A 72,089-nucleotide genomic window follows, 5' to 3' on the forward strand; every position below is an offset into this window, starting at 1 on the left:
TTTTTCCTGGACTGCCAGAAATTTCACAGAACCTTTCTAGACAGCACTGGCTCAAGGCGACCACCTGTAGTGTTTGTGGTTTGAAACGCCTCTGACTCAAGCTACACAGCAACATACAGGAAAAAGTGAACCTGAACTCTTGCACAGGACAGAAGGAAAACAGAGAAATGCACCTTGTGTAGAGAGTTTAGCCTATTTAATTCCCCCTCATTTGTGTCTAATCACAAATTGTAATCTGATCTCTCCCCTGTTACATGACTGCCACGGCAGAGATGGTAGATAAGCTCATTTTGAAAGCACAGGATGTTAACAAGATGTCTGCTTCTATGAATCAGGACGTAGACACTGCAAATTTATTGCAGAATTTGTATCAGCTGTAACAAAGAAATGATTTTCTTTAAAGTTGAATATGTTGTTGTGTATCTTTAAGAGCAGAGAAGAAGTTTTGATGCAGTTCCGCTCCATTCTAAACACACGTGCGGTTTGCGATCACGTCTGTGTGCTGTCAACGTCCTTTGGCCCACTAGCAGCGTCCCAAGATTTTCACACGTGATTGTAACCTTCCGCCAATAGACACGAGCTGTGGGTAATGGGTATGCGAATTGTGGGTGTGTCTTGTGAGAAGGAGGCTTGAGACGCAGAAGTCCGAAGTTCACAAGTGATTCTTCTGTGAAGAACAGATTGAGTAGCACTGCTGGGTGACAGTGACGCTTATGCCTATTTCCAGCTGAATTAGAGAGCTGTGAAGATGGCCAAAGCAGTAGCCGGTGTGGTAAATGTCCTGGAGTCGTACAGAGGCAGAGATAGAGTGGTGAGTAGAGAGGCACATGTTAGCAGCAGCTCAGCTCGAATAGCTGGGATAAGTGTCTTTAGCAGCCACTCATGTGGTAGCTTTCATCTTTTACTTTGAAACTCGGAAGGTGAAAGCTTAGGGCTCGTTTCCACTCGAGCGAATCTGCATGCGTTTCCCGCATGCAGATTCGCTCAACCAATACAAGTGGATGGCGCTGTTTCCACTTGTCAGGAATTCTGTGCGGCTCGCTATGCAGAAAAAATCTGCACAGCAGAACCGTCAGAATTCGCATGCCGCACACCCGCACGCAAATCGTCGGTAATGTAACTAAATAGGAAAACCGCAAGCTCTTTAGTCTTGCGGTTTTCCCGGCGTTTCCGCGTGCGATTTTGTCTAAAAACCCATGTCAATGCTTGCCGGCATTGACATGGTTAAAATCGCGTCGCTAAAACCCCGGGCGATTCCGCGTGAAAATCCGCATGGAAACGTCAACGAATCCGCAACCGCATGCGGATTCGTTGACGCGGTTTCCGCGAGCAAATCGCGCCGCTCAAGTGGAAACGTACCCTCAATCTGATTTGTGGACGAAACTTTGTACGTCTTCTCACCAAGTCCTAGAACAATGCACTGTGCATGGACGTAAAGCAGTGAGCAATGATCGCAGAGGGTACAATGATCAAAGTTACCTCTGTTTCAGAATTTGTGGCTTCCACCTTTCCTCTGCCTCACGTTAACCTACCATCTCCTCTGCACACAAACCTGCATATCCTGTGCAGATACACTGGGTTCCTTGCAGGCAGGCTGTCTTACTAGCACTTTTTTGCATTTATTGCTGCTGCTGCTTTGGTTGCTAGGAACATCCGTCATACCGATGGGAACCCCAGCAGTGGCCAACTGAGAACCCTTCCTGGGGGGAGGATTTCTGTTGGTCTGTTTTATTGTAGTGGGGAGCCCCAGCATTATTGAGGCACTTGTCTGCTTCGGTGAGGTGACACATGAAGGCAAAAGGTGACGACAGAATGCAATAAGATGTACGTCAAAGTGCCTAGTGATAATGAACAGTGTATTTTCCTTTCATCCATCCCATAGGCGTCCGTAGCATGTGTGGTGTCTATTATCATGTACCCCACAAGTCTGCTGTTCACTCAAAAGAACTGAAGCAATGGATCCATTAGCTTATCATTTTCCTCTGCCTGGGATAGAATCCGTGAACATGCCCATTGATCCAATAGGGTCCGATCTGATAAACAGTCTGTTTTCACTGTCACTGTGAACCCTGCCTAAAACTAACCTCTCACCTCTTCTGCCTAACCTCTCTTCACCCTAACATTATAACCCCCAAAATCTTAGACAAAACAAATAACATTTATATTGTGCTTTTCTCCTGGTGGCTCTTTAAGTGCTTGAGCTGCAGAAAGAGTGCACTCTGTAGGCTGTAGCAGTATTAGGGAGTCTAGCCCAGGGACTTCTTACTGATTAGGTGCTGGCTTACTGAACAGGATGAACCAAGATTCTAACCCATGTTGCCTGTGTCAGAGGCATTAACCATTACACCATTACACTCTCCAGCCACTGCAAACACTACCCTCTTCCTCTCCGGTGCCTAACACTAACTACCTCCTGTCTTCTGCCGAACCCTAACCTCCTCCCGTGGGCCGGAGATTCCGCAATTACAATTTTATGAATTAGAGGGTACTTTAACTTCATTGCTTTGGGACTTGTTTTTTTTTTTATTTTTGGAATACTTCTTGCAAAGTACTGAACAAATAGGAGTGCTTTTGCATATCACTGACAGGCAAATACCCGTACCCAGCTGTGTGTAATTTTGTATTAATGTTTGTGAGTGGCATATAGAGGCTGCCATATTTATTTTTACCAATTGCCTGGCAGTCCTACTGATCCTCTTCCTCTAATACCTATAGCCATAGGCCCTGAACAAGCATGCAGATCAGAGGTTTCTGACAAGATTAGCAGCATGCTTGTTTCAGGTGTGTGATGCGAACACTACTGATGCAGAACTGCCAGGCAACTGGCATTGGTTAAAAGAAGACAAGTAAGGCAGCCTTCATATACCTCTTGCTTCAGGTTTCCTTTATGGTTTATAGCTATACTACAGAAGAGTAAACAGGAATCTATTGCCTGCAGCTACATTTGTCCTAGGAAACAGAAACAGCTGTTAGGCTGGATGGCAGTCTTCTGGATGTGCAGCTGGGAAAAAAAAGTGTATGTACAAACTCAGTGAGCTTATGTTGTCAAAGCAAGTTCTCATGAGAACTTCTGATTTTTTTTTTTTCCTGGGAAGCGGCAGACGTGTCCTATCACAGGGATATTCAAATTACGGTTATTGTAAAGCAATAAGGTGAACAAACATTTTGCAGTTTACTAGACAAGAAAAATATAAAGTAGCAGGTAACCAATAACAAAATTTTAAGAATTGCAAACGTAAATAGAAAACAGTAATGTATGCTGCTGTATACATCATATTTCTAATTTGGAAAACAAATGACTGGCAAAAATTATAAAGTAGTATACAAAACATAGCTAGGAAAGTTCACTAAGAGGTTCAAGTTGAAACCCCTATTAGGGGAACCCTAACGTGAAGCACAATGTTTAAATTAACTACATTTACTTACCAGAGATGCTATGCTTGCTGCTCATTGCCTTCATTGCTATCCCCCATTTAGCACAGTTACAGAATCTGACTGCAGGAAGAGTAGATTCCTGGTATCAAGTAGCCCAAGTGCATACTTACTGGGCATGTGAGAGATCCAGACTGGGCCTGCCCAGTGAGAGGAAGCGCTTGTGCTCAAAGGAAAAAAGACAGGCATGGGCGCTTGCTCTATTTGGACGTGTGCGGTTCTGAACTCGCACAGGCCCAATTCAAAGCCACAGCTTCTGTGGCTGTGCCTGTACACGGAGGAGATTGTGGAAGGAAGCACCATGTTAGTCAATATTGTTGGATATTTTCAAAAGGTCACATGCAAGAACCGAGGGGCGTAAGAAGTTCGTTAAAGCCTCTGCCCTGTCCAGAGGCTTCCCTCTACTGAGGTAAGTATATATTATTATTATTTAGTATTTATATAGCGCCGACATCTTCCGCAGCGCTGTACAGAGTATATTGTCTTGTCACTTAACTGTCCCTCTGAGGGGCTCACAATCTAATCCCTGCCATAGTCCTATGTCCATGTATGTATTGTGTAGTGTATGTATCGTAGTCTAGGGCCAATTTTTTTTAGGGGGAAGCCAATTAACTTATTTGTATGTTTTTTTTGGGATGTGGGAGGAAATCGGAGTACCCTGAGGAAACCCACGCAGACACGGGGAGAACATACAAAGTCCTTGCAGATGTTGACCTGGCTGGGATTCGAACTGGGAACCCAGCATTGCAAGGCAAGAGCGCTAACCACTACGCCACCGTGCTGCCCATATATATAGTGTTGTTTTGTTTGTTTGGAATTTTTTAATGACTTTCGGAGCTTAAATGTCTTGTCACTTATCATAATCTGTGCAGGTGTTTAGGGCTCGTTTCCACTATCGCGAATCTGCATGCGTCTAACGCATGCAGATTCGCACATGTAATGCAAATGGATGGGCCTGTTTCCACTGTAGCGTTGTTGAGGTGCGTTTTTTTCAGCGGTAAAAAAACGCACAAAAGAGCCAACGAATTCGCCTGCGAGTGGAATGCATGCGAATCGCCGCTAATGTATTTGATAGTAAAAACGCATGCGTTTGTTACATGCGTTTTTACCCGCGATTTCGCACCTTTTTCAATTTTATTTTGCCCTGGCAGTGTCATGGTTAATTTCGCATGGCACCCTGCCATGCGAAATCGCGGGTAAAAACGCATGCGGAAATGCATCCGCATGCGTTTTTACAAGCGTCGGAATGCCGGCGAAATCGCGTCGCAACAGTGGAAACAAGCCCTTACCTTAGTAAGCAAATATTTAACAGAGTCACTTTAAGGCCGGGTTCACACTGTATATTGGTGGTAGCGGTGCGTCCCGCCAAAACAGGCCATCGGGGCTTACTGCATTAGTGTGCAGTAATCCCCGTTTTGCAGCTGGCCAAGCAGGCAGTGACATTCATTTCCTGTAGATCATGTGCGCAAAAGTGTATTGCTAAAAACCGCATACTCGCATCATGTAAAACTTGCGGCGGGCATTTAAAAAAAAAAACACGTCGCTATAGACTTGCATGACTTCTGATCCACCAGACTTTGCCCTAGGTCACCGCAGAGCCACACTGTAACATAGGTTTGCCCTTGCATTGGGAATGTGGTGAAAATGTCACTTCCGCCACAACGCATAGCTATGCAAGGCCCAATAATGGGCTGCAGTAAAAATAAAGCACCGCACCATTGTGAAAGGGCCCTCAAGGGTTTTGGTTTGATTGATGTGTGCATGCACTTCAAAGTCTAATTGCCTCCATGTTTTCTTTATAGATGCGGACATTGTGCTACAGCTGCCAGTTACTTGGAGGTGTTGTTGCGAAGAAGCATGGAGATAAGCAGCAGTGTGGAAAGAGCCTTCTTATTGTAGCTTCACAACTAAGCCACTGCCGGACAGTATTGAGGTTGTTTGATGACCTGTCTATGCTTGCATACTCTCTTCAGTATGGTCTAGGAAAGAAAGTGAGTTGCTCATGATGCAGTTACATTACATTGTCAAACCCATCAAATAAAAGTCAGTTCACTGATAAGATTTCAAAGCTAACTACATAAATTATATAATTCTTCATTCTTATGCTTGGAATACACGGTTCGTTTCTGCCGTGCGTTTCTCCTCTCGATCGTTTTTGCCACTCGATTCTGCAGTCGATTCTCTTATCTTCCGCTCGTTTTTCTTATCTTTTTCCATTCACTTCTATCAGAAATAGAGCGGCAAAAGAATCAAAAGGGAGATTAGACATGTCGGAAATTATCTAGCGAACCATCTTATCACCGAAAAAGCAAACCGTGTATTCCCAGCGGGTGTCTTGCACATGGTAATTTTACTTGTCAGATCTGACAGGATTAGCTGCATGCTTGTTTCTGGTGGGATTCAGCCACTACTGCAGCCTAATAGATCAACAGGGCTTCCAGGCAACTGGTATGGTTTAAAAGTAAATAAATATGATAGCCTCTGTATACCTCTCACTTCAGTTGTCCTTTAACCACCCTGGCGTTCTGATTAAATCGCCAGGGTGGCTGCGGGAGGGTTTTTTTTAAATAAAAAAAAAACTATTTCATGCAGCCAACTGAAAGTTGGCTGCATGAAAGCCCACTAGAGGGCGCTCCGGAGGCGATCTTCCGATCGCCTCCGGCGCCCAGAATAAACAAGGAAGGCCGCAATGAGCGGCCTTCCTTGTTTTGCTTATATCGTCGCCATAGCGACGAGCGGAGTGACGTCATCGACGTCAGCCGACGTCCTGACGTCAGCCGCCTCCGATCCAGCCCTTAGCGCTGGCCGGAACTTTTTGTTCCGGCTACGCTGGGCTCAGGCGGCTGGGGGGACCCTCTTTCGCCGCTGCTCGCGGCGGATCGCCGCAGAGCGGCGGCGATCAGGCAGCACACGCGGCTGGCAAAGTGCCGGCTGCGTGTGCTGCTTTTTATTTGATGAAAATCGGCCCAGCAGGGCCTGAGCGGCGACCTCCGGCGGTGTTGGACGAGCTGAGCTCGTCCAGACCGCTCAGGTGGTTAAAAATGCATGTGCTCTCTAGTGATGAAACAAAGCCTTTAGAATATTGTAAATATAGTTGCCGAACCCTGCTACAATGCAAATAGAGATAAAAGATTGCAGTGTCCACATATATAACTGCTATGATACATGATGGCAATCTTGCAGGTTCCACGGTCTGCTGCAGAAATAAGTGCCAGATTCCGGTATTTGCTATACCTTGTTGGGGTAATTGATGGTCTGCTCCATTTTTATCCTTTCCCTGGCTTTGCTGACTTACCAGTGTATATTCTGAAAAGCCTTCCCTGGGTCTGGCAGAGTTTAATTGGAGGAGTGCTAGTGGGCATCTTTCTCTTGTCCGGTGCTTCTAAATTCCAGCAGAGTAAAGCCTGTCTGGAAAGGTGGCTTTGACAGAAATTGAGTGGAGAGAGATTCTTGTACAAGCGGTGACATTCCCAAATGTAATTTTAAAAGTTAAAGTGAATCCCAGCCACAGTTAATGATCAGCAGTGGAGGGTCAGCATAGCACAACGTATGACCCCAGGATTCTGGTGACTAGATCTCCAATAGTTTTGTGGAATTACCATACCTCTGCACTGTGTTCATTCTCTCAGACACTTGGTGGTGAGTTCCGTTTTGTCAACCCAGAGTTTTAAGTAGTGCCTGACTTGGTTGTTGCAGGCTAAAGTTGAATGGCACTAGGCTGACATGGGCCAGCCTTACTGATCTGTGCTGGCAGCCTTCTGCCTCTGCTTACCTGCTCTGTTTCTGTTATGGCTGCCTCTTTGGTTTTGCCTCACTTCCAGGGTCCTACAGGTTCATACACAGTATGTCATTGTGTGTGGCACTTAAAGTATTCCTGAATTGAGCACATAAATATATAAGTAAGCATATGTTCATTTATGTTAGGGGTGTCAAACTCAAATACAAAGTGGGCAGAAATTGAACACTAGGACTAATTTGTAAGCCAACCTCCAATGTCTAGTGGCCACCTCCCTCCCTTATAAATGTTCTCTGGTGTCTAATGGCCCCTTCCTCCCCTGTATAATTCCTTGGTGTCTAATGGCCCCCTTCCTCCCCTATACAGTTCCCTTGTGTCTAGTGGTCCTCCCCCTTCACCCCTATACAGTTCCCTGATGTTTGTGGTTCTCCTTCTATCCCTAAACAGTTCCCTGGTGTCTAGTACTTTCTCTTTCCCTTCCCCATATGGTTTCCCTGGTGATCTAGGGCTTCACCTACAATATATGTATTTGTATAACTGTGATCATAATCTGTATTTGAGACAAGTCCAAGGACTAGATAATGAAAACAGATCAAAGGTGTGCAAGTAATGTAATTTCACATACTGTAGTAATGTTCATCTGTGAGAAGAAAAGGGATTCAGCAATGATGTAAAATTGTACTTTCTCCAGCTGCATGTTTTGTATCATTAGCTGCATAGAGCAAGAGTGATCCCCTAACAGCAGTAACATTTACATGCACACACTGCACAAGTAGAAATTTACTGGCTTTAAAGTGACACTGAAGTGAAAAAAAATGTATGATATAATGAATTGTATGTTAGTACGGATAAGGAATAAAACATTAGTAGCAAATAAATTAGTCTCATTTTTATTTTAGTTATAGAACACTTTTTTATAGCATTGCATCATATTGTCATATTTGCAGTTTGCTGTGTCTTATAGTTTAAAATACAGAGTGTGGTTTGCAGAGCTAATGACCCTTTGAACTTCTCCTCTCATTGAATCTTATCTGAAGCTGCCTGTCATTGTTTCTTTGATGTATAATGCTAGGTACACACCATACAATTTTCTGTTAGATTTACCTGCCAGATAGATCATTTCCAAAATGTTGGAAATGATCTATCTAACCATCTATCTGCCTAGCAACTACTACCACTTCTGCTCAGCAGGAGATAACCAGAAGACAATGCACCAGAGATAATAACCAGTCTCTACCAGTACTTTGCAGAAAGTAATCTAACAGAAAATCTAGCAGAAAAATCGAACAGAAAATTGTATGGCGTGTACTAGGTATAATGCTCCAGAAATCGGCAACCAATTTGGCTGTGGAGCTCAGAGAAGCTCTTTTGTATAGATAACAACTGAAGTTCCTTAACTCTTCCTGTACTGGAAACAATATCTGTGCTGTTAATGTACTATTTTTTTTTTGCTGTACTATACATACAATTCATTATTTCATAAGTTTTTCACTTCAGATTCCCTTTAATGCAAACTACATAACAGGCATTGTGCAAATGGGAAATGGGGCAACTCACGTTATGTGCACATTGCTTGAATAAAGTGCATTGCAAGTGGCATAGTGCACAGCATACAGTATAAGCAAAGCAACATGCACTTCATTATTGTGTGGGGTTTTTTTTTTTTTTTCATACATTCAAATTGTTAGTGTTGTAGGTTGTGATTTGGCGTGTCTTTCAAGTAGCATATCAGTTTGTAAAAGTGTGGTGTTAAGTGTTTTGCTTGCTTTATTTCAGGAACAAGACTCTCTAATCCGTTGGATATCTGTCATTGGAAACCTATTTGATCAGCTGTATTATCCATGTGAACATGTGGCCTGGGCTGCAGATGCTGGGGTGATCGATGCCAAGTCTGATCTTTGGTGGACGGCTAGCACTGCCTTGTGGGGTCTGTCACTTCTAGTGGGAATTATAAGGTATGTCCTTGTTAAAGAAAATGGTAGTGAAAGGGATATTCAGGCAGTTAAGTTTATATTATGTGCATGGAGATTGCATGTTCTCCCTGTGTTTGCTCTGGGTAGTCCAATTTCCTATCATATCCCAAAAACATACAGATACGTTGATTGGCTTTTCACAATATGTCTATGGTACAGATTATCTGGATACAGAAGAAAGAGTGCACTCACGGATACAGCTGTTACAAGTGGTTTCCCAGCTTGTGTGCTTTTGTCCTTCTTGCCGGGGACCGTCTTGTCTTAGGATCAGTCCTATCTCTTTCCCAGATTTTGCAGTGTAGAACGAACAGCCTCTTTCTGCCACTAGACCTGTCCCGCGTGCATGTCCTGCACTCTGCGGGTGTAAAACGGATGGGTGGGCAGAGAAGCTCTCCAGGATGTTTGTTTAGACACTTTGCGTGTCTATCCCCTTTGGTGCACTGTGATTCTGCACACTACAAGTCATGGCGGCTAGGCTACAGTGTGGTGGATCTAGTTGGTGAGATGCATGTTTTATACACGGTCTCCACTGTGGTTTTTTTTCCCCCCAATGAACTGGTTTATTTGAAACACAACACGTTTCAGGAACATAAGCTCCTTTCCTCAGGTTAGGTTTATCTCCCTGAAACACGTTGCATTGCAAATAAACCAGTTGATTGCTACACATGGTGTCCACCGTGTCTTTTCCCACACGCATCTCCAACTAGATCAGCCGCACTGGAGACCAGCTGCCTGTGACCTTTACAGTGCAGAGAGGGGACAGACATGCAAAGTGTCTAAACAAACATCACAGAGAGCTCTAGTGCCCACCCGCCCGCTGTGCGCCCGCAGAGTGCAGGACACGCATGCGGGACGGGACTAGTGGCAGAAAGAGGCTGCTCATTCTACACTGCAAGATCTAGGAAAGAGACACGATTGATCATAAGCCTGGTCCCCGGCAAGTGGGACAAAAGCACACAAGCTGAGAAACATGTATAGGCATGATAGCAACATCTCAAGGTGAGGTTATTCTGTGGCCAGCTGGCCATGTGTCACAGCTGTACACTTGAGTGCCCTCTTTCTTCTGTCAGTATCCAGATTCTCCTAGCCACTACCAAGTGGATTCGCAGAGCAGCACCAATCCTCACACTGAACAAACTTACACTAAACAACCACTCTGATCGCTCCTTCTGTGTGCAAACAGAAGTACACTTCGTCACTTCTTCCATGGTAAAGATGATGCTGGGTACACACTATGAGATTTTCTGGCCAATTTACTGTCAGATCGATTATTTCCTACATGTTAGATTTTGCTTTCCGATCGATTTCCAAGCATTTTCCAATCTATTTTTCTATTAAAGTTCACGGAAATCGATCGGAAAGCAAATTGGACATGTTGGAAATTATTGATATGACAGTAAATAGGCCAGAAAATCTGTGTGTACCCAGCATTAGATTGAGAGCCTCTTTGAGGGACAGTAAGGGACGCAACCTTCAAGTTCTTTGGAGCGATTACATAATACCTCTGTTAAGAGATGATAACTAAAATACCAAAAATATTATCAGCATTAATTGGTACTGGAACAACATATACAAAAACAACTGTTTTAACTCTTTTGTCTCCAATGTTAATTAGGAACTGTCACAGGAAACAACACCTTGTATACATGCTAGATGGTTTTCGGCCAAGCTGGTCGGTCCAGGCCACACCTACCGAGAATCTAGCATGTGCACATTGGCCCTCAACTCTCCTCTATGCATCAGCAAGCAATCAGTCTGGTGGATTGTCTTGGCTGAGCACATGGTTCTTGGTACTTACCACGCTTGCTCTGTGCTACTCCATTGTGTGACATGCCGTTGTGACAATCCTCATACATGTGTATGATGAGGTTTTACAGTCATATGAATGAGGTGACCCTGACTGAGAGCACACTCTCTCTCAAGGCTCTGTAATGGGCAGCATAGTGGGGTAGTAAGTAGCACTCATGCCTTGCAGTGCAGACTTCACGATTTAAATCACAGCCAGGGCACCATCTGCACTGAGTTTGTGTGTTCTCCCTGTGTCTATGTGGGTTTCCTCCGGGCACTCTGGTTTCCTCCCAAGTCCTAAATACGTACAGATAAGCTAATTGGTATTCCCCCTAACCTAAGTTAATGTAAACAAATTGGCCCTAGACTATGATGGACACGTGACTATGGTAGGGATTAGATTGTCCCTCTGAGGGGACAGTTAAGTGATAAAACTATATACGCTGTACAGCACTACAGATGTCAGAGCAATGTAAATACTAAATATTAATAATAACACATCTGTTGAATGAAAGAACACATGAATTCTGTCTTTGGGTTTCCTTGATTCAGTTATTAATTTATTGTGCATTCATCAACTGAACTGGTTCTCCGTTATCAGTTATCCCCTTTACATCACCACCCCACCACCATCATCTTTGAACATGCCAGTTCCCTGCCTCTCTTTGTGTGGTTTTAAGTCACGGATCTGAAGGAAGCGTGATGCCTCAGCACCCAGCAAGCTTAGTAGAAAAGCAGTTTCTCAGGGTCAGTATAACACAGTAACCATGCAGCTCGGGGAGACACAAAACCACAAGGAAAGTACAAGGGACTAAAAGACAGAAAATCCCTATTACTAAAAAGCAATGCTCAGTGGGGTTTGTCTTCTTAAAACGGAAGGAATTTTACAATAATTCAGCTTTAAGTGAACATCTGTGGTTACCCACAATGCACTGTTACTGAATATGCAAATTACCTCTTTATGCCCCTGAAGCCAGGATAGCATCCAGAACTGCTGCTGTATAGCATGCCTATAGCTTTAAATGTAAAGCTATAGGCTTGCTAGACACCAACGGTACTGGATGCTAGACTGGCTTCAGGAGCATAAAGAGATAATTTGCATATTCAGTAGCGGTGCATTGTGGGTAACCACAGATGTTCATGTAAAAGCTGGTATATTGTAAATTCCTTCTGTTTTAAGAAGGTTAAGCACTCCGGGTCAGTATATCACTGAATTGTGAAGTATGGCAGGCAACTGGCATTTTAACAAGGGGTTACATATGGTAGCTAGAGATGGCCCCAACCTCCGATTTTCGGTTCGCGAACTTCCTCAAACCGCAGTAGACTTCAATGGGGAGGCGAACTTTGAAAACTAGAAACATTTATGCTGGCCACAAAAGTAATGGAAAAAAATGTTTCAAGGGGTCTAACACCTGGAGGGGGGCATGGCGGAGTGTAATACACGCCAAAACTCCCCGGGAAAAATCAGGATTTGACGCACAGCAGCATTTTTTATGGGCAGAAATCACATTTTATTGCTGTTTGTAACATGTCCGCCACTTTGTGCCTATACCGAGGGTCTAGTAGCGTGGCCACCCAGTACAGCTCATTCCCCTTGAGGTTTTTTTTTTATACGTGAGTCCCTCAATAGGCTGGACAGCATGAAAGACGCCATCTGCACAAAGTTGGATCCAGACGTACTATCCAACTCCTCTTGCTCTTCCTCAGTGACATCAGATAAGTTCTCCTCCTCCCCCCAGCCACGAACAATACCACAGGAGTGTTGAGCAGCACAAGCCCCCTGCGACGCCTGCTGCAGTTGTTGTTCTTCTGCTGCCTCCTCCTCCTCAAACCCCCCCCCCCCCCACCTTCCTCATTATCTGACTCCTCTTCCCCAAACGACTCCTCCTCCCCCCCCCCCCCTCCTCTGTGCTGCTGCAGGTGTTGAGGAAACATCTGGTTCTGATGAGAATTGATCCCACAACGCTTCCTCCTGTAACTGTTCCTGTTCATGCTCATCCACAGCTGAATCCACCACTCTACGCACGGCACGCTCCAGAAAGAAGGCATACGGGATCAAGTCGCTGATGGCGCCTTCACTGCGACTCACCATGTTTGTCACCTCCTCAAACGGCTGCATGAGCCTGCAGGCATTTCGCATGAGAGTCCAGTACTTCGGCCAGAACATCCCCATCTCCCCAGACTGTGTCCTTTGACTGTAGTTGTAGAGATACTGTTATATGGCTTTCTCCTGTTGTAGCAGGCGGTCGAACATCAGGAGGGTCGAATTCCAGCCAGTCGGGCTATCGCAAATCAAGCGCCTCACCGTCAAGTTGTTTCTCCGCTGAATATCGGCCAAGCGTGCCATGGCCTTGTAAGACCGCCTGAAATTCCCACACAACTTCCTGGCCTGCTATAGGACGTCCTGGGTACTTAGACACAGATCTCTGGATTACGAGATTGAGCACATGTGCCATGCAGGGTACATGTGTCAATTTTCCCAAATTCAAAGCCGAAATGAGATTGCTGCTGTTGTCACACCACGTTGCCAAACTCCAGTTGGTGCGGGGTCAGCCACTGATCCACCTGTTTGTTCAGAGCAGCCAGGAGAGCTCCTCCAGTGTGACTCTCCACTTTGAGGCAAGACATTTCTAAGATGGCGTGACACCGTCGTACCTGGCATGCAGCATAGGCCCTGGGGAGCTGGGGCTGTGTAGCTGGAGAGGAGATCACAGCACCAGTAGAGTTGCGCTGCCACTCAGCCAAGGAGGAGGAGGACAATAGCGAAGAGGATGTAGTAGGAGGAGAAGGAGAGGAGGTGGCAGCAGGCCTGCCTGCAAGCCGTGGAGGTGTCACAAGTTGGTCCGCTGCACAGCCACGTACTCCCTGCTTGCCATCGGTCACCAGGTTGACCCAATTGGCTGTGTAAGTAATGTACTTGCCCTGACCATGCTTGGCAGACCAGGCATCCGTGGTCAGATGGACCCTTGACGCAACGCTGTGTGCCAGAGATGACACCACTTGCCTTTCTACTTCCCGGTACAGTTTGGGTATCGCCTTTTTAGAGAAATAATTGCGGCCTGGTATCTTCCACTGCGGTGCCCCAATGGCCACAAATTTTTGGAAGGCCTCAGAGTCCACCAGCTGGTATGGTAATAGCTGGCGGGATAACAGTTCCGCCAAGCCAGCTGTCAGACGCCAGGCAAGGGGGTGACTGGCAGACATTGGCTTCTTCTGCTCAAAGATTTTCCCTCACGGACACCTAGCTGCTGTTGAGCAGGAGCCGCTCAAGGTGAGAGGCGGAGTGGAAGAGGTTGGCTGTGATTGTGAAGGTGCAAGGGAGAAAGAGGCTGAAAAAGATGATGCACCTGAAGGAGGAAGAGGAGGAGGAGGGTGGCTTTGCTTTTGTGTGCTGCTTTTGCTCAGGTGGTCTTCCCATTGCAGTTTATGCCTTTTCTGCATGTGCCTTCGTAAGGCAGTTGTCCCTACGTGGGTGTTGGCCTTTCCACGGCTCAATTTTTGGTGGCAGAGAGTACAGATGGCATTGCTCTGATCTTTGGCATACACACTATAAAAAATGTGCACACCACTGAGCCACCCTGGGGTGTGGGCACTATGGTATTCATGTTGGCTGGCTGTCCATAGGTGGCGATACATGGCGCCAGACACTGCCACCAGCTGTTTCTGACGAGCTCCCCCTGCTTCTTTCAGCAACTCGTCTCCTCCTACTCATCTCTGACTCCCCCTCTGAACTGTTCATCTCCTCTATTGGGAGCCCACATGTCATCAGTATCATCATAATCATCCTCCCCAGCTTCGCTTGTATCAAACACCTCCAAAACTGCACCATCAGCAGGTACTTCATCCTCCTCCTCCTCCTCACACGTTACGTCCATAGTGTCGCCTAACTCAGACATACAGTACACACCAGAAGTTTGGACACACCTTCTCATTCAAAGAGTTTTTTTCTTTATTTTCATGACTATGAACATTGTAGATTCACACTGAAGGCATCCAACCGATGAATTAACACATGTGGAAGTATAGTACATAACCAAAAACTGTGAAACAACTGAAAATATGTCATATTCTAGGTTCTTCAAAGTAGCCACCTTTTGCTTTGATTACTGCTTTGCACACTCTTGGCATTCTGTTGATGAGCTTCAAGAGGTAGTCACCTGAAGTGGTCTTCCAACAGTCTTAAAGAAGTTCCCAGAGATGCTTAGCACTTGTTGGCCCTTTTGCCTTCACTCTGCGGTCCAGCTCACCCTAAACCATCTCGATTGGGTTCAGGTCTGGTGACTGTGGAGGCCAGGTCATCTGGCGCAGCACCCCATCACTCTTTCCTGGTCAAATAGCCCTTACACAGCCTGGAGGTGTGTTTGGGGTCATTGTCCTGTTGAAAAGTAAATGATGGTCCAACTAAACGCAAACTGGATGGAATAGCATGTTGCTGCAAGATGCTGTGGTAGCCATGCTTGTTCAGTATGCCTTCAATTTTGAATAAATACCCAACAGTGTCACCAGCAAAGCACCCCAACACCATCACACTCCATGCTTCATGGTGGGAACCATTCCTCCATGCTTCATGGTGGGAACCAGGCATGTAGAGACCATCCGTTCATCTTTTCTGCGTCGCACAAAGACACGGTGGTTGGAACCAAAAATTTCAAATTTGGACTCATCAAACCAAAGCACAGATTTCCACTGGTCTAATGTCCATTCCTTGTGTTCTTTAGCCCAAACAAGTCTCTTCTGCTTGTTGCCTGTCCTTAGCAGTGGTTTTCTAGTAGATATTCTACCATGAAGGCCTGATTCACACAGTCTCCTCTTAACAATTGTTCTAGAGATATTTCTGCTGCTAGAACTCTGTGTGGCATTGACCTGGTCTCTAATCTGAGCTGCTGTTAACCTGCGATTTCTGAGGCTGGTGACTCAGATGGACTTATGCTCCACAGCAGAGGTGACTCTTGGTCTTCCTTTCCTGGGGCGGTCCGCATGTGAGCCAGTTTCTTTGTAGCGTTTGATGGTTTTTGATACTACACTTGGGGACACTTTCAAAGTTTTCCCAATTTTTCGGACTGACTGACCTTCATTTCTTAAAGTAATGATGGCCACTCGTTTTTCTTTACTTAGCTGCTTTTTTCTTGCCATAATACAAATTCTAACAGTCTATTAAGTACGACTATCAGCTGTGTATCCACCTGACTTCTCCACAACGCAACTGATGGTCCCAACCCCAATTATAAGGCAAGAAATCCCACTTATTAAACCTGACAGGGCACACCTGTGAAGTGAAAACCATTTCAGGTGACTACCTCTTGAAGCTCATCAAGAGAATGCCAAGAGTGTGCATAGCAGTAATCAAAGCAAAAGGTGGCTACTTTGAAGAACCTAGAATATGACATATTTCTCCCATCGTCCTCCAGGACGGCTGCTGCTGAGACATTGTTGTCTCCTGTCACACTGGAAACACCTGAAATAAATTGTAAAGTTAATTAGGTATGAGTCCATAAAGGACTCCTCCTCCCCCTCTCATTCAGTTTTTTGTTGTTTCCCATTCATGCTGGACGCCTGATTAGTGAGCTCCTTTGTTATTTTGTCTGGCATGGGGGTTGCCTGGGGCACCGATGTTATAGATAGGATTTACTGCCTTGTGGTGGTTAGGGGCTGGTAACGGAAGTTTCGGCCCTGGTGGGAGACGGTAAGGGAATGTGTTTTATCTGGTCTCCTTCACTCTCGCTTGTAGGAGAAGCCACCATGGCCGCCTTACATGGCGTGATTGTGCGCAGCCGGATCGGAGTGGCCGAGTGCTAATCTCGCGGGATTTCGCCAAAGGTATGACGTCACTTCCGCTTCCGGTTTCTGGGGAGGACGGGCGGGGTGGCGTCCAGAACCAGGAAGTGTGGCTATACAAGCCACACTTGGACGCACATGTAACGCCGCATACGCTGCAATATGGAGCAGCTGCAGACCTCCAACACGGCAGCAGATGACACCCTGGCGGCTGTATCCCAGGAGGCTGGCGCAGGTCCGCGGATATGTGGGCGAGCAGTGGAAGTTTTTTTTCACATGTTACAGGCAACATTGCAATAATAGAATGTTCTCTGTCTTGTGTTTTCTCCCCACAGAAAGCCACAGCAAAGCAAAAAATAAGATGTAGAGTGTGCAATGCTAGGCTTCAGGAGGGGGCAACTAAAAATATATGCAGAGACTGTCATTTACAGTCAAAACCACCTCCTACTCCAGGGGAAGAGAGCTCCCAGGCTACTTTAGCACTATTAGACCTAATGCAAACAGTGAAGGATGAAATCTCTAATACTTTTACTGCTTTCAGATCAGCACTGTCAGTTACCCAGGATCAATCCTCAGCGTCTATTCCACACAGGGTAGATCATCTGGGAGACCCACAGGCAGGTCAATCCGATGCTGATCGCTTAGATCAGCAACCTGGGATTCCTCAGCTAGACCCTGTATCTAATGTTCAGGTCTCTTCTGAAGGTTCAGAAGAAGAGGGGGAAGCCATAGAATCAGATGTCTCAGAGAGATCTAAGGCAGTCAAAGCTACTCGCTATTTATTTTCTGCAGAGGATACGGAAGAAATACTAAAGGCAGTGTATGACTCTGAACAGATTAAATCTGATTTACCTGTTACTTCCGTTCGTGATAACATTTATAAGGGTTTGGTACAAGAAGCAATCAAGGTTTTTCCCATACATGACTCCATTAAGGAACTTATTAAATCTCAGTGGAAAGATCCGGAAAAACGTTTGTTTATTCCAAGATCTTTTAAAAGGAGGTTTCCCTTCAAAGATGAAGAAGAATCTCCTTGGTCAAAATGCCCTAAGTTAGATGCTGCTTTGGCGCAATATTCTAAAAACTCGGATTTATCTTTTGAAGATGCAGGATCCCTTAAAGATCCTATGGACAAAAAGGCTGAAGCCTTGCTCAAAAGAGCATGGGATGCAGTGGCTTTTTCTTTTAAACCGGCTATAGCTTCAATTTGCTTGGCTAGAAATTTGGTGAGATGGGTTGAAGGATTACAGAATCATCTAGTGGCGGGCACGCCGCATGAGAAGATTCTGGAATCTTTACCGGTCATTACTAAGTCGGTAGCCTTCCTTGCGGATGCAGCATCGGAAAGCTTAAGGGCATCGGCAAAAGCAGCGGCTCTTGTTAATTCCTCCAGACGGGCTGTTTGGTTAAACGCCTGGGAGGGAGATTGTGCTTCGAAACATAATCTATGCTCCATGGAGTTCCAGGGGAATTGTTATTTGGGGAAGATCTTGATGCAGTGTTAGAAAGATCTTATGACAAAGGGAAAAAAATTTCCGGACAAAAAGAAGATTACCAAAAAGCCCTTCATGAATAAGAGGAACCCGGTAAGGGGAGAATCTTCTACTACAGGTACTTTTCAGTCCAAAAGATGGACTTATAATGCGGGCAGAGGTAGGGGTTCCTTTCTGTTCAACAAAACCCAGGGCCCTCCCGCAAAACCAGCAAAATGACTATCAGGGTCCTGTAGGGGGGAGGTTAGAACAATTTCTTCCTGCATGGAAAGAGGTAACCAAAAGTCCTTATGTTCTGAATTTAATCCAGTACGGTTACCGAATAGAGTTCAGTGCAGTTCCTCCTCCCAGCACATTAGTGACGGGGATCCCGAGAGATCCTCAGTGGGCACAGGCGTTAAGGCACTCAGTAATATCATTACTGGAAAAAAATGTGATCAGGAGAGTCCCGCTGCAGAAACATTTCCAGGGGTTTTATTCAAAAGTTTTTCTTGTCCGCAAACCATCAGGGAAGTTCCGAATGATTCTGTACTTGAAACCCCTGAACCCTTACATTGTGGAGAAAAAAATCCGTATGGAAAGCATTACCTCTGTAAAAAACTCGATGTTCGCGGAAGCGTTCCTTGCAACTTTGGATTTAGAAGATGCATATCTTCACGTACCGATTCACCCAGCTTGTCAGAAGTTTCTCAGGTTTGCGATTCAGATCGGAGAATCAATGTCATTACCAATATCGAGCCCTTCCGTTCGGAATAACGTCCGCGCCGAGAATTTTCACGAAAGCCGTAGCAGAGGTAATCGCTTTTCTTCATCTCCACAATGTAAGGGTTCTACCGTATCTGGACGATTTCCTATTCTTAGCAGAAACCGAGGACATTTTAAAGAAGCAGCTAAATTTTTCAATAAAGTGGTTAACAAAGCTGGGATGGATTGTAAGCAAAGAAAAATCCCAGCCAAATCCAACCCCAAAAATATTGTTTTTGGGGTTGCTATGGGACACCACAACGCAGATGGTATACCTACCAGAAGACAAGGTGGAAAAATTAATACAGAAGGTGCAGACTTTCAGGGAAGAAAAAAAGAGTATTGCTAAGGGGAATCATGTCTCTACTGGGACAGATGTCCTCCACTTTCCCAGCAGTAGAGTGGGCCCAGGCTCATTCAAGAGTTACCCAGACCTGGTTTCTCTTCATTTGGGACAGGAATCAGAGGTCCTTGGACAACTATGTACAATGCCCGGACCAGGTCCTTCGGTCCCTTCAGTGGTGGACTTGTCAAAATCACTTGTCACTAGGGAGACGTTGGCTCCAGATGTCCCCGGCAAGAGTCTACACAGACGCCAGTTTGTCGCGGTGGGGGGCCCATTATTCAGATTTCCAAGTCAGCGGCCTCTGGGGTCAGGAGATGATGAGCAGCTCATCAAATTTCCGAGAATTGATGGCGGTAAAACTGGGGCTCCTACGACTTCAAGTTCACCTAGTGGATAAAGAAGTTCTAGTATACTCGGACAACATTGTTACAGTGTCCTACTTGAAGAAACAAGGGGGAACCAGAGTTGAAAGTCTGCGAGATCTCGCATTGACTATAATGACTTGGGCAGAACTGAATCTGATCTCTCTGAATGCGGTGCACATTCAGGGAATCAAAAACAGATGGGCAGATTCACTCAGCAGGGGGATGTCAGTGGAAGCAGAGTGGCAACTCAATCAGCAGATTTTTCTACAGATCATACAGGAATGGGGTTGCCCAATTATAGATCTGTTTGCGACGCCGCAAAACGCAAAGGTAGAGGACTTCTGTTCTCTACACCCTACAGTGCCGGAGAATCGTCTGGATGCGTTAGTGGTGGAATGGCCAAAGGGACTTCTCTATGCCCCCCCCCCCCCCCCCCTTCAAACTGATTCCCAGGGTTCTCAGCAAGATACAGATATCAGATTGCACGGTTATATTCATAGGTCCAAATTGGCCCAGGAGAGCTTGGTTCCCATATCTCCAAAAGTTGGTCATCAGGGGTCCTTGGTACTTGGGCAGCGGGGCAGATCTGTTGATACAGGGAAGTCGGTATCATCCCAATCCACACATGTTAAACCTCACAGCTTGGATGCTGAAGAAAGCATCTTAGAGCAACAGGGGTTTTCAAAAAAGGTTATTTTCCACTTTAGTGAAGTGTAGAAAACCTTCAACAAGAAAAAAGTACGCCAAAATTTGGAAAGCTTTTTTGTTTTGGAAAGAAAAAAATGGGGTCAGAACTAATGACCTAAAGTTCATTTTGGAGTTTTTGCAGAGTGGTGTAGATTTGGGACTAGCAGTTAGTTCACTAAGAGTTCACGTTTCTGCGCTCTCTGTTTTTCTAAATAGACAGTTGTCAAAAAATAATTTTGTTAAAAATTTTCTCACATCGGTAGCCAGGTCACAACCAATTTCAGAAAAGTTGGTGCCGCCTTGGGACTTATCCTTAGTTCTAGATTTCCTAACGTCGGAAAAGTTTTTGAACCTTTGTCAGAAGTACCTTTGAAGTTTTTGTCTCTAAAGGTAGCTTTTCTGATAGCTATCACATCAGCAAGGAGAGTTAGCGACATTCAGGCCTTGGCCATTAAGGATCCATATATGGTGGTACACCCGGACAGGATAGTTTTTAAACCAGATCCAGCGTATTTACCTATGGTAGCCACAGCCTTTCATAGGTCGCAGGAAATAATTCTACCTTCTTTTTCCTCAAATCCTACCAATGATCGAGAAAAGAAATGGAGTACGCTAGACGTTAGGAGAGCAGTTTTAGTTTACCTTCAGCGCACTGCTGACTGGAGTAGGTCGAGCCATTTATTAATTTCTCATGCAGGTTCAGGAAAGGGGTTACAAGCATCTAAGAGCACTATTTCTAGATGGGTAAAGGAAGTTATCACATTAGCTTATAAAGCCTCTAATACAACAGCTCCTACTAAAGTAACAGCACACTCTACTAGATCTTTGGCAGCATCATGGGCAGAAAGGTCAGGGGCAAGCCTAGAGCAGATTTGCAAAGCCGCAACCTGGTCTTCACACACCACATTCATCAGACACTATCGGGTGGAACTACTTTCAAGCCAGGACCAAAGTTTTGGACGAAAGGTTCTACAGGCCATCATCCCTCCCTAAGGTAAAATTTCTCGCTGGTCTCAGCAGCAGCCGTCCTGGAAGACGATGGGAGAAAGCCCCAGCTGCTTACCTGTAGCCGTGTTTCGGCGAGTCCTCCAGGACGGCTGCCAGAGTTCCCAACCCTACATATGAGAGAGAATTATATACGTATACATGGATGAATGGGTACTCAGGATTAACTGAATGAGAGGGGGAGGAGGAGTCCTTTATGGACTCATACCTAATTAACTTTTCAATTTATTTCAGGTATTTCCAGTGTGACAGGAGACAACAATGTCTCAGCAGCAGCCGTCCTGGAGGACTCGCCGAAACACGGCTACAGGTAAGCAGCTGGGGCTTTTCAGTTGTTTCACACTTTTTGGTTATGTACTATGCTTCCACATGTGTTAATTCATAGTTTGGATGCCTTCAGTGTGAATCTACAATGTTCATAGTCATGAAAATAAAGAAAATTCTTTGAATGAGAAGGTGTGTCCATACTTTTGGTCTGTACTGTATGAGATGGTGTAACTTGCTTAGCGCCTTCATCTTGTTGTAACAATAATGGCTGTGAATCGGTGATTTCCCCACCAAATAACTCCTGCAAAGTGTCAAATGTAATGGATGTGGTACTTGGAGTAGCGCTGGTGGCTGCGGAAGATGAGGTGTTCTGTGTTAAATAGTCAACCACGTCCTGACAATCTTGGGAGTTGATGGGACGTGCCTACCTCTGAGCACTGTCTAGGGTCGCACAAAATCACGTCAGCATGACCTCAAACAGACCTGTCGGGTGGCCTGCCTCTGGGTCTGCCTCTGCCTGTTTTGTCCATATCGGGGGGGAAGGGGGGGGAGAGATGAAGTGAAAGTTATGCACTGACTTGACTAATACAATGTGTAGTCACACAGGTGCAGTGAGAGGTATGCAGTGACCGGTATTACAATTCAATGTGCAGCTGTCACACAGGTGCAGTTAACAGGTATGCACGGACTGGTATACTAAACAGCGCGCGGTCACACAGGTGCAGTCAACAGGTATGCAGGGATTGGTATTACAAATGTGCAGCTGCCTGTCTCTCTCTCTCTCTCTCTCACACACACACACACACACACACACACCGTGAATAGGTGCAATGACTGGTATTAACAATGCGTGCGCTCATGTAGGTAGGTAGGTGCACTAAACAGTGAACAGGTGCAGTGATTGGGATTACAAATGTGCAGCTGCCACACACACACACATGTACGTACCGTAAACAGGTGCAATGACTGGTGGTATTAACAATGTGTGCGCTCACGTAGGTAGGTAGGTGCACTGAACAGTGAACAGGTGCAGTGATTGGGATTACATATGTGCAGCTGCCTTTCACACACACAGGTAGTCACTCACTGAATGTGCTGGGCCTGGCCGTGGCACAGTAGAAATTACCACCAACAAGAACAAGATTAGCTCTCAAAAGCTGTTGAGGGGTGCTTTTTTAGCAATAAGAATCAGCAAGGAGCAAGCTAACAAGCCTACAAGAACCTAACTAAGCTTTCCCTATAGCTCTCTCTGCAGCAGCTTTCCCTTCTCTAATTACTGCAGGCACACGAGTCCAGTGCCTGACGCTGCCTGCCTTTTATAAGGGGGCGTGGGGCTCCAGGGTGGAGTGTAGCCTGATTGGCTACAATGTGCCTGCTGACTGTGATGTAGATGGTCAAAGTTGACCCTAATGATGTAGTATAGGGGCTGACCAAACTTCCAAAAAAGTTTGCGGTTCTCCGCAATCGCGAACCACCGAAGTTCGCCGGTTCCCGTTTGCCGGTGAACCGTTCGGGCCATCTCTAATGGTAGCATAGGTATTTTTTCTTTGCCTTAGGTTCTTTTTGAATTTTTTTTTAAGTAGATGACTTATTTTACACTTATTCTCCATTTTTTCCATTTCACCTCCTAGGTCTTTAAGAATGTTGATTAAACTGAGAAGAAGTAAAGGAAGACATTCTGAGTAAGTTATCGTACTTTGTGTTCAATATTAGAATGCGCCTGTCACTTTTCAACATTTTCAAATGAAATCTATGTTAGAAAATATGTTTAGTCTTCCAACAATCCTATGCTGGGAATATACAATAAGATTTTTCAGCAGATTTCCTGACCAATTGATTTTCAGATTGTTTTTCCTATCAATTTACATTCACTTCTGTGAGGAAATCTATCATAAAAACAAAATTAAATCAAATCAGACCTGTCGGAAATGATCTATCCAACCATCGATCTGCCAAAAAAACTCATTGTGTACTCCCAGCATCATAAATTGAGTTGTGCTAATCCACTGATCATGCAAGCATGAAAGTAGCAACACTGTGGAATGTCAGGTCCTGCCTTTAGCCTCCTCCTTATGCCCAATTCAAGATTAAAAAAATAAGTGTATTTATGTCACTGTATTAACCACTTGAGGACCACAGTCTTTCTACCCCTTAAGGACCGGCCACTTTTTTTCCATTCAGACCACTGCAGCTTTCACGGTTTATTGCTCGCTCATACAACCTACCACCTAAATGAATTTTGGCTCCTTTTCTTGTCACTAATAAAGCTTTCTTTTGGTGCTATTTGATTGCTCCTGCGATTTTTACTTTTTATTATATTCATCAAAAAAGACATGAATTTTGGCAAAAAAATGATTTTTTTAACTTTCTGTGCTGACAATTTTCAAATAAAGTAAAATTTCTGTATACATGCAGCGCGAAAAATGTGGACAGACATGTTTTTGATAAAAAAAAAACCATTCAGTGTATATTTATTGGTTTGGCTAAAAGTTATAGCGTTTACAAACTATGGTGCAAAAAGTGAATTTTCCCATTTTCAAGCATCTATGACTTTTCTGACCCCCTGTCATGTTTCATGAGGGGCTAGAATTCCAGGATAGTATAAATACCCCCCAAATGACCCCATTTTGGAAAGAAGACATCCCAAAGTATTCACTGAGAGGCATAGTGAGTTCATAGAAGATATTATTTTTTGTCACAAGTAAGCGGAAAATGACACTTTGTGACAAAAAAAAAGAAAAAAAAAAAAAGAATCCATTTCTTCTAACTTGCGACAAAAAAAAATGAAATCTGCCACGGACTCACCATGCCCCTCTCTGAATACCTTGAAGTGTCTACTTTCCAAAATGGGGTCATTTGTGGGGTGTGTTTACTGTCCTCGCATTTTGGGGGGTGCTAATTTGTAAGCACCCCTGTAAAGCCTAAAGGTGCTCATTGGACTTTGGGCCCCTTAGCGCAGTTAGGCTGCAAAAAAGTGCCACACATGTGGTATTGCCGTACTCAAGAGAAGTAGTAGAATGTGTTTTGGGGTGTATTTTTACACATACCCATGCTGGGTGGGAGAAATATCTCTGTAAATGACAATTTTTTCATTTGTTTTACACACAATTGTCCATTTACAGAGTTATTTCTCCCACCCAGCATGGGTATGTGTAAAAATACACCCCAAAACACATTGTACTACTTCTCCCGAGTACGGCGATACCACATGTGTGGCACTTTTTTGCACCCTAACTGCGCTAAAGGGCCCAAAGTCCAATGAGTACCTTTAGGATTTCACAAGTCATTTTGCGGAATTTGATTTCCAGACTACTCCTCACGGTTTAGGGCCCCTAAAATGCCAGGGCAGTATAGGAACCCCACAAATGACCCCATTTTAGAAAGAAGACACCCCAAGGTATTCCGTTAGGAGTATGGTGAGTTCATAGAAGATTTTATTTTTTGTCAAAAGTTAGTGGAAAATGACACTTTGTGAAAAAAACAATAAAAATCAATTTTCCGCTAACTTTTGACAAAAAATAAAATCTTCTATGAACTCACCATACTCCTAACGGAATACCTTTGGGTGTCTTCTTTCTAGAATGGGGTCATTTGTGGGGTTACTATACTGCCCTGGCATTTTAGGGGCCCTAAACCGTGAGGAGTAGTCTTGAAACCAAATGTCGCAAAATGACCTGTGAAATCCTAAAGGTACTCATTGGACTTTGGGCCCCTTAGCGTACTTAGGGTGTAAAAAAGTGCCACACATGTGGTACCGCCGTACTCAGGAGAAGTAGTATAATGTGTTTTGGGGTGTATTTTTACACATACCCATGCTAAGTGGGAGAAATATCTCTGTAAATGACAATTGTTTGATTTGTTTTACACACAATTGACCATTTACATAGAAATTTCTCCCACCCAGCATGGGTATGTGTAAAAATACACCCCAAAACACATTATACTACTTTTCCTGAGTACGGCGGTACCACATGTGTGACGCAGCCTAGGTGCGCTAAGGGGCCCAACGTCCTATTCACGGGTCATTTTGAGGCATTTGTTTTCTAGACTACTCCTCGCGGTTTAGGGCCCCTAAAATGCCAGGGCAGTATAGGAACCCCACAAGTGACCACATTTTAGAAAGACACCCCAAGGTATTCCGTTAGGTGTATGGCGAGTTCATAGAAGATTTTATTTTTTGTCACAAGTTAGTGAAAAATGACACTTTGTGAAAAAAAAACAATAAAAATCAATTTCCGCTAACTTTTGACAAAAAATAAAATCTTCTATGAACTCGTCATACACCTAACAGAATACCTTGGGGTGTCTTTTTTTCTAAAATGGGGTCACTTGTGGGGTTCCTATACCGCCCTGGCATTTTACGGGCCCAAAACCGTGAGTAGTCTGGAAACCAAATGTCTCAAAATGACTGTTCAGGGGTATAAGCATCTGCAAATTTTGATGACAGGTGGTCTATGAGGGGGCGAATTTTGTGGAACCGGTCATAAGCAGGGTGGCCTTTTAGATGACAGGTTGTATTGGGCCTGATCTGATGGATAGGAGTGCTAGGGGGGTGACAGGAGGTGATTGATGGGTGTCTCAGGGGGTGGTTAGAGGGGAAAATAGATGCAATCAATGCACTGGGGAGGTGATCGGAAGGGGGTCTGAGGGGGATCTGAGGGTTTGGCCGAGTGATCAGGAGCCCACACGGGGCAAATTAGGGCCTGATCTGATGGGTAGGTGTGCTAGGGGGTGACAGGAGGTGATTGATGGGTGTCTCAAGGTGTGATTAGAGGGGGGGATAGATGCAAGCAATGCACTGGCGAGGTGATCAGGGCTGGGGTCTGAGGGCATTCTGAGGGTGTGGGCGGGTGATTGAGTGCCCTAGGGGCAGATAGGGGTCTAATCTGATAGGTAGCAGTGACAGGGGGTGATTGATGGGTAATTAGTGGGTGTTTAGGGTAGAGAACAGATGTGAACACTGCACTTGGGAGGTGATCGGACGTCGGATCTGCGGGCGATCTATTGGTGTGGGTGGGTGATCAGATTGCCCGCAAGGGGCAGGTTAGGGGCTGATTGATGGGTGGCAGTGACAGCGGGTGATTGATGGGTGGCAGTGACAGGGGGTGATTGATGGGTGGCAGTGACAGGGGGTGATTGATGGGTGATTGATAGGTGATTGACAGGTAATCAGTGGGTTATTACAGGGGAGAACAGATGTAAATATTGCACTGGCGAATTGATAAGGGGGGGTCTGAGGGCAATCTGAGCGTGTAGGCGGGTGATTGGGTGCCCGCAAGGGGCAGATTAGGGTCTGATCTGATGGGTAACAGTGACAGGTGGTGATAAGGGGTGATTGATGGGTAATTAGTGGGTGTTTAGAGGAGAGAATAGATGGAAACACTGCGCTTGGGTGGTGATCTGATGTCGGATCTGCGGGCGATCTATTGGTGTGGGTGGGTGATCAGTTTGCCCGCAAGGGGCAGGTTAGGGGCTGATTGATGGGTGGCAGTGACAGGGGGTGATTGATGGGTGATAGGTGATTGGCAGGTGATTGACAGGTGATCAGTGGGTTATTACAGGGAAGGACAGATGTAATTAATGCACTGGTGAATTGATAAGGGGGGGGGGGGGGGGTCTGAGGGCAATCTGAGCGTGTGGGCGGGTGATTGGGTGCCCGCAAGGGGCAGCTTAGGGTCTGATCTGATAGGTAACAGTGACAGGTGGTGATAGGGGGTGATTGATGGGTGATTGATGGGTAATTAGTGGGTGTTTAGAGAAGATAACAGATGTAAACAATACATTTGGGAGGTAATCTGACAGCGGGTTTGCGGGCGATCTAATGGTGTGGGTGGGTGATCAGATTGCCCGCAAGGGGCAGGTTAGGGGCTGATTGATGGGTGGCAGTGACAGGGGGTGATTGATGGGTGATAGGTGATTGGCAGGTGATTGACAGGTGATCAGTGGGTTATTACAGGGAAGAACAGATGTAATTAATGCACTGGCGAATTGATAAGGGGGGGTCAGAGGGCAATCTGAGCGTGTTGGCGGGTGATTGGGTGCCCGCAAGGGGCAGATTAGGGTCTGATCTGATAGGTAAAAGTGACAGGTGGTGATAGGGGGTGATTGATGGGTAATTAGTGGGTGTTTAGAGGAGAGAATAGATGTAAACAATGGATTAGGGAGGTGATCTGATGTCGGATCTGCGGGCGATCTATTGGTGTGGGTGGGTGATCAGATTGCCCGCAAGGGGCAGGTTAGGGGCTGATTGTTGGGTGGCAGTGACAGTGGGTGATTGATGGGTGATTGACGGGTGATTGACAGGTTATCAGGGAAGATAGATGCATACAGTACACAGGGGGGGGGGGGGTCTGGGGGGGGTCTGGGGAGAATCTGAGGGGTGGGGGGGTGATCAGGAGGGGGCAGGGGGGGGATAAAAAAAAATAGCGTTGACAGATAGTGACAGGGAGTGATTGATGGGTTATTAGGGGGGTGATTGGGTGCAAACAGGGGTCTGGGGGGTGGGCAGGGGGGGGTCTGAGGGGTGCTGTGGGCGATCAGTGGGCGGGGGGGGGGGGCAGATCAGTGTGTTTGAGTGCAGACTAGGGTGGCTGCAGCCTGCCCTGGTGGTCCCTCGGACACTGGGACCACCAGGGCAGGAGGCAGCCTGTATAATACACTTTGTATACATTACAAAGTGTATTATACACTTTGTAGCGGCGATCGCGGGGTTAACATCCCGCCGGCGCTTCCGTATGGCCGGCGGGATGTTACGGCGGGTGGGCGGAGCCAGTTGCCGGGGGAAGCGCGCGTCATCAATGACGCGATCGCTCCCCCGGCATGCCTAAAGGACGCGCCGCCTGAAGGCGTATTGCGGTCCTTTAGGCGTCCACTTTGCCGCCGCCCATGGGCTGTGGGCGGTCGGCAAGTGGTTAAAAGGGTAGAAACTCTTTTGGATTTCCACTTCACTTTACAGAAAAGAAAAAGCACATTCTTAACAGCCCAGCTATAATAAGAGTATAGCACTATGGCAAAGTGTGGATCATGTCTCACTGGATTTATCATGGGGCAGCAGCAAGCCTTCCTGACCCTCACTGAAGATGGCTATGTTGTGACTCCTGTAAAGACTCTGGCTGTGATACTAAGCTGATGTTATTCTTTACCAGTACTGTCTGGTACTTTAACATGTTGGAAAAAGTAACAGGTTGTCTTTAACCACTTCACAACTAGAGGTTGTTTTCATCTTATGGATCAGAGCAGTTTTGACATTTAGCCCCTTGTTCTTTTCTAGTGGTTCTGTATCTCCATGAGCTTATCTGGGTATTCTGCAGCACTGGTCCAAAACATATCCCATATAGTCATATCAATCCATGCCATACACGGATACGGACCAGAAAGTTTGAAATGGGGTTTATGCATTTTGGGTTGATGTGGGTCTGTAAAATGTATAAGCTATAGGCTCACTATACACCAGCAGTTCTGGATGTGTGCCTGCCTTTATTGGCATAAAGAGTTTATTTTCATATTCAGCAGTATGCATCATTGGAAACCAGTTGCTAACTTAAACCAGAAGGTATTTGTGATAATTCAGCTTTAAGAAGGCTTTTCTGTCTGTTTTAGCCCCTTATTCTCTCCTACTAGTTCTGGGTCACCATAAGCTAGCTGGGCATTCTGAATAGAGATGCTCGCTGGATTCCGCGAAATTCTGGATTCCGCGGAATTCTCAATTCCGCGATTCTGGACGGAATTGGGTCAATTCTGATTCCGCCAGTCGGAACGGAATTGCTCTATCTCTAAAACGAAATTCTGCAGAATTTTACGGAATTCACATTTATTTCTTCACCTATCTATTTCTACTCCCTCCTCCCCTCCTCCTTCCTCCCTTCCTTCCTTCCTGGGGTGGTATAGTGGTTAAATGAGTTACCTACTGCACACTGAGACCTGTGTTCAATTCCCAGCCCAGCCTGGGTTCAATTCCCAGCCACGGTATGTAAGCTGGCTTTTGAAATTCTACAAATCCTTAAGCATGCTACTTTTTCACTTGGATTGATCATAATGGTACATGCTAGGCTGGCTTCAGCATGTAGTGTGGTTGGTGGTATAGGGGTTAAGTCAGATACCTACCACACACTGAGACCTGGGTTCAATTCCCAGCCACGGTATGTAAGCTGGCTTTTGAAATTCTACAATTCCCTGGAAGATGAGACCCTGGGGGGAGGAGGGAGGAAGGGAGGACTAAGTTAATAGGGACTATGGGCTACCATATAGGATAAACAAGGTCTCTTTAGCGATTTTTTTTTTTTTTTTTTTTTTTTTTTTTTTTTTTTTTTTTCAATTTGTCCGCCGGAATTCCGAGGAATTTCGTAAAAATCCAGCGGAATTTTCATAGCGACGGAATTTTACACTGACTGAATCAGTTTTTTTCCCAGTGTCCTGTATGACACAGTGAAGCCTTCTTCAAGATGGCTGCCATGCTTCTTTTATTTTTGTAACAGGAGATATTTGAAAGCAAAAGGAGGAGCCCAGCGTTAGGAAGGAGATTGTAAAAATTCTCTTAGGATGCTGATCATAGACCACAGGGGCTTCAAAGATATGCATGGAGTGATACTTTAATGGTAACATTTGATATTTTTCTGATTTGTATTTGTGTTTTTCATTAACAGGGGTGATTCTCCCAAAAGCCGAGGTGAAATAAAATTTCAAATAAAGTCTGAACTTTTGTGCATTATCAGCTGTCTCTCTGATCTGGCAAATGCCATCCACTGGATGCCCCCTGGTTTTCTATGGGGTGGACGTTTCCCTACATGGTTAGTTGGACTAATGGGTACAATGTCATCATTAATTGGAATCTACCAGACTGCTGTTGGGGGGAGCACAGCAGGAGTGTGAAGTTGTGCATAAAATAAGAGTTCCCCCTGACTTTCTGCCTGCCTTGTCCTATGTAAAATGGGATATATATTTAGGTTGTGGGATAATTCCAGCATTCTACCATTGACCAAAATATTTGTAATTCTTTTAATTTTCTTATTTTTTTAGCACTCAGGGTACCGATAGGAAACATCTTTTTTTTTATTGATCAATGTGCTCAAAGGAGTATGATGGCCTTAAAACCCACATTTTGTTTGCATACCAATTTAAAGAATGCAAAAGCTGCCAGACCATTTTCTATTCAGCGCCCAGCTCTCTTATCAAAGAAACAAAATATCATCAATTTACTACATTGTAAGTAAAGCTGGTTTATGGAAATTATTATTCTGGTATTCTGTCAGTACAGCAAAGCACTTACGTTATTAAACTAGAAAGGACTTCCTTTCTGCTCCTATTTTTCCTTATCCTATAATATGGGATTTCATAGTGATCTGAGTAGCTAGAAACAGTTGTATGATTATTAAAGTATGAATGCATTTTAAATGATAAACTTTTGCCTCAGCATAATAACAGTTTCATCAGTGTTGAATTACTAAAGCCCTGTACACATGCTAGATTGTTCTTGGTTGAGGCGGTCTAGCATGCGTACAGTTACAATACAATACAATAACATTTCTAGTTGGCAGTGATGCATCGACCAGTCATCTGCCTGACAGATCATCTCGGCTGAGTGCAGGCAGAGGGCATTGTTCTACTAAAGGGAAAAAGAATACCGGGTCTCAACCTGGGTTTGTGCAATGATGGCGATTATTTAATGTGCCATAGCAGACAAAAAAACCCCATTGTTTAACTGCTCACTTCATGCCACTTCATCATGTGCTGCACCATCAGTCCTCCTCCATAGCAGCAGGAGGGCGGAGGGCTGACCGTGTCTTATGCTGGGAATACACGGCTCGATTCTGAGCCATTTAGATGGCTCGATAATTTCCAACATGTCCGATCTCCCGCCCGATCGTTTCGCTGCTTGATTCTGCATTGAGGACGATGGGAAAAAGATAAGAAAAACGAGCGGAAGATAAGAGAATCGCCTGCAGAATCGATCGGGGAATCTATCGAGCAGGAGAATCGAGCCGTGTATGCCCAGCATTAGACAGAAATGTAACGTGTGTACATAACGTTAGTACATAAGTGATGCAGCAAACCTGGAGTGATTTTTTTTTGTTTTTATTTATTTTTTATTTACCTTAAAGGAATACTATCGATTGAAACTACTTTTTTTTTTAATACTCTATATTAGTGTACACATTAGCACTAGTGCTAGGGGCACTTTATTTATTCACCCAGGTCTCTCTCTCTCGCTATCCCTACTTAAAAATTCATTTCTCACACAGCTCATAGTAATTTGGGTCACCCTGAGCTGCTTGGTTACTCTGTCACACAGCTCACAAATATATTTCACTGTGTCACTCACAGCATGCAGGAGACATGAGGAGAAATGGGCTGATCTGAGGTGGTAACAGGTAACCAAATGAGCTGTAATATTGCTGGAATATAACTACCGTATATACTCGCAAGCAAGCCAAATTTTTTACCCCCCAAAAGTTGGGGGGTCGGCTTGCTTGCGAGTCGTGGGTGGGTGTATAGGTGCTGTCCCTCCCCGCCCCCCCGCGGCCGCCGCTGCTATTACCTTAGGCGGCGCCGCTTCCTCTATCCCCGTCCTCCTCCGGTAACTCATTCACAGCAGCGCGCCCCCTGCTGCTGTGATGACGCAGGAAACCATAGAGAGCGGTTCCCATAGTAACGGCATCGCCGCTACAGGAAGCCGCTCTCTATGGTTTCCTCGTCATCACAGCAGCGAGAGGCGCGCTGCTGTGAATGAGTTACCGGAGGAGGACGGGGATAGAGGAAGCGGCGCCGCCTAAGGTAATAGCAGCGGGGGGAGCGGGGAGGGACAGCACCTACCCACCTACCCACCCATACTGGGGCACTATGCTAGCTATATGGGGCACTATGCTAGCTATATGGGGCACTATGCTAGCTATATGGGGCACTATGCTAGCTATATGGGGCACTATGCTAGCTATACTGGGGCACTATGCTAGCTATACTGGGGCACTATACAAGCTATAATGGGGCACTATACTAGCTATAATGGGGCACTATACTAGCTATAATGGGGCACTATACTAGCTATAATGGGGCACTATACTAGCTATAATGGGGCACTATACTAGCAATAATTGGGCACTATACTAGCTATAATGGGGCACTATACTAGCTATAATGGGGCACTATACTAGCTATAATGGGGCACTATACTAGCTATAATGGGGCACTATACTAGCTATAATGGGGCACTATACTAGCTATACTGAGCACTATACTAGCTAAACTGGGGCACTTCACTAGCTATACTGAGCACTATACTAGCTATACTGAGCACTATACTAGCTATACTGAGCACTATACTAGCTATACTGAGCACTATACTAGCTATACTGAGCACTATACTGGCTATACTGGGCACTATACTGGCTATACTGGGCACTATACTGGCTATACTGGGCACTATACTGGCTATACTGAGCACTATACTAGCTATACTGAGCACTATACTAGCTATACTGAGCACTATACTAGCTATACTGAGCACTATACTGGCTATACTGGGCACTATACTGGCTATACTGGCTATACTGAGCACTATACTAGCTTTAACGAGCACTATACTAGCTATAATGAGCACTATACTAGCTATAATGAGCACTATACTAGCTATACTGAGCACTATACTAGCTATACTGGGGCATTTTACTAGCTATACTGAGCACTACCTACCTATACTGGGCACTATACTAGCTATACTGGGACATACTGGGGGGATCACGCGGCCAGCGTTTCCTACCCCCAGCTTACATGAGGGTCAATCATTTTTTCCTGTTTTTTGGGGTAAAAGTGGGGGGGTCGGCTTACATGCGGGTCGGCTTGCTTGCGAGTATATACGGTAGCTATAACACTAGTCCGTGTTTACAGTCAGACTGGTTGCTTGGCTGCCTGCTTGTGGTGATTCACTCCAGGCTGCATCCACTTTACAAGCTGCTGAGAGGGGCAGACCACTGTCTACAATTAGCATTATTAGTATCTTTATCAGTCAAGAGAAACAAAGATAATAAACACACATTGCTAGAATCTTTAACCCCTTACCACCATATCAATAAGATTATTTCAGCAAGGTGATAATTAAACTATAAACTGAGGAGTTGATAGCAACTCCCCTGTGCAGAGACATGGTCTAGCCCTCTGGGAGCCGTCAGTATTTAGATACATTTTGTATCCGACACTGATGCCAAGACTGACGGAGGATTTTACAGCTGAGGGGAACAGCTGTGTGAGGAATCAAATTGCTCCTAGTACTTGTCCTAATGTGTGCTACAACATACAGCATTTAAAAATAAATGCATACATCGATAGTATTCCTTTAAGTGAACCTGTTATTTTAAAAAGTAAAAAAGAACAACTCAGTGGCGGGAAGCCTATGGATCCCATACAGGCTTCAATTCTTCTTGAGCCCACTGCTGGTCACTGGGTCCTTCTTTTTCTTCAGGCCATGCTCCCATCCATGAACAAGGGCAGGTGCAGTGACGGTCTGCTCAGGAGCACGGAGCTGCTCTTGCATGGGTGCAGTGCCCGTACACAGATGGGAGCGCAGACGCATGAACCTATTCATCAAGCCCTTGTCAAATAGGTTCAGATGTTCCCAACACTGGAACAGTGATCTCATGGGGATGGGGAAGCTTCTGGACTATCCAGATGCTTCCCTTTACTGAGGTATCTAATTTTTTTCCCAAGCTCTCACTTCAGGCACACTTTAATTAAACATTGTCTGCTGTTAGGTGACAAAAGTTTGCAACCCTCATCTAGGTCATGATAGAGCATACATGTCAAACTCCGGCCCATGGGCCAAAACTGGCCCTCAGAGCCATTAATTTGGCCCTCAAATGGTTTCCACACTTTGCATAATGTTTTGTCCACTCTAGACCACCAGGGAAGCTATATTGGAGGTGAATCCCTAGCCTAGAACATTAGGGAAGCCATATTGGGAAAGTGGGGGGAAAGCACTAAACACTAGGGAACTGTATATGGGAGGGTTTGGAGCTCCTAGCCACCAGGGAACTGTATAGAGGAGCGGGAGTAGTAGTGGGGGAGTAGAGTTTGACAACCCTGTGTTAAACCATAGTGGGTTACCGAAAGATTAGTGGATTAGCTTTTATGTATCTGCAGTCATGTCAGCTCTGGTGTTGAAGACTTTTTTTAATTACTACAGTCCATCATCAAACTTAAGTAAAAAAAAAATAACTTCTTGCAGCCCCCTGGAGTCCCCCTGTGCTCACAGCATCGGTCCAAGTCCCTCCAGCCAGCAGCGGTGAGCGGCCCACGGGAGCGGGATGAGGACGTGATGAGGCGGGTCAGCTTAGCGGAGGGACTTGGACCACTGTTGTGGGCACAGGAGGACTCCAGTGGGGTTAATAACAGGTAAGTTAAATCATTTTAAGATAACTTAAGATTCAGTTTAAAATTCTTGCTGTGGGCAAATGCATGCAATCACAATGGCACAAACTAAATCCCAGCATTTTCAACAGTCCTCCTCTATATTCTAATGTAACCCAGATGAGGAAAACATCAATTTTAACATCTATAGCTTTGGCCATAGACACAGGAGCCAGCGCTTTGCTGTTGTATAGCCAAATGCAGATCATATTTGAGGCTTTCAGGGGTTAATTAGTGCAGCAGTGTACAGCTGCCAAGAGTGTGCTGCCAAATATTCTCTGTTGCTAGAGTTGGGTTTTTTACACCAGGACTTGTCTATTACGTAGATAGAACCACCAACAAATGTTTTGGCTTTGAGAGGTTAATTTGAGCACCGATGGTGTGTGGGATCAGGACATGTTGTTTTTTTTTTTTTTTTTTTTTTAGCAGGATTAATGTTAGAACCAACTTTTTCCAATCCTACTATCAGCTAAGGTTGGTAGGGTAAAGTGTCAGGAGTGGGTTTCTTCAGGTTATAAACAAGGAAGGAGGTTACAGTCTTCAGGATTCCTGAATCAGGAATTGGAAAATGTAAAGGGGATATTGGGCTATACAACTGTTTATTGTCAGCTGAATAACAGGAAAGGACAATGAAGAGGCTTGCAAAAACTGTGTAACTGTTTGGAACTGGTGGCAAAATGACTTTGTTAATAAAAAAGTAAGACAAAATTGCTGCCATTTAATAACTGATTCTTGTTATTAATTCTGGTAGTTCAGTTTAATTATTGATGTGTAGTGCTCTCTTACCTCAGCAAATCAATATGATTTTCTCCACTGCTCTGCATCCTATTTGCATGCCTTTATGTGCAAAGTGATACCAATGGAGTATCCTGTTATTACTCCTAGTGAAAAAAGGTGTTACATGTAATATTTTACTGAGAAACATTTTTTTTTTCTTTGACAGGCTCACTATTTATTTGATCTGGCTTATACCAGACACTCGCCACTAGAGGGCTCTAAATTCTAACTTTTCAGTCTTAAGATTGACATGGTAAGCCAGACTCTTGAGGAAAACTTGAACATAATTAATCCAGGTTGAAAATGTTTAAAAAGTCCAGACTTGGAGAAATCCAATAGGAACATGTTTTAATGTATGGCTTAATCACATTAGACAAATTGAAATTGTGTCAAAATTTTTAAACGTGATGAAGACAGATCTATTTAACCTCCCTGGCGGTATGCAGATGCAGTGGCTGTGTCCGCGGGAGGGATTTTTTTTTTATAAAAAATGATTTCTATTTTTTAGCTAGCACTAGGCTAGCTAACTATGTGCGGCAAGTCCCCGGCACCTCTCTGATTACCCCCCCCCACCCACCGATCGCCGACCGGCACTATTTACTCGTCCGCGATCCTGCGAGAGCCGCAGCTTCAGCAATGAGCTCCACTGTTGCTATGGCGACTATCGGACATGATGTCATGCGCAGTCCCGATCCTCCCCATAGCAAAGCTTGGAGCAGATTGAGAGGCTGCGCCTTCGCGGAATCCCCTGGGGGTACGTATACTGGTGGCGATCGGTCGGGACCGGAGGGACTTGCCACACATAGTTAGCTAACGAAGTGCTGGCTTAACAACATAGAACAGTTTTTATTTTTAAAAAAATCCTCCCTGGGCCATGTGATCACCTGCGGCGGCTAGCCTGACACTGTGTCGGGGCTTACCGCCAGGGAGGTTAAAAGGCATATAGCCTGATATACAAAGGGTCTCAGTAGCTGCAATCTTTACCTGCATTCTTTAAAAAAAAAGAAAAAAAAGTCTGCTATAAAGATGTCCATTAGCGGTACAATTTTTAGCAAATTATCTTATTTTCATTAAGATTATTCAGATCGAAATATAAAATGATACTTAACCCACAGCATTAAAGAATCTAAGTTCTGTGATATAGTCTAGTTGAGGGCAGGGCCAGTACTTCCATTATGGCAAGAGGGACAATTCCCTTAGTGCCACCGAGCACTGCCGGTCTCCTGCACTGCCACACCCCCCACCTTTCCCTAACTCTTATGTGCTCCCTGGGGCCCCTGCACAATTGCAGTATCTCACCTGTCCAGGCAGCTAGCACCCTGTTCCGTTTATTTTTGCTGCCTGCCTCTTGTGACTAGTGCATGTCCTTTTGCTAATGCATAACATGCACAGGATAACAAGAGGCAGGCAGAGGGAAGAATGCTTTCCCAGAAAGTGTGTGAATAATGGCGAAGCTCCCTACTCCATTGCCATACTACCGGGAACTGATTCCATTGTTGGTACTTTAGTCTGTCTTATGTGAACTACTGAATGTGCTCCCCTCCATATCTGTCAATACTATTATCTGTGTATTACTTTAGCACCTGTCTGGCCACAATCCTCTCCTGCACAGTTTGCACCGTGCCGCTCATCCGTTGCCCTGTTCCAAATGCCAACCCTCCCAGTGCACCATAACCTTTACCAAAGCGGAGCTTCTGAAATGGGAGCTCAAGGCCCAGGTTCTGCCCCTGTGCGACAGTCTGGACCCACATCGAACAATGGGCCTGCAGGTGCAAACACCGGCCTAGGGGGAGGGGGGCGGGCGCTCAAGTAATACTCAAAAGAAAGGGTCTAAGGTCAGCCATCCTGCTAGCGAACATTCGCTCCCTAACAAGCTGGACGAGCTGCTTCTGCTCCTTGGCAGTAAACCTTTACTTGGAGGCAACTCCCTGGTCCTCTGCTTCACCGAGACCTGGCTAAACAACAACTTCTTGCACGACTCCCTCAACCTACAGGGCTTCAATCTTTTCCACGCAGATTGTGACCACTTTATCTCAGGGAAAAGAAAGGACGGTGGAATCTGCTTTTACATCAACACCACTTGGTGCTACAACACCACCATCCTGCACAAATGCTGCTTTACAGACGTCGAGCTTCTGCTCATCAACTGCAGGCTTCGGTACTCCCCCAGGGAGTTCACCTCCTATGTCCTTGCAGGCGTTTACATCCTTCCAGATGTGGACATCAAGAATGCCCTGCACACACTCAGCGACACCATCTCGCTGTGGGAGACATCTCATCTGGACTCTTTCTTTATCATCCTAGGTGATTTCAATAGAGCAAACCTTCGCCAGAAGCTGCCTCAGTGTAAACAACACATCACCTGCCCCACCAGGAACCAAAACACCCAGGACCACTGTTACACGGCCCTCAAAGATGCGTTCAAGGCTACTCACCGGGCTGCACTAGTTAACTCTGATCACTGCCTAATCCACTTAATCCCCACCTACAGGAGGCACCTTGAAATCTCCAAGGTGACTGTCAGGGCTGTTAAGTGGACAGAGGAGGCTAAGGGTCAACTTTAACCCTGCCTACCAACACCATGCCATCTGCCATGTGTCCACAAATAATTCCGGGTGCGGCACCTGTCATACTTGGCGAATAAAGCTGGGACAAGTGAGATTCAATGCTGCAATTGTGCAGGGGCCCTGGGGAGCACATAAGAGTTAAGGGGAGGTTGCAGCCAGCTCAGGGGGCTAAATTTTCTTTGGGGGGGCAGGTTACCTTTGCCCTGGGGCCCCATCAGATGAAGCAGGTGCTTACAGTGCTCAGCGCCGAGACCAGTATAGCAGTAATGCAATAGTGCGCAGGGTGTGTAAGGGTAATTTAGGGTTCTGGCGATCGCCGGACCCCAAATGACTTCTCCCTCAGAGTTGCTATGACTCAGAGGGAATAGTATTTAACACCGCCGGGGATTTGAGCGGCTTCATTTTGCTCGCCCAGCTCACTGGCAGCGTACTAGTGTGTACGCCCATCGGATGTTGAACCGTCCCTGGTTGAGGACACCTCATAGACTAAACTCCGCTCATGCAATAAATCACAGCAAATTTGCAGCTGAGACAAGTAAGGTGCCCAGATAGTGCTCACATACATTGGCCAGTATGTGAGCATAGTACAAGTCCTCCTTTGTGCATTAGCAATGACCTTTTCCTCTGCTTGTGCTGCAGTGCCACACCATAGACTAGCTCCAACTTGTGATCATATCTAAACATGTTATGACCATTCCTTTAAAGGGAACCTAAACCGAGAGGGGTATGGATATTACCTTTTAAACAATACCATTTGCTTGGCAGTTCTGCTGATCTCTTTCGCTGCAGTTCTAGCTGAATCCCACACCTGAAACAAGCATGCAACTAATCCAGTCTGACTTTAGTCAGAGCATCTGATCTGCATGCTTGTTCAGGGGATGTGGCTAAATGCATTAGAGACACAGGATCAGCAGGAGAGTCAGGCAACTGGTATTATTTTAAAAGGAAAAATCCATATCCTTCTCAGTTCAGGTTCCCTTTAAAGGAGAACTGAAGTGATAGGGATATGGAGGCTGCCATACTTATTTCCTTTTGAGCAATACAAGTTACCTGGCTATCCAGCTGATCCTCTGCTTCTAATATCTTCAGCCATAGATCGGGTGTTTCTGACATTATTGTCAGATCTGACAAGATTAGCTGCATGCTTGTTTATTCAAACACTACTGCAGCCAAATAAACCATCAGGGCAGCCAGGCAACTGGTTTTGCTTAAAAATAAATATGGCAGCTTCTATATACTTCTCACTTCAGTTGTCCTTTAAGCAAACGATTGATAATGTGATCGTCCAGGATAGTCGATTGGCCTCACCAGCTTCACTATTTACATTCAATATGAAATGAATAATGTGATTGAAAATACAATAGTTCATTAAAATTGTACCGTTACTTGGCATCTTTAGATTGGAAATGTTTCTTGGTCTGTTGTGAGTTTGGGCATTACTGAACATTTTTATAGGTTTGTGAAACAGCAGCTGTCACATGCACACACCTGTGGTGAAAGGTGAGCGTTATGTAACAAATCCAGATCAGCCTTAATAAAGTAAAAAAAAAGTCCTTACTGTGGTAAGTATGCTAATATCATAACCACTATATCACTATTTAGCAAACCTTGTCATGATTTGATATGAGCAGGCAAGAGTTGCAAACTTAGCACAAATAGACAGTTTTTAATAACTGCAGGCCAGGTTTACCACACAGTTACCAGTCTTTGGCTTCAATTCATCAAGCATTACCGCATTCGCATTCGGTAATGCTGAAAACAGCTGACTTAATGGAGCACTTTAGAAAATGTTAATTCATCAAAGCTGTTACCGAATGAGAAGCTGAAATGACACAGCAATGAGATAAATTACCGACATGTGCTCAACAAATGTTAATTCATCAAGGTTCCCACATTCGCTAACACATTCTGTGATTATCTCCAGCTCTCCCCTGTCGTTACAGGCTTCGAAAGCCTTCTGTGTGAATGTTTTCATGATTAGCAGGAGCAGGCAGCCAATAGAAACAGCCCCTGTTCTCCTGCAATTGCTGCTGATAGGTCACACAGGCTTCTCCACACAAGCTTTCAGACCCTCCAGGCAGTGAGCAGAGAGAACGGGACAAAAGATATCCCCAGATTCCCTTCGGTGGTGTAACCTTTTCAGGCCCTGTTTGATAATGCAAAGATGCTGGTGGTGAAATCACCAAGCATGGCATTTGTAATGTCTCCAGGAAGTTCATCTACGTTGTGGCAAATAAATAAAATGTTAAGAAAGACTGATCGACAGATTCAGAGCAGCAGAGGCAGTATAAATAACAGTAACTATAACACCTTTACATCTAAAGGGATGTCTGGATGCCTTCTATTGTTATCAGCTTGTAACAACACAGGGACATTCCAAGCTGCTCTGCACCACTCTGCTGTTATCGAACAGCCTTTGATGAATTGAAGCCTAGTAGTTCGGTAACTTAACGAACCTCTACCACACATGGGAAAATATTGATGAATTAGCACAGTGAAGTGTAAAATACCGAATGCAGCATTTTAAGGACTGGGGCTTTGTTATCGAACACCCTTTGATGAATTGAAGCCTTTGTTTTGTTAAGTCCTTACTGGTTCGATATTTACTGCATCACTACAGTGGGGTATCAGCGATAAAAGCTTTGACTGTGTCAGAGCAGAAAGTACTTTCCATGGTGAGACCTCAGGGGCAAACCCAGGGTTTTCGGGGGGGGGGGGGGGGGGGGGGGGGGGGGGGGGGGAGGGATAGGGGGAATTCCTGAAAGGTCTCCTCCAGCCACACACAGTACAGTATAATAATATGATTGGTCATCATGCTGGGTACACATACTGCATTTTCCCTTCTGGCTGACAGGATTTGACCATTACTTCCTAAATGTCTGATCTGTTTTCAATCCACAACGGGATAAATCAGGAGCAGTTTGGATACAGATAATGAGGACAGCCGACATTGGTAATGAAGGGAAAAGTGAAGCATTCACACACCAGGGGCACAGGGCTGTGCTCATACTGGACTCTGTAAAGTGCCCCAGAGCCGCTCGCTGCTGCTCCATGCTCTGCACACTCGCTGCTGATCCGTGCTCTGCACACGTGCTGCTGCTCCGTGCTCTGCACACGCGCTGCTGCTCCGTGCTCTGCACACGAGCGTCTGCTCCGTGCTCTGCACACGAGCGTCTGCTCCGTGCTCTGGACACGCGCGCCTGCTCCGTGCTCTGCACACTCGCTGCTGCTCCGTGCTCTGCACACTCGCTGCTGCTCCGTGCTCTGCACACTCGCTGCTGCTCCGTGCTCTGCACACCTCGCTGCTGGCTCCGTGCTCTGCACACTCGCTGCTGCTCCGTGCTCTGCACACTCGCTGCTGCTCCCGTGCTCTGCACACGCGCGTCTGCTCCGTGCTCTGCACACGCGCGCCTGTTCCAAGTGCAGTTGGTGTATCAACCTGTGCCTGTCCCCAGACACTGCACCAACCCTAGTCCGACAGGGGATTCTGGGCAGCTGTAATTAACCCCCCCCCCACACACACACACACACACCTCCCCCCCCCCCCCCCCCCCCCCCCCCCCCCCAAGTCAAATGCTGAAAAACTACTGGAGTAGAGACTTTGTAAAATTAATTTATTGCAAACTTTCCATTTGTAATATGTTCTAATAAATAATTATTTTACATATTGTCGTGTGATTTATCTGACCTCCTATAGAAGTCTTATATGGTGTATATTTTTTGGCCAGATATTAATTCTGCATATACAAAGTGTTTAAGCTGCTTGTGCAACAGTTATTTTTTAAAATCTATAAATCTAAATTATCAGTTGATGCATGGGCCACCAATTACATTCCATTTGCAGCTTATAGATACCTACTGGGATATAGCAAACCACAATGGATATGGTGTTTGTGTCTTTGTGCATGTAGTGCTACAGGAAAAACAACTGAGATAGGTGAAAGGGCATAGAATGTAAGTAAGTAACATAAATGATGGGTGGAATAGAGCAGTGGAGATAACAGAGATGGTGGGGAAAAATATTACACAGGAGGCCACTAATAGTATGGTGATAATATGACAGTAGGGGCAGGGCCGGTTTAAGCAACAATGGGGGCCCCAGGGCAAAATAAACCTGGGGGGCCCCCCCCCAACATATACTCTGGAACAAAAATCGGCATTAGGGGACCTTTTTTGCAGCTGGTATAACAGGGTGTGAAGTCCCAATCGGTCGGAGCTCCACATTCTGGCTATCCCAGCCTGCATGGGGGGACAAGGGGTTAAAAAGTTTCAGGAGGGGAGACCCCACATAATTTTTTTTAAAAAAAAAATTCCCACACTCTAAAAAAATTGGGAAAATAGGAAAAAATGCCAGGAATCTTCATACAGCCATATTTCGGCTGTATAGCGATCCCTGGCCAAAGTGCTGCGGCTGCGTATAGACCCCCCTGGAAACCCCGTCAGGAAATGTATTGCTCTTTCGTTTGATGCATGTAAAATTACACTACCGTTAGGTTTGCTACTAAAAGTGACATTTACCGCATTTAAAAGTATACTTTTTTCCTTCGAAACTTTAAAATCGATTTTCTCAAAAACTATAAGGTCTTTTTGAAAAAAAAATTATCCTCTTATTCCTAATGATCTCCTTAACATATCCTGCAAATTTAGGGTTTCTAGCATTTAAGGTGGATTTGCTATTAACCATTAAAGTCGGCGGGTTTTTAAATGTGTATTTTTTCTTTTTCCTTTGAAACTTTAAAATCGATTTTCTCAAAAACTATAAGGCCGATTTGAAAAAAAAAATTTCCTCTTGTAGCCACTGGGGGCCCCTACAAGCTCTGGGGCCCTGGGGCAGCTGCCTCCTTTGCCTTAATGGTAGCGCCGGCCCTGAGTAGGGGTGGTCAGGAGGAGTGAGCAAGGGTGTGGACAAAGTGAGATAGTAGGATATAGAATGCTATATAGACCATGATGGGGGAGAAAGCAGTGTGTTTGAGATGATGGGTAGCTGGGAGGTCAGAATGGTTGACATGAGGAGTGAAAGACTAGCTTGAGGAGGGGGGGGGGGGGGGGGGGGCAGAGATCAGTAGAAGTGACTCGGTGGGATAAGAAGATAGATGATGGGTGGGAGTATAAGAGGTTGCAAGAAGATGTAGTCTGGTGAGGTGGAAGGGTATATGAAGGATGGGTGTAAGGGGGTGTACATGGCAGTCAGGAGAGGAAGCATGGTGGTGTGGAAAGATATATGATGGGTTGGTAGGTGTTGAGACAGATGAGGGGATTCAGTTGGGTAGTTACATAGATGAGATGTGGGAGTATAGATGGCAATTAGGAGAGAGGGCATTGGGTTGAAAGGGTAGTTAAGGGGAAGTGCATGTCAGATAAGATAACACAAGATCATTAAATTGTAAAAGTATATAAATTGAGGGTCAAGGTGTGTGTGTGTGTAAATATATTTGTCAGTAAGGTGTGAATGTGTATCTCTGGTTGAATAAAGTTTTCTTTATCTGAAAGCATGGGAAAAATAAAGGAATGCATCCCTTCCATCCTATCCCTTCAGTGTGTTGGCAATGATAGTCCACTGTTTTTTTTTTTTGTTTGTTTGTTTTGTGAGTGCTGAGTTCAGGAACAGATTATTCCAGGGGTTCTCAAACTGGGTCCTAGGGGTGCCTCGCCATGCATCCCCATCCTTTGTACAATGCCATCAGGTAGTGCAACCAGCTGCATTACCTGCCAGTTAACCTTTAATCCCGTTACTTACTGCAGTCCCCATGTGGGGAAATGTCTTTGTAGTCTACAAGGTTGACTCTTTATCCTTTTGTGCTTTCGGGGGGCTGCATAATGGGGGAGGGTGTCACTGACTACTTAGAGGTGGATGCTGCCTAATAGGCATCACTAGCCACTTGGAGGGGGTGCTACTTATTAAGGGTCATAACGGTATTTTGGTAGTTTTTGCCGACGGGTGCCTTGAAAAAAATTTCAAAGCCATCAAGGGCGCCCTCACCTAAAAAAGTTTAAGAACCACTGGTCATCATTCTCAAAACAACCGAGGCAGGTTCTTGGGGCCTTGATGGGGCATACTACATCACGGGAAACCTGGTCGCTGATGTCTAATTCTGTCAAGAGTACAATAAGAAGCAACTGCAGCCTGCATTTATTGGGTCTGGTCAAGGCTAGCCTGCAACTGCTTTGCAAGCTTATTACCTGAACAGGACATCTCTTCACGTGATGTCCGGTTGCCTTCCTGCAAATGCTCTGATTGTCCAGGGGTCTGCTTTTGTGCTCACAGGTCTCGCACTTTGATGCCTGTCCGACATTTTGTTCCCATTTATGCTACCCTTATCTCACCCGTTCCAAGCCTCCCCTAATGAAGGGAGGAACAAATGACCACTTGCAAAGACTCAAGTGAAGCAGGAAGTATGGTGAGCAGTGTGGTGGCGACAGCTATTTAATACATTTCTATTTTTTTTCTTTATGGAGTGTGGACTTGCCAGGGCCACATCTCATTCTCTCTTGTACCTACACAATCTAAACATTATCTATAATAATAATAATCATATCACATGTAGGCTGTATTAACTGTACAGGTGAAACTTCTGAATATCGTGCAAAAGTCAGTTTATTTTAGTAATTCAACTTAAAAGGTGAAACTAATACCTGGAATAGACTCATTAAATGCAAAGGGAGATATTTCAAGCCTTTATTTGTTATAATTTTGATAATTATGGCTTACAACTTATGAGAACCCCAAAATCAAAATCTCAGACCATTAGAATATTGTGAAAATATTAAATATTCTAAGCTCAAAGTTTCAGACTCTAGTCAGCTAATTAATTTTCTTCGCCCTAAAATTGGCCCTAGACTATGATACATACACTACACGATACATACATAGACATATGGCTATGGTAGGGATTAGATAGTGAGTTAAGTGACAAGACAATATACTCTGTACAGCGCTGCGAAAGATGTTGGTGCTATATAAACACTAAATAAAAACACCTGCAAAGGGTTCCTATTCTATATATTTGTTTCACCTTTTAAGCGGAACTACTAAAATAAATGGACTTTTGCACAATATTCTGATTTTTCGAGTTTTACCTGTATATCTCATCAACTCCCACTATATCCACATGGGTATAATAGCTCCCTGGCATACTGTTTGTAACCCTTTATCTGCCAAGCTGGTATGTTTTTTGGCATTTTTCTTCCCTGGAATAAGTGGGGAAGGGGGCTAACATAGGCCTCCCTCCTGTGCCCCCCCTGCAGAGCTGGAACGGCGGTGCGTTGTGTAATTAACTCACCCGATCGCTAGCTCCGTGCGATGTGTCCACACCGGTAGCTGCCTCCTCTCTACTTCCTGTTTCCCTGCATGATGCGTGATTACACACATCATGCAGAGATCGGTAGGCCAGAGAGGAGACTGCTGGCCGGGACACATCGCATGGAGTGAGCATTCGGGTGTGTTAATTACACACCGCACCACTGCTCCAGCTCTGCAGGGGGGCCCATGGAGAGGGAGGGATGATGTTGGTCCCCCTCCCCAAGTGTCACCTATATCTGGCTGCCTATATTGCCTGCACCTATACTGTATCTGGATACCTATACTGGCAGCACCTATACCTGGCTACCTGTACTGGCGGCATTATTCCTGGCTACCTATACTAGCGGCACCTATTCCAGGCTACCTATACTGGCTGCACCTATATCTGGCTACCTGTACTGGTGGCACCTATACCTGGCTACCTCTACATAATTTATATTGTTGGATTCAGCAGAATCAGGGCTTCTACACACAGTAACAATTTTGTCAGTAAATGTAATAATTCTTTGAAACAAAAACAGAAAACGTTAACGTATTTCGCTCAAAAAATGTTTATCTCCAGAAAAAGTACATTTTTTTCAGTTCAAGTCCAATTCATTACAGAAAAAACAATATATAATACATATTTCATATAGGTTTTCTTGTCAAAAATCCTAAGTAAACCAAATGAGTGTAGGATGTCTAAAAACTGCTTGGCAGTAGATGTTCGCGTTTAGGATAAATCAGCTGGCAGGGAAAGGGTTAAAGGAAAACTGATGTAACTTTAAAAGTGGTGAAGCCTTATAGTCAGGGACTGCTGCCATATGACAATATCAGGCAACACCAAATGAAGCACCCTGTTAAACCTGGCGGTTAATTAAAACCGCCAGGGGGCAGCGCAGCACAATTTTTTTTATTTGTTTTGTTTTTTTTAATCATGTAGCTAGCCTAGCGCTAGCTACATGACAGCCGCTGTGCAGTGGCATCCTCCCACCCTCTTCGATCGCCTCCGGCGATCAAGCCCGTGCGGAAATCCCATGGCAACGGGTTGGATGACGTCGTGACGTCAAAGGGAGTTCCGATCCACCCCTCAGTGCTGCTTGTGATGGAGCTGGTTGTTTGGTGATTTTGATTGTCATGGACGCTTCTTCTTCTTTTGTGTTTGAATAAACTTGTTTATCCAGAGACATGGATGTAGGTTGGCCTATTTTGGTACTCTACATTGTTTTGTTTTTGCCTATAAATGCTCACAATATTGAAATATCCTAAGTGGCAGAGCAAGAAAATTGCCTGCTAGCGACGCACTTCACTGTTTTATAAATTGCAGTGTACATACAATTTTCAATCTGGAAGACTCTTTTTAGAGGGTGGAATATGTAAGAAAGGCAGGACCAACAGAGTGCCCTTTACTAGCCACCCACTGATCACTGGTAAACGCTGTACTTGGCAAGAACACAGTGGCGATTCAGAATAAGGTCAATTTTAAACACTTTTTTTTTTTTGCTAAGTATTTTGGGTGGAATATGAAGAACAGGACAAGATATTGTTTGCTCTTTACTAGCCACCCATAGATTAGCAGGCACATGACTGGAACAATACAGAATAATGTCCATTTTAGATGTACTTTTGCAGCAGATGTTAGAAACATATTTTTTTTTTAAGAATATTTTTAAAAAGTGTGTTATGTTTAACAGAATGTGAGAAAGTCTTCTCCTATATCAAGCTAATTGTAGTATCTGCAGTTGGCACTGGATAGAAGCAGGAAGCCTTTCTGCCCCACTTCTGTTTAACATAGGCTACAGGAAAACAATGACCAGAACAAAGTGTTGCAGTAACTGACAAAGCAGAGAATGTCCATCATAATGGAGCAGCAGCCACCCAAACGCCTGCAACCGCCACAGTGCACCGATGAGCTGTATCAGGGGGACTAGCACAGTGTTGGAAGGACACCTAACCAGTTCCCAATTGGAGGACAAGATCCACCATGTAGTCCTCCCTGGGGTACCTCCTGAATGGTTTTTCCAAGGGTCCATGCTCAGTTTGAGAAACAATGCTTTAGAGGAATCTACGATTCTTTTATAAAAGTCAATTTCCAGAAAGTGATACTGTAGTTTTAGTGGTTTTAGTATAGAGTTTTTTAGGTTTATTTTAGTTCACTACATAAAATCTTGGTGGTTCTGGTTTATCTTAAAATAGACGTAAATCATTTCTCTAAGTAAAATACTGAGGGATTCTAGTGTTTTACACATAGCCTTTCTGTTATATTGTGGTATTGGAATGTAATTATATGATCTGTTTATAGCCCTTGTACAGAAATTACATACTACCCCAGACATCCCTTTCATGTAATTTTCAGGCCAACCTTGTCCCAACAGGAATCTGACCCTTTTCTGCGCAGCTCATTTACCATGTTTTTATATTTCCTTTTCCTTTTCTGTATTTATAGCACATAGGTTAGCACATTACTAAAGTGATCTTTACAATTCATTCATAATTTGGACAGGCCAGATTGGTGTCCTGTTATTATGCATAAAAGCAAGCTGTAAATCTCCATGTCTTTGGGGAAAGCTTACATATTCATATGGGGTTTCTCTTGTGGCTGTACTGAAAAGCACTGTTGTTGAGTGTAAATTATTCAAGATAATGTAGTAGACCAAACCACCCACAAACAGGAGATAACTCCAACAACCAAAGTCACTGGGCACCACAGGACTGTAAAAAGTCACATATAAATGATGTTTTGCCACAGAGTGCTTCATGGTATATACATTTTCTTTTTTTTTCTTTTTTTTTTTTTCTTTTTTTTTATTATAGTTCTTATGAACAGAATTGCTGTTCAGTGTCTTCACTGAGGTTTTTTTTATATATTCAAAAGCTTGTTTAAATACCATGTCAGCAGCCCTGCAATTTGCCACAGCAGTCAAATGTACTGTATTTGCAGAAAGGCCACATGCTTTCCTATTGGCCCATTTAAATCTAACCATTATGACTTTTATGGAAGCAGTAAGCTCACCCTTACCTTTTTTAAACAGTTTTTTTAATGTATTTTTGTCTTGTTGATGCCTCTGTTATCCTACTCCTGGTGGCTGAAGAGAGGTTTGAACCCAGGTCTCTTGTGTCAGAGGCTCTGCGTATGCCACAGGAGACCTGTGTTCAAACCTATCTTCCTGTTCTTTAAGCACCTATGCAGTAAGGAATCCTTGGGCTAGACTCCCTAACACTGCTTTTGTCTATAGAGAGTGTCCTAGTGGCTGCAGCTCAATCACGTTGAGTCCGACAGGAGGAAAGTGCAATATAAATGTTATTTGTCTTGTCTTTGTCTACTCACTGATTATCGTACACACTTAGTGGACGACTGTTTCCTTACTACTGAGAGTGACTTCTAAACCCTAGTGGTGTCAGGTTTGTTTTCCTTACCTGTATATACTGTTGCCTTTGCGGTAATGAGTATAACTCTAATTCCTGTTTACTGATATCACCACTAATAACCAAGGTATACGCCATATTGGGCTCTCAGTCGCCTCCTTTTTGTGCTAAATTCTTGGCTGAAATAGTCCTTAAAGGGGCACTACAACGAAAAATTGTAAAATGTTAAAATATGTGCAAACATAGACAAATAAGAATTACGTTTTTTCCAGAGTAAAATGAGCCATAAATTACTTTTCTCCTATGTTGCTGTCACTTACAGTAGGTAATAGAAATCTGACAGAAGTAGAAGTCTGACAGGTTTTGGACTAGTCCAGCTCTTCATAGGGGATTCTCATGGATTTATTTTTTTTCAAAAGCACTTAGTGAATGGCAGTTTCTCTGTCCAATTGGCAAAAAACTGTCTAGCGAGCAGGGAGGCTGGCCAGCATCATTGTTTAAATCCTTTTTAGGGACTATCTTTATAAAGAATAAAAGCCTTGCTGAGAATCCCCTATAAAGAGATGGACTAGTCCAAAACCTGTCGCTTCTGTCAGATTTCTACTACCTACTGTAAGTGACAGCAACATAGGAGAAAAGTAATTTATGGCTCATTTTACTCTGGAAAAAAACGTACTTCTTATTTGTCTGTTTGCACATATTTTACAATTTTTTGCTGTAGTGCCCCTTTAATGACCAACTCGGTCAAGTTTAATCCAGTGTGTGAGGTGTGTATGTAGCTTATAAGGACCCAAACACCTATACAGGAAAATATATAAAATGAACTTTCCCATAAGGGAGGTTCGTAATATAGTGGGGGGGGAGACCAGCATTACTTAAATTTGGAGGACTGCTCCCTAGCCACCTGTCCATATAGGATCCTCCATTCTTCCCAGGGAGAACCACAGGTGCCGCAGATTCATGGCTCCAGCAGTGTTGTGCGCCCCCGACCTCAGCTGTTCATGCTAGGAGATGTAGTCACATCAAATGCCAGCATCTCCCAGGATGCATTGCAGTGGTTGGGAGTGGGTGACACCCCCGGGAGCTTCAAAATGCTACAGTGGCAGGTCTCCCTGCAGAAGTTAGAGGATCCCATTTGAACGGGGCTAGGGAGCAGCCCCCTGAAAGTAAGTGATGCTGGCCAGCCCTCCCTCCTCCAACGGCCCACTCTATTATGAACCTTCCTTATGCGGGTCATTTTATATATTTTCCTACATAATTTACATACAGTGCTGTTTCCCATGTGAGCACATGGTATACTGCTGGTGGTGTGGAGGCTCTGTCTATGATGCTGGGACAATGGCATAAACCTAATAATACTTATTTACAAAAGTCAAACCTCTGCAAAAGCAATTGAATTAGAAGTCTGGGTTATTGTAGTATAGCTGACAAGTGTACAGTATATGCTGCTCCACAGATAGCAGGCTTCACGTTGTATACTCTTGTAAGTCTGTAAGTCATACGGTAATTTTTATGCATTCCATTCAATTAAAATTGTTCAGAACACTGTAGAACACATGTTCCCAAAAAACTAGATTATACTGAATTAGTCAAGAAAACAACAGTCTATTATGCTTTGTGTCACATACTAAACAATTATCTGCCAATTTCTTTGTAGGTGTTTACTGACTACTAGAATACAGCTACGTAATTATTAATTGTGTCACTCTTTTGCTACCACTAAGAGCAATTAACTGGGAAATTGTTATCTTGACAGTCTAATATATTGAAATGGCAGGGAAGCCATTTAGATTTCATCTGTCACTAATGATGTTCTTACACTGCAGTGTATTCACTAAACTTTACTTTGCGCAGACTGGTTTTATATTGTGCATTTCTGGCTGAACCTGTCAGCGTAAAGCTGCTAAAGTCTGCCAGTAATGCACATTATACTAGCAATGTATTTGTTATGGGTATAACGTGAGTTGCGCTATTTGCATAATGTATCTGGTAATCTTTACATACATTGTCTGTGCACAGTAAAGTTTAGTGCATACACCCCATTGTGATCTAAACACTACATGTATGACAGTGTAGCATTCCTTAGGGCTGGGAACCACTATGCATGCTTTGGCATCGCTTGCCGATCTACAAAGCACCTTGCCAGTGGATCCAGGTGGGGGTAGTCCCACTGGCAGCGTGATCTCAAAACGCTGCTTGAGCAGTTTGGTAGCGATCATGGAGTGATTGCATCAGTGGCTACAGTAGCCAAATCTTGATCGTTCCAGGAAATTGCTGCACTTTTATGCAAATCAAGGGTGCTTTGTGCTTCTGCAATGCGCCGTAGTGGATCCCAGCCCTTAAACATATCACACCAGTAGTTAACGGATACCAGAGCCGAAGGGCTCTGGTTAATTTTGCATATGTCATGGGTGGGGTGATATAAGTAAATACTTACTGCACCTTCCGTTCCCCTCTGTCACTCGCAGTTCTGCAGCGAGGTCCTTTCTGACAGGTTGACCTGGGCGCCTCAAGTAACCTATGACCCGGACATATTGCGCTGGGTTGTTCCCATTCATCGATCGAAGTCCCTGGAGAAAAAACGATCAGAGAAAAAACTTATCAGAGGCCGCGGTCTTTCTGCGAAAAAAATAGTTTCCCGTCCTCCTTGTAGTTCCTGGATGCGAGATCGTGAGCCAATAACATATCTGCTTATAGCAAAAGCGAATCATGCTCTCAGTATTTGGCGTGAATCCCCTTGTGCAGCAATAACTGTAACTAAACCTTTGCAATAACTGTTGATCAGTCCTGTACATTGACTCGGAGGAAATTTAGCCTATTACTCCATAAAGAACAACTCCCGCTCTTGGATGTTGGTTGGTTTCCTCATATTAACTGCTTGCACAACATTTTAATTGTATTAGTGTCAAAACTTCAACTTGGCTATTCCAGAACATTCACTTTATTATTCTTTAACAATTCTTTGGTAGAATAACTTGTGTGTTTAGGATCATTGTCTTGCTGCATGACCCACTGTTTCTCAAGATTCAGTTCACGGACAAAAGTCCTGACATTTTTCATTAGAATTTTCTAGTATAGTTCAGAATTCATTATTTCATAATTGTTTCATCATAGCAAGTTGTCTAGGCCACGATGCAGCAAAACAGGTTTATATTAGAACACTCGCCCCACCATGTTTCACAGACAGATAGGATAAGATTCTTATGCCGGAGTGCAATATTTTTCTTTCAACAAAGTTCCTAATTTAAAGGATACCTTAGCGCTAAGTTACAATAAAAAAGGACGCCTAATGTGTGTATGGGGGGCTGTGGGGACCGTTACCGCACTTCCCATGCCCCGGAATCTCTCTCTGTTCTCCGGTAATAATTTGATTCTTCCTCTTCCTGGTCAGTGCCGTCGGCGACCTTCAACCCAGACATACTGCACTGCGCAGTATGTCCGCTAAGGGCCCTTTGCGATGCACTGACGTCATATGGCGGCACCGGGGAGCACGGTCACAAGGCGTCCTAGCGGTGCAGTATGTCCGTGTCGGAGGTCATCGACCGCACCGATCAGGAAGAGAAAGAATTGAATTATTACCGGCGAACGGAGGGAGACGCTGGGGCACGGAAGATGCGGTAAGAATCCGCACAGCTCCCCATACACACATTAAGTGTCCTTTTTGAATTTAATTTATTGCCTAGGTATCTTTTAAATGGGAACTGAAGTAAGAGGTATACGGAGGCTGCCATATTTATTTCCTTTTAATCAATACCAGTTGCCTGGCAGCCCTGCTGGTCTATTTCTCTGCAGTAGTATCTGAATAACAAGCAGAAACAAGCATGCTTGTTCAGGGGCTATAGCTAATAGTATTAGAGGCAGAGGATCAGCAGGGGGGCCTGGCAACTGGCATTGCTTAGATGGAAATAAATATGGCAGCCTCCATATCCCTCTCACTTCAGTTGTCCTTTAAGCCAAAGAGTTCTATTTTGGCTTCATCCGACTACAAAACATTTTTCCTTCTAGTTTGTCTACATGAGCTTTAGCAAAATGTATTTTAGGGGATGAAGACAGTGGCTTTCTCTTTGCTACCCTGCTTTACACATTGTTGCTGTTCAGTAGTCTCCTTATGGTGGACTCATAAACATTAACATTTGCCAATGTAATATAAGCCTTCTTCTTAGACATTACCCGGGGTTCCTTTGTAACCTCTCTGATTATAACATGCTTTGTAATTATTTATTGTATTTATAATTGTATTTATAATTGGAGTTATCTGTGATGATCAACCATTTCTGGGTAGGGTAACAACAGTCTTTAATTTCCTCCATTCGTACACAGTCTAAGGGCTGGTTCAGACGGGCGTCTGTGGAGCGTTTACCGCCAGCGTTCGGGACTTGGCGTTAAAACGCTCACATTCAAGTGAATAAGAGCGTTTGTGCCAGGCTTTTACCAGCTTTTACGTGAACGTGGCGTTCGGGTCCCGATTTTTCCCTGGCATTCAAGGCGACCTCGGACGCTACAAGTAGCGTCCTGGGGCAGTTAACTGCCACGTTAATGTTTCCCTAGGGGAAGAAAAGCGCAGACCGCATCCGAAAGCTACGTGAAGGCTGCTGAAAGCCTGAATGCGTCGCCGCCGCAACGCCACCAAACGTGACGCCACCGAAAGCCGGGCAGACGCCCCTGTGAACCAGACATAACTGTGATTGGTGGAGTCCAAACACTTTAGAGAAAGTCTTGCAATCTTTTCAAGCTGTAAAACTGTATGGGCATCCACCACCCTTTTTCTGAGGTCCTCAGACACCTCTGTTCAAGCCATGGTACAGGGTGGGGTGTGTCACATACACAAAGTGTGTGTGTGTGTGTGTGTGTGTGTGTGTGTGTGTGTGTGTGTGTGTGTGTGTGTGTGTGTGTGTGTGTGTGTGTGTGTGTGTGTGTGTGTGTGTGTGTGTGTGTGTGTGTGTGTGTGTTTTCAGGCTTTACTGGATGGCCATTCACACAGAGAACCAACACAAGATAAGTGGAATTGATCAAAGGAAGAGAGTACTAGCAGTGGTACCCTTAAGGTGGCCATACACTGATAGATTTGCAGGAGATTTGACCATCAGATTGGAAAATCTATCTATTGGAAATCTATCTAAAAGCATTATTGGACCATTAGATCCAATGCAACTCTATGGGCCATCGATCTGCTGCCAGCAGCAGATCGACCTAGATCTTCCATCCTGTCAGATAGATAAAATCCATCAAAATCGATTGAAATCGGCCATAAATCGATCAATTGATAGATTTAAAAGAATCGATTGTTTTGATCGATCGATTCCATGATCGATCGATGGCTGAAATCGACCAGTGTATGGGCCCCTTTAATATTCTTTAAACTTCAGGCTTCCTTTATTATTATAATTATTTATATAGTGCTGACATCTTCCATAGCACTGTACATAGTATGTATATTTGTACATCCAAGACTCCTTCAACAGTGATGTGAAAGACTGATATTATATTACAGTGATCATATGTTTGCAGTTATTGCTGATGCTGCAGACAATTATTAAAGCAAGATTGTGTCAAAAAAGCATTTAGTAACCTGATATCCTGTACACATATACAGGTAATAATAAGGTTTAGTTATTTGCAGTCTGTGGGCCATATGCAATTCACTTTTTCACCTAGGAGTTTTCTCCTAGAAGATAATTTTTTATCTTCTATTTAAAATAACTTCCCAGAATTTTTCAACTAAAAAGTACCAAAAAGTAGGTGAAAAAGTACTATCAAAATTATTTTGAGGATTTTCCTGCTTTCTGGAGGCTCAACCTCCCTGGCGTTTTGATTCCCGCGGCCGTGCGAGGGTTTTTTGTAACCTAATTTTTTTTATTTTTTTTTTTAAATCATGTAGCTAGCCTAGCACTACCTACATGATTCTCCCCTCCCTGCGGCATCCCTCCCACCCCTCCGATCGCCGCCAGCGATCAAGCCCATCAGGAAATCCCGTTCTGAACGGGATTTTTCAGGGCTTCCCCCTTCGCTATGACGACGAACGGAATGACTTCATCGACGTCGTGACGTCACAGGGAGTCCCGATCCATCCATAGCGCAGGCTGGCGGCAATTGGCCAGGCTGTGCACGGGGTCTGTGGGGGGGGGCCCTCTTTCGCGGCGGATTGGTGGTGAGCAGCGGTGATCGGAGAAACACGCAGCTAGCAAAGTGCTAGCTGCGTGTTCCAAAGAAAAATTATTCAAATCGGCCCACCAGGGCCCGAGCAGTGCCCTGCGGCGTTACTGGACGAGCTGAGCTTGTCCGTAACGCCCAGGAGGTTAAAAGGCATTTTATTGATAAGTTTAAAATTATCACCTAGGAGAAAACTCAGGTGAAAAAGGGAATTGCATATGGGCCCTATCACAAGCCCCCTAGTGGCCGGATTGCACAATGCCTTCCAATCGGTTTCAGCACACAGACCATGCAATCTGTGGTCGCAATCGGTGCGCAGAAACTGCTGGGATTTTGGCAGTAGACAAATTACACACTATTTCAGGGTATAACTGCCACCACCTCTGTTCAAATGGGACAGAAGAACCCACTGACTGGCTGATTCTAGACCTGCAAATAAAACTGTTAAACACACTCTATTTTATCCAGCTATCAACAATAGTAGCGACACTTCAGAGGCTAGGTTCGGTTTAGTGTTGCTGAATAATAGGTGTAACCGAACAAATAAATGACGTTAGAGTTGTTTATTATAAATGCAATATAAATGATATATACAGAAAATCGTTAAAATCAACAATTAGGCCTGGTGCACACCAAAAAACGCTAGCAGATCCGCAAAATGCTAGCAGATTTTGAAACGCTTTTTCTTCTTTTTCTGTAGAGTTTCAGCTAGCATTTTGCGGTTTTGTGAAGCGTTTTTGGTGTAGTAGATTTCATGTATTGTTACAGTAAAGCTGTTACTGAACAGATACTGTAACAAAAAACGCCTGGCAAACCGCTCTGAAGTGCCGTTTTTCAGAGCGGTTTGCGTTTTTCCTATACTTAACATTGAGGCAGAAACGCATCTGCAATCCAAAATCTGCAGCAGCCCGGGAGTATGCGTTTCTTCAAAACGCCTCCCGCTTTGGTGTGCACCAGCCCGTTGAAATACATTATCCTAACGGATCCGCACCCGCAAGCGGATCGCAAACCGCAGCAGAACCGCTCTGGTGTGCACTACGCCTAACAGAGACAAATAATAGCACAGTATGAAAAATAAGGGAAAAAAATATGGATACTTAAAGGGATACTGTATAGGGTCGGGGGAAAATGAGTTGAAGTTACCCGGGGCTTCTAATGGTCCCCCGCAGGCATCCTGTGCCCCTGTAGCCATTCACCAATGCTCCGGCCCCGCCTCCAGTTCACTTCTGGAATTTCAGACTTTAAAGTCTGAAAACCACTGCGCCTGCGTTGCCGTGTCCTGGCTTCTCCTGATGTCACCAGGAGCGCACGGCGCAGGCACAGACTGTACTGGGCCCGCGCAGTAAGCTCCTGGTGCCATCAGTGGGAGTGAGGACACGGCAACGCAGGCGCAGTGGTTTTCAGACTTTAAAGTCTGAAATTCCAGAAGTGAACCAGAGGTGGGGCTGGGGAGTGGCTGCGTGGGCACAGGATGTCTGTGGGGGACCATTAGAAGCCCCGGGTAACTTCAACTCATTTTCACCTGACCCCCAACAGTGTCCCTTTAAGTTCATGTGGAAATATGTCCTTTCTGGGAAAACTCGTAAAAGTTCCTTTGTTTCAGTTCAGGAGCAAAGTTCAGACAAGATTGCAGCTAACCACATGGTCCTCTGGCTAGCAGCATGCTCTCGTGAAGATGGGATTTGGAGGACTGCCCCTCCCTGTATGCATCCTGGTTTTATGGAAGCTAGTTTTGGGGGTGGACCAAAGCCAGCCCCCTCCAGTTCACAAACCAATCACAGTTCATTCCCCCGGAGAGAGATTTAGGTGTAAACTTATAAAACGCTATAATTCAAAACCGTTAAATGCCACATTTGTGCTGATAACAGATTAATATTCCGCAGATTTTGACAATTCCTATGACATCAGACTTGATTAGGGTAGAGGGTTCAGTTCCTGAGAAGTTTAATAACTTGGTTGTAGCGTTCCCCTTGCCCTTCAAGCCTGGTATCAAAAGGTTCAGCAAGACACTACAAACCCAATGATACAACTCTCATAACTATCCTAGATATGGTATTCCGTAAATAGGCAAAAAATCATATACAGCATTCATTTTCTCTCTGAGTCTGATGGAGTCAGGCAGTCTGGTCTCATGCTGAGTTTATCCTGTCTCTTCAAAAGGCAGTAACACTTGCCATTTGGGGCTTACTGCTGGAGAGCTTTCACACCTCGGTGTCACTGGCCAGGAAAGGGACTCTTCTATGAAGACAACAGAGACCCCCCAGGCTTGACTACCTGGTATCCATAGACGTAAGATTCTGATCTGGCACGTCAATGGCAATCGGTTCAGGAAACCGATCTTGATTGCGTTTTCTGGTCTCACGGCTCTTCCGTGACAGGCACGTATATTCATGTTTTAATCTCTCATTGGAGGAACAGAAAATCTCTGACTTAGTACTCAGCATTTTCCTTTCTTAGTATGTGGGAAAATTACATGAGATAGAAAGTGCAGGTTTATCTTTCTCTCACAGGGAAAGCTGGTCTAGGTTAATTGAAGATGAATACTTGCTAGTACTGCCATCAATATGACATGGCTAGATGTGGTGACAGTTGGGCAATGATAGCAACTTAATGAGGAAGGAAGGAGGCACAATTTATTGCTTGGGTCTGAGTGTGTCTCTATACACATATCAAAAGAGGCAATTCCAGAAAAAAAATGACACTGAAGTCAGACATGGAGCAGATATAAAAATGTATTTTTTCTCAGGTTTCTTTCAGTTGCACTGGACTTAGGCACACAGGAGAATACTTAATTACACAGGAGCTGGAATGAGTAAAAAAATATACAATAAGGAGTGCTGTGAAGGTGCAAATCTTTTTTTACAAAAGTATAGAATTTGTTTAACACCTCAATTACGATACCTATGCATGGTAAAAGCTGAGAATTACAGTTTTATTGCACAGCAGCAGCTATATCCATGGTGGGAATTGGGGACTAGGAGCTGGAACAGACCATCCTGGCTTCCAGTCCTGCTTATGAAACTACACGACTCTGTTTTGAAAATGACTCACTTTTTGCAAACATTTACTAGGGCTGATTGAAAAGTAAGCTCTTTCTGATTCTCTTCCTGGGTGATAGTCATATAAAATGTATAAATGTCCAGTTGTTTGTGAATGGTATGTATCACTATGTCTCAATCTGCAGTAAGGGTGCATACACACATCAGATTATAGTCTTTGGAAACGGAAAGATCACAGACCAATCTTACCACCCTTCATGTAGTATGAGAGCCATACTCTACACAGTCTTTTCTATGGAGCTGAACTCCCCATCAGAAAAAAATCTTTGCAAGATGCTGCACACACAGATGCTGTACAGACACAAAAGATCAGTATCTGAAAAAGATCTGTTCCTGCTAAAAATCCATTCCTGCAAATTGCAATGATAGTCTGGAGGAACAGAAAATCTGCAGATCATCATACACACATGATTTAACTGACATTCATCTGCAGATCAAGCAATCATCCGCAGATCTGAAAATCCATCCTGGTGGATCTGATCTGCAGATGAATGTCAGTTAAATCATGTGTGTATGATGATCTGCAGATCTCATAGACTATCATTGCAATTTGCAGGAATGGATTTTTGGTAGGAACAGATCTTTTGCAGATACTGATCTTTTGTGTCTGTACAGCATCTGTGTGTGCAGCATCTTGCAAAGATTTTTTTCTGATGTGGAGTTCAGCTCCATAGAAAAGACTGTGTAGAATATGGCTCTCATATTACATGGAAGGGGGTAAAATTGGTCTGTGATCTTTCAGTTTCCAAAGACTATAGTCTGATGTGTGTATGCACCTTTAGACTGCTGTGCCAAATTCTTCAGCTTTTTCTCATTGCGAGTAGAAGCACCATGTATGTGTTGTCATGCTGAATAGAGAAGACATGGTAGAGGAGTGTGATTGAATTTTGCAATGAAGAAAACCTGAGGCAAACATCTAGTAAGAAAACGCTTGCTTGCCAAAGAAGAGGAAGGCCTTTGGATCCTGAAGAGGCTTCCGGTGTCCTCCTTGCCATTTCTTGTCAGGACCCTCTGGACGATCCGAGTCTTGCTCCGATTATGCAGAAATAAATGATTTTCGTTTGAGGTGAAAAATGCCTTTGCCGCAGTGCTGAAAGTGATAAAGCAGTAAATTACCTGTGTTTTAATTGTTTCTGCAACACAAAAATATATTCAATGAGAATAAAGGTAGCTCAAAAAATGAGCATCAAGAAAGGTACAGAGATTTTTCAACAAATACAAATAATAAAGTGTTATTATTCAGACGCATTAATTACAACAGGACATCAAAAGGAATTTTGAAAGGAGGTATTTAAAGCGAATCGATGAGACCCTTTGTTTATTTAACCCTCACATCCTAAAGCTGGCCATACACATATAGCTATCCACCCAATGTTCCAAAATGATTTATTCCTTTCTGAAAAGGATTGATTCAGAAGGAAACGATTCCTACCACACTCTGCACATCAAGTTCCGATATAGATTACCGCAGGGACTCTATATAAAATCGATCAGGGTTGTACTGTTTGATGCAGTGCAACGCCATGGGCATCAATCTACCCGATGTTCCTGCCCACTATTGATATAGGTTTTCCATCCTGTCCTATTGATATTTTTGGTCAAAATCTATCTAACATTTTGAAGAATCGATTCCCAGCAGGTGAATCTAATCTGCAGGGGATTGAATGTGAAAATCGATGAGTGTAAGGACACCTTAAAGGACAACTGAAGTGAGAAGACTATGGAGGCTGCCATGTTTATTTTCTTTTAAACAATACCAGTTGCCTGGCAGCTCTGCTGGTCTGTTTGGCTGCAGTAGTGTTTGAATCACACCTGAAACAAGCATGCAGCTAATCTTGTCAGATCTGACAATAATGTCAGAAACACCTGATGTGCTGCATGCTTGTTAAGGGTCTATGGCTGAAAGTATTAGAGGCAGAGGGTTAGCAGGGCTGCCAGGCAACTGATATAGTTTAAAAGGAAATAAACATGACAGCCTCTATATACCTCTCTCTTCAGTTGTCCTTTAACTACCTAATGACCGCGTCACGCCAATGGGCATGAACACGGCGGCAGCCCCAGGACCGCCTAACACCAATTGGCGTCAGGTCCTGGAGCCGGCTACTGAAGGAGATCACGCGCAGGGTGGGCGCGCATCTCCTTCTCGAGGGGCGGAGCTCCACCCCGTCTTCAGTCTCCGAGCGGCTATTGCTACTCGGGAGACCGTTAGACTGCGTAATCGCCGTCTATTTACACAGTACAGCACTGCGATCAGTAGCAGCGCTGTACTGGGGACAGCCGTGTGACATGGCTGTCCCCCTGGGGGTCAAGAGAGCGATCGGCTCTCATAGGCAGAAGCACCTATGTGTGTCCTCCGTCCCCCTGTGTCCCATGTCCTCTGTCCCGTGTGTCATCTGTCCCCCTGTGTCTTCCACCCCGTGTGTCCTCGGTCCCATGTCTGTCCTCCAGCCCCTTTAACCCTTAATATGTCCCCCTGTGTCTTGATTTGTGTTCATACTTATGCTGCAGCCACAAAGCTCCGATGAAAAGGATTTAGCCGCAGGAGCCATCTACTAATCAGGCAGGGGGGTGCCACCCCAGACTGCCAATCACAGCCGCTCACTGCTCCTACTCTCTTCTTAATAGGAGCCAATGATCTTGAGGGCAGGACCACAACTCCATCATTGGGACCATCACCAGTGCATGCTTTCTTTCTCAGGATGTACTAAACTGTAGATTTTGCCACTTCTAATATTGTAGCAATTTCTCGGATGGGATTTTTTTTCTTTTTTTTTGTGGCTTAAAGGAGTCATCAGGGCAAATAAGCTAAAATAAGTGGTACTTACCGGGGGCTTCCTCCAGCTCCAAGCTCCCAGGACGTCCCTCGCCGCAGCTCTGCCCGCAGCCATTCACCACAGGTCCGTCCCGGTCCCCGGCGATGACGTCAGAACGACCTGGAGGTCGCTCTGTACTGCGCCTGCGCGAGCGGCGCTGTCAATCACCGCCACATGGGCCGGAGCGGACTGCTTCTTTCACCTGCATGGAGAGCTCCATTAACCGCATGTTGTCTGTTCACAGCAAAATCTTCCACATGCAAGCACCACGCTCCAGGCCATTGTCTTAAAAAAATGCTTTAGTTGCCTCACATTTTTATGCAATTGTTTTGTTCCCCCACCTGAATTAAAGCTGAAAGTCTGAACTTCATTCTAAAATTAATTGTGGTAATGTACAAAACCAAACTTGGTAAAAAGCTGTCTCTGTATAAATATTTATGGACCTAGCTCTACATTGCTAGCAGTACACAGGTCATGTTGGGGTACCATTACGGGTGCATGAAAAAGGCACACAACTAAATTTGGGTGCCCAATTTCGTCTAGTAGAATCTCGGTTAAATTTACCGATCTTTTATGTTTTTTGTAACTAACCGTAGTAAAATATAGGTAAATAAAATCATACTTTACTACAACTGAACCTAATACTGTTCTCACACTGAACCCTTACTTACCGATACCTAACCCTAATCGCCCCTACGCCTAACCTTAGCCGCCCCCCTCATATGCACTCATTTTACCCTTCTACTGCATACATTTGGCAAGATTGTAAAAAAAAAAAAAAAAAAAAATTATTTCATTAGTGGGCAACATCCAACGTGTCCCAGCCTTTATTATAGATAAAACAGTCAAGTGTGTTCTCTGCCTAAGATGTTCTCGATTCTGAGCCATCTACACTATTACTCTAATCCACCCTGGCTGATGCAGGAAAATGCCCTTGTATGAGTTGTATGTGAGATGGTGTATTATGTGCGTGAAAAAGAAAGCAAAAGACAGGAGGAGCGCTCCGTAGTGTGATACCGTTTAATAAAATGAAAACTACGCAATAAAAGATACACTTACTAGATGTGTATGAACAGTAGGCATTTAAAATTGGCATATAGCCCAGAATAAAAAGGACATCCCCTCTTGGAAGCGAAACCTGAAGCTGCAGTGGCCAGCGGCAGCAAGGATCCAGATGGTAAATGGATGACAGGTGTCCCTTCGGGGTGACTGTGTGCAGGTTACGTCAAGACGCGTTTCGGCGTGTCCACGCCTTCGTCAGTTAACGTACCTGCATGCACACTATGCTCCTATTTATAACAGGAGTCAAGGGAATGGCTTCCCAGAGCAAATTGAGGTTAACGAGGGTGAGAGGGTAGGGGGCAGGGTTGCAAAGTACTGCAAACAAAAACCCTATATTTTCCAGCCCCCTGACGGAAGCTCAACTCTAAATCACCAGGGCATAAAGCCCTGACGGCAAATAACTGATTGATTCAACTGCAACAGTATGAAGTGTTGCAAGAAAAAGAAAAGAAAAAAAAAAAAAAAAAAAACGGTGGCCCCAGCATCCCTGTAGATGGGAAAAGCTGGAGCTGGAAACCTCGGCTTCCCTGATGGCATGTTGACTCTCCAGGTGTGCTGGAGGGGAGGAAGGCGAGGGACATGACTGGTGGCCCCCAAGTGCAGGAATATTTACCTCACGGGCAGGGGCGTGGTCAGTAGCGCAAGTGGCAACAGAGGGCGTGGCCAGCGGTGCACACATATGGTAGCCTTGGCCTTCCAATAGAGACAAGGGAGGGGGCTGTGGCCGACAACCCAAATGACAGCGGGGGCGTGGCCAGCGGCGCCTGTATATACAAGTACATGCCTCGGCATCTCTGTTGGCATGGGTATATTCTGTATGGGCTGAAAGGGGAGAGATGCAGAGCCCTGCCCGGGGGGCTGTGGCGCTGGATGTCATAAATGCAATTTTGGGCAGCACTGAGAGTGCTGCACATGAAACCCAGCAGCAAGACTGTATAGAAAACGCTGGCCACCGCAACAACAATGAGTCTTATGTACAATGCAATAAACAGTACATGAAAAACATATATACAAGATATATATATATATATATATATATATATATATATAAGAGCGAAGGACCAATATAAATGAAAGTATAAACAAAAACAATAAACAAAAAAGTGTATGAGCACACAAGAAAGGCATTTGAGAACTAATAAACACAACATTACAATTAACGTTCTGTGGTTCGTTGATCTGAAGACACATGACAGCGTATACAGTGTTTTACATCGGACATGCAGGCATCTGTGTATGTATACACCAGTGTCTGCAATATCTGTGCCTGTGTCCATCTACATAAGGCCATATTTCCCACCAGCTGCAAAGTGCGGAGGGGGGGGGGGGGGGGAGAGGCAAGATTTGGGATGGCATGAGAATTGGGAACTAGATCAATGGGAACCCGGTTGGAGGTGGACCCAAGTGGTGGTGCATGGCAAGTCGTGCTGCACCTGGAGGGAATCATATAAAGTTGGCTGTTTCTACCTCCTCGTTCAACCCTGCTGGACACAAGGTGTTCAGTCTGAAGATCCAGTATGCTTCTTTTTCGCACAGTTTCCTGTATCTTAGGCCCATGGGTAGTCCAGATGAAATGGCCTCCAGACCCATGATTGTTAGGTGGTCAGTGGACTGGTCATGGTTCTCAAGGAAGTGCCGAGGGACACTATGAGTCTGCAGTCCATCCTCGATTCCTCGTCTGTGTTCCCCAAAACGTTCCCGTAGTGGGCGTGTGGTGCGGCCGATATAGTATTTTGGGCAATCACAAGATAGTAGATACACTACATACGGAGTGCCACAGTTTATAAATTGTTTCACCTGGATGGTGTGCTGGTCTGTCTGTACAAGCTTCTGGCGATGTTGTATGAAGGGGCAACATTTGCACCTGGCTTTTCCACAACGAAAATTTCCAGTTAGCCCAAATGCGTTTGGACGAGAGTCTCTTTGATCTTTGGAGCCGATATTACTTTTTGCTCCGTATGTAGTGTATCTACTATCTTGTGATTGCCCAAAATACTATATCGGCCGCACCACACGCCCACTACGGGAACGTTTTGGGGAACACAGACGAGGAATCGAGGATGGACTGCAGACTCATAGTGTCCCTCGGCACTTCCTTGAGAACCATGACCAGTCCACTGACCACCTAACAATCATGGGTCTGGAGGCCATTTCATCTGGACTACCCATGGGCCTAAGATACAGGAAACTGTGCGAAAAAGAAGCATACTGGATCTTCAGACTGAACACCTTGTGTCCAGCAGGGTTGAACGAGGAGGTAGAAACAGCCAACTTTATATGATTCCCTCCAGGTGCAGCACGACTTGCCATGCACCACCACTTGGGTCCACCTCCAACCGGGTTCCCATTGATCTAGTTCCCAATTCTCATGCCATCCCAAATCTTGCCTCTCCCCCCCCCCCCCCCCCCGCACTTTGCAGCTGGTGGGAAATATGGCCTTATGTAGATGGACACAGGCACAGATATTGCAGACACTGGTGTATACATACACAGATGCCTGCATGTCCGATGTAAAACACTGTATACGCTGTCATGTGTCTTCAGATCAACGAACCACAGAACGTTAATTGTAATGTTGTGTTTATTAGTTCTCAAATGCCTTTCTTGTGTGCTCATACACTTTTTTGTTTATTGTTTTTGTTTATACTTTCATTTATATTGGTCCTTCGCTCTTATATATATATATATACATATATATATATCTTGTATATATGTTTTTCATGTACTGTTTATTGCATTGTACATAAGACTCATTGTTGTTGCGGTGGCCAGCGTTTTCTATACAGTCTTGCTGCTGGGTTTCATGTGCAGCACTCTCAGTGCTGCCCAAAATTGCATTTATGACATCCAGCGCCACAGCCCCCCGGGCAGGGCTCTGCATCTCTCCCCTTTCAGCCCATACAGAATATACCCATGCCAACAGAGATGCCGAGGCATGTACTTGTATATACAGGCGCCGCTGGCCACGCCCCCGCTGTCATTTGGGTTGTCGGCCACACCCCCCTCCCTTGTCTCTATTGGAAGGCCAAGGCTACCATATGTGTGCACCGCTGGCCACGCCCTCTGTTGCCACTTGCGCTACTGACCACGCCCCTGCCCGTGAGGTAAATATTCCTGCACTTGGGGGCCACCAGTCATGTCCCTCGCCTTCCTCCCCTCCAGCACATCTGGAGAGTCAACATGCCATCAGGGAAGCCGAGGTTTCCAGCTCCAGCTTTTCCCATCTACAGGGATGCTGGGGCCACCGTTTTTTTTTTTTTTCTTTTTCTTGCAACACTTCATACTGTTGCAGTTGAATCAATCAGTTCTTTGCCGTCAGGGCTTTATGCCCTGGTGATTTAGAGTTGAGCTTCCGTCAGGAGGCTGGAAAATATAGGGTTTTTGTTTGCTGCACTTTGCAACCCACTGCCATCAGCGCTGTTGACCCGCCCCCATTGCCTCTACAGGGATGCTGGGGCCACGGTTTTTTTTTGTTTTTTTTTGCAACACTTCATACTGTTGCGGTTGAATCAATCAGTTATTTGCCGTCAGGGCTTTATGCCCTGGTGATTTAGAGTTGAGCTTCCGTCAGGAGGCTGGAAAATATAGGGTTTTTGTTTGCAGTACTTTGCAACCCCGCCCCCTACCCTCTCACCCTCGTTAACCTCAATTTGCTCTGGGAAGCCATTTCCTTGACTCCTGTTATAAATAGGAGCATAGTGTGCATGCAGGTACGTTAACTGACGAAGGCGTGGACACGCCGAAACGCGTCTTGACGTAACCTGCACACTGTCACCCCGAAGGGACACCTGTCATCCATTTACCATCTGGATCCTTGCTGCCGCTGGCCACTGCAGCTTCAGGTTTCGCTTCCAAGAGGGGATGTCCTTTTTATTCTGGGCTATATGCCAATTTTAAATGCCTACTGTTCATACACATCTAGTAAGTGTATCTTTTATTGCGCAGTTTTCATTTTATTAAACGGTATCACACTACGGAGCGCTCCTCCTGTCTTTTGCTTCCTTTTCCAGTAGTCCGCTCACAGCCGAGTGTTTGAGGAGCTGCCAGTGTGTGATCAGTCTGCGGTCCACTTTGACCTCTCACCTGCGTTAGCGCAAGATTGCACATCTTTTGTTTTATTGTGTGCGTGAGACAGCCAAATTTTACCTCACAGTTTTGACAGTACTGCCACTATTGTTTTAATGTGATCCAAAAATGCTGTTTACATTTTGATACTTGATTTTTGCATACCAATAAACATTGACGTTTTTGCACAATGCATTGGGAATCACTGAGGGCCCGTTTCCACTTGTGCGGTGCAAATTAGTCACGGAAAATGCAAAACGAATTTGCACGCGGATGCAAATTTTACTGCGAATTCGCTGGCGTTTTTGCATATGTTAGTAAGTATGCGAATTTAACCATGTCAATGCTTTTACATTGATTTTATGCGAAAACGCCCACAAATTTGCGGTAAAATTTGCATAAGAAAACGCATGCGAATTTTCTATTAAATACATTGTATGTGAATCGCATAGCGGTATCCGAATTCTGTGGGGTCTACCGTGCAGATTTTTTCTGCACAGAAAAACGCTCAGAAATCCTGACAAGTGGAAACAGGCCCATCCACTTGTATTGTCTATGCGAATCTGCATGCAGATTCGCTCTAGTGGAAATGGGCCCTAAAGCTTCTGCCCAGTACTCTTTACCCTTCTTATTTAGAATGTATAGCGGCGTAGATTCCTACACTCAAGACAATAGTCTCCTGGCCAACGAGTACGAGGCTTTTTTTGTCCACATGTTTTTAAACGCCTATTTTTTGTCTGTTCACAAAACTGCAGAGCTAATAAACATCTTATGAAGGGTATACAGCCAGTAATACCAAATGCTCAGATGTTCAAAAGCTGTCTCTGCAATCCATACAGGAGTGTATGTGTGCTTCAAACCCAGTTTACTCAATAGTATTGCCTATGGTCACATTTTCATAGAAAAGCAAGATGAATTTATGGCTGTGCCGAGTCAAAGTATTACACAGAGATTCATCACTGAACACATCAATGGCCTGGCAGAAAAGGCACATCTGGCTCCCATGAGATGAAGAGGGGGAGGTGCATGGGGGCTTCACACAATGTGATCGTTTTCAGATTAACACCATTACTATCTAAAGCTGTAATAAATGACCCTTCAGGGTCTGAGATGAAATGACTTTGCTGTCATTATCCAGCTGACCTCCTCCATCTAGGAAAGAAGACTCTTCAACCCTTATATTTCACCAGCCTGTTGTGTACGCATTAGAAATTCTCTATTGCATGCAGAATATGAATTACTACTTCCCTTTGTCATTTTCAAAAAAAGTGAAATGCTGTGTAAAATGAAATGAAGATTAAAAACGAATGCAATGTAAACCCTATATTTAATTGAAGATAGTGTAAGCACAACACAGCAAATTCTGAAACAGAAAAATATTTCTTTTACAGAGCCTCTTTCCACTAGGTGTCAATATGCGTTTTTTCAGCACACAAATTTGCAAAGCAATGGATTTCTATGGGCCTGTTTCCATTAGATGCAAAAATCACATGCAGAAAAAAAAATTGACAACTATGTTGCTATTTTTGGGATGTCGCGTGCAGGAAAGCCATGTGTGATGCAATGTTTACACGTGTGTTTGCATACGCAATCAATAAGAACAATAGGACATACTTCTTTTCAAAAATCACACCAATTTTTTTTTGCAAATGCCCATGTATCTAGTGGAAACCGCCTGAATTTTCATTTTCAATTTGTGAGCAGTACATTGCAGAAAGTAGGTTGAGGGCATGTTTACCAACTGTGTGGCATCATCACCACAAACATTCAGTTAAAGGTGCCCATACACTGAGGCGATTAGCGGGCAATCGATCAAAATCGATTGACCAATCGATCGATTTGCGGCCGATTTCGATCGATTTCAATCGATCTGACATGCTGGAAAATCTAGGTCGATCTGTTGAGATTGCTTATCATTTTTCATTGGACCTAATGGAAATCTGATAGATAGATTTTCAATAGATTTTATACTGAAATCTATTGGAAATCTGTTCCTAGTAAAAAATGTTCCTAAACACATCAGATAGATCAGAAATCTATCTGATGATCTATCTGCTGCTAATCTAACGAGTGTATGGCCACCTTTACTGAGGGGACCAATTGTGGTAGTTTTGAAACTGTCAGACTCAAAGCTGAAATCAGAATAGGTGTTTTGATAGGAAATAACTGTCACAAGACAAATAACATTTATATCGCGCTTTTCTCCTGGCGGACTCAGCGTCAGAGCTGCAGCCACTAGGACGCGCTATGTAGGCAGTAGCAGTGTTAGGGAGACTTGCCTAAGGTCTCCTACTGAATAGGTGCTGGCTTACTGAACAGGCAGAGCCGAGTTTTGAACCCTGGTCCCCTGTGTCAGAGGCAGAGCCCTTAACCATTACACTATCCAGTCACAGCTAGACAGGTACTCTTTTGACACGTTTTATTTAGAGAACATGCAGGTAGCAATCAGAATTGGACAAGAGAATTGAAGACAATCCTGTAGCAATGAGTTAGCAATGAGTTATGTTCCAAGATATATTGAAAACATTGTGTTATAATAACAGACTGACCACACTGAGAGCAAACAAGGAAAAACAACCCAGAAAAAGATGGAACAGGGACTTTACTAAGAAGCTCAAGACAGTTTGCTCTTTATATTATGTTAGCATCATAATCAGGCTGTAATCACTACACCTATTTTCAAGGCCTAGATTTCTAATGGATGCCAATGTGTTTTATGTTCTTGTGTCTTGGAGTAGGTTCCAACTTTTCCTGCATGTTGTATAGCTGCTAACCAAGCACTTCTTCCTGGGGGAATGGAAGATCTAGGCCCCATTCACACTAGAGCATTTTGCCGGCGATTTTGGCAAAACGCTCAAGCGCTAGCGCTTTTTAAAGCACTAGTGCTATAATACCCTATGGGGCTGTTCTTACTTGGGCAATTTGCGTTAATTGCCGCCGATTAATGCAAATCGCCAAATGCAAACATGCAGCACATGATCGCAGGAAAATCGCTGCAGTGTCCAGTGATTTTTTTTTCCGCGTTAAATCGCGGAAAAATCACCCCCGCAAAACGTTTTGCGCTTTTAGGGGGGATGGGGCCTCAAACACATTAAGCTGAATGATAAAATATTGCTGAAGATTGTGCTGCCATACTATGGCAGGAGTGGTCTTAGTCTCCTCTAAAGGTACTTGCACAGCCAGGAGAATCCAAGAGAGTGCCTAGCATATACAAACAGGCACCTCATAAATACAAAGCCTGTGCTTTATTTCTTAGTGCTGCCTCAGGTGTAAGAACATTTCTGGCAGGACAATATGGGCTGGAACCCACAGGAGCGCTTTTGGCAGCGTTTTGGCAGCGTTGCGATATGCTAGCACTTTGCCAAAACGCTGGGCCAATGTTAATGGATGGGGCAACTTCCACAGGAGCGTTTGCGTTTCCCAGAAACGCAAACGCAGGACGTGCAGCATTTTGGGAGCGTTAGCGCTTCAATGTAAAGTATTGAAACGCTAGCGGAAACGCTCAGCAAAACCTAAACTGAGCGGTTTTGCTAGCGTTTTGTGGTTCAGCACACTGTAACAAAATGAAAAATAATTCACAGGACCAATCAGGATAAAAACGCAAAACGCTACGCAACCGCTGAGCAAAAAAATACAATGTTGCAAAACACGACCGCAAACGCGCATGAATCCGCTTGCAAACCGCTCAGACAAAACTCTAGCGGTAGCGTTTCGCGTTTGCTGTTTTCAGTGGGTTCCAGGCCTATACGTCAATGCTAGCTCCATTTGCATTTAATGAAAGGGGCAGCTTGTATACTGATCAGAAATGTAATCTGCTTCATGTAGATTATCGAACTGTATTGAGAACTTGAGTGCAAATCTATACCGTTAATATTAGTGACTGAGAAAGTCCTCTTGATGTACAGAGTCTGAGGGTATGCTATATGAACCACTCAGCAGGGCACTCATTGTGTATAATTCTTGTTCAGACAGATGTTTGGAGGAATGTGCTAACAAACCAAAGCCTATGTGTGAAATCTCCATATTCTTATGGGACAGTTCCCATCATCAGCATTAAGACATAGCATTGCCCAGCAGCGTGAGGTGTAAGATTTTTTTCTAGATGCTGGCTGGCATTCAGCTTACAATGAAAAATCCATGGAAACGGCAGAGTTTAAATGAGAAGGTATTTGTGGCTTTTATCTGGCTGGCATTTGGCTAGCCAGAAAATACCATAAAGGTGACAAGCTATTTAATTGGAGTTTTCAAAGTGTCTGCTGACCCAGAAACATTAAATATATCCGTTTTCTAGCCAACCAGATTGTTTTCAGTCATTTTCCTGGTTGTTTAAAACACACGGGAAAATGATGAGGAAATACCAATGTGAATAATTCAATATAGTGTTCAAAAGGCATGCAGTATACAAGGCCCTATACAATACATCATTTTTTAATAATATATGAACTGAACATTCATGTGAACATAACCTTATGATGCCTCACATATTGCAATTTGGTTATCTAGTCAAATTACTGTATTTGAATCTGTCATTGCTATAGGCTACAGTCTTCTGAGAGAGAACCAATCTTTGCCTCTCCCTTGTAGTTTGAACTGAAGGATGATGCAATTCAGTCATAGGAAGGAGCCACACCGACAGACCCTAAATGTCACCCCCTTGTATTTAGATGTTTCTGGTCCTGTTTAAAATGTCTTACTCGCTTCACACAAAAGGTAACATTTGAGGATTTTGATTGCTGATCATTGCTTTGTCTGACTGAAGTTTGTATAAGCAGCATTTATGTAGATTTGTAACATAGACTCAGTTCCAAGCATCCAAGCATGGATATATCCAGGGAGTATCATAGCATATGCACATGTCAGGCTATGCAGCTTTCATGCTGAGTCATAGAGGCTAGAGCTGTATGCAGCAATAGCAAAGTAATTCAAATACATGTAATTTAGCACTGGACTGTTAAGCCTTGTACACACAAATGTGAGGACTGTCACCTGGTAGGGACTGGAAATCAATCCCTTGGGCAACAGCGAAGGCCTAAAGCTGTACAGCTGATGTTTTCCCCTTATAGAAAAAAAAAATCAGAACCAGGAAATTATATATTTGTAAGTTTAACGTCAGTTGTGTGTAAACTGTTTGAAGGTATCTTAAGTGATGTTATACAAAATGTTATATAGCAAAGAATAATCTAATTTTAGTTCATCGCCTGGTGCAGAAGCTGAGGATTAGGAGAAAGAGTGTGTATCTGTGACCAACATAGGTATCTTAGTGGCAACCTCTATTATTGGAAGCAAGGAAGGATTTTATTATAGATTTTCAGTCCATTAATATCAAACTGAAGGGATGAATCAGAGATCCTTATTCAAGGTCAATCAGTCAACCCCATCCTCTTCAACTACTTGTGTCCTAGCATCATACTTCAGCAGATCAGGACAGCTCCATCTCTGGACCTGTTTAAATCCAGACTGAAAACCCACTTATTCAGTTTGGCATTTGCAGGAATATAATTTTATTGTGTTAACACTCCATCCTACTACCGATTACTGAACTGAGAGAGCCTAAGCACTTTGGGTCCTATAGGAGAAAAGCGCTATAGAAATGTTATTGTTACCATATTTAGAGATGTACTTTGTTTCCCCTTGCAGGAGCTAGAGCAGCCTTTCTCAACCTTTTTACCCTGGAGGAACCCTGCAAATTAGTTTTGACTCTCGAGGAACCCCTGCAAACAATTTTTTGGTCTCGAGGAACCCCTGCATTTATTTTTCTGGAGGCATGGTCTTTAAAAGTAGGTTAGGCTGTTAATTTCACTACCCCTATTACACCGCCACTCATTAAAATGTGCTCATTATTATTCTGACCCCCAATTTAGTGCTTCTTTTTACAGTACCACCTATTATAATGTTCTCTATTATACTTCCCTCACGATGGGGTAAAATGCCAAGGAACCCCTGCA

At 44.4% G+C, this 72,089-nt stretch overlaps 1 protein-coding gene across 2 annotated transcripts; it reads left to right on the plus strand.

Moving 5' to 3' along the window:
* Positions 1–630: 630 nt before the first annotated feature.
* Positions 631–30,900, plus strand: PEX11G (peroxisomal biogenesis factor 11 gamma). Of its 2 annotated transcripts, XM_068271213.1 has the most exons (6): positions 631–811; positions 5,235–5,423; positions 8,945–9,123; positions 21,579–21,654; positions 23,243–23,293; positions 30,254–30,315. In XM_068271213.1, the coding sequence occupies exons 1-5, from the start codon at positions 749–751 to the stop codon at positions 23,261–23,263; spliced, it is 528 nt and encodes a 175-aa protein (XP_068127314.1). In that variant the 5' UTR covers positions 631–748; the 3' UTR covers positions 23,264–23,293; positions 30,254–30,315. The 2 variants fall into 2 exon arrangements, with proteins under 2 accessions (XP_068127314.1, XP_068127313.1); XM_068271212.1 differs by lacking the exon at positions 21,579–21,654 and having other exon boundaries at positions 30,254–30,900.
* Positions 30,901–72,089: the final 41,189 nt, after the last annotated feature.

Source organism: Hyperolius riggenbachi, chromosome 1 (assembly GCF_040937935.1).
Source record: "Hyperolius riggenbachi isolate aHypRig1 chromosome 1, aHypRig1.pri, whole genome shotgun sequence".
NCBI lineage: Eukaryota > Metazoa > Chordata > Amphibia > Anura > Hyperoliidae > Hyperolius > Hyperolius riggenbachi.

Excerpts from the sequence above, each read along its gene's own strand:
- PEX11G (XM_068271212.1), top strand. The coding sequence starts at position 749 with ATGGCCAAAGCAGTAGCCGGTGTGGTAAATGTCCTGGAGTCGTACAGA. Across the intron at positions 5,424-8,944 it reads AGTATGGTCTAGGAAAGAAA|GAACAAGACTCTCTAATCCG; the intron begins GTGAGTTGCTCA and ends GCTTTATTTCAG. Across the intron at positions 9,124-23,242 it reads CTTCTAGTGGGAATTATAAG|GTCTTTAAGAATGTTGATTA; the intron begins GTATGTCCTTGT and ends TTCACCTCCTAG.